This window comes from Homarus americanus, unplaced genomic scaffold (assembly GCF_018991925.1).
Source record: "Homarus americanus isolate GMGI-L3 unplaced genomic scaffold, GMGI_Hamer_2.0 scaffold1024, whole genome shotgun sequence".
In the NCBI taxonomy this organism is placed as follows: domain Eukaryota; kingdom Metazoa; phylum Arthropoda; class Malacostraca; order Decapoda; family Nephropidae; genus Homarus; species Homarus americanus.
The window spans coordinates 9,765,151-9,826,477 of record NW_024715228.1 but is presented as its reverse complement, the minus strand read 5'-3'; the positions used below and the strand labels follow the sequence as shown (position 1 = coordinate 9,826,477).

Genomic DNA, 61,327 nt, shown 5'->3' with positions numbered 1-61,327 from the left:
TAGAGGAAGCTGGATGCAGCGCATGAACTAGTCACTTTACCTTCAATTATGTTCAATACCGTATATCTCGGCCTACAAGGCGACAGGGGTGTATAAGACAGCCCCAAAATTTCCATTTAAAAAGTAGCTTTTGACCCTATTCGCTGTATAAGACCGGTACTAAAATGTGACACTTACCATTGGGAGCTTACTGACCCATTAAGTCATACCTATATCCCATTGACCAGTGCTGTTTACATCCTTGGTTTTTAAATAAAACCAATTCACTCTAGTAATGGCATCAGCGTTACCGGTTGATGTAGTGTAAGCTACTAGTGACTCATAAAAGTTTGTTATTTAACTTGAACTAATGTCGATTAATAGAATACAATTGTTTTATTTACTTAAAATGGATTTGATTTATTTGTTTATTTATATCATACTGTAATATATTAAACACACTGGAAGTATTTTCTTTAATTTATAAGCTTGCTTCAGTGAGCTACAGTATTCTAATTCAATAGTGTTTCATTAGGTTGGTGAAAAAGATTACTGTATGTACTTACTACATACATTTATTACACAAATATATATATATATATATATATATATATATATATATATATATATATATATATATATATATATATATATATATATATATATATATATATATATACAATATTTTATAATTGCAGTCATGCTGAATATTCTATGTAAAAATATAAATTTTAAAATGAATTATTTCTAGTGTGTCGACTTCCTACAAGACGGGCTATAAATAGCAGTCTTATCTCCTGTTCTGAGAAGGTCTTGGTAAATAACTTTTGTTTGTTTATTTTCATTGTTTGTCAAATTTATCATGTTGTATCAAAGTAATATTACTAAAGTTTTGCAGCTACACAAACAGGAGATTCTACTGCCTGGGAAGATATTGGAAGCATTATGTACAGTATTGTCTAATGGTGAGCCTACTTCCATAGCATCGAAATTGTGACCAAGTCTTAGGTTGCTGTTTTATCTTTTCACCTCATTTACACACAATTGCAGGGTCTCAATTGTTTCTCTTACTATTGACAACACAACATACATATATTGTTTTTCATTCTTGATTTTTTTTCATTTGCTTTTATTTAAGGTTCTTTATTACTATTATTATCATTATCATTATTAATATTATTACATTATCTTCGTAAGGCCCCGGTGTCGGTCAGTGACTTGTGCCCGGTAGGCTAATCCCGTATTTTTTTTTTTTAGGAGTTCGGATTTGACGGTTAATCCAGTCGGTTAATCGAGGCTTTACTGTATATATATATATATATATGTATATATATATATATATATATATATATATATATATATATATATATATATATATATATATATATATATATATATATATATATATATATATATATATATATATATATATATATATATATACACACACAGTGATCCCTCGGTTAACGAGATTTCGGTTAACGATTTACCTTCCATAAGATTCTTAACTTCGGTTAACAAGCAATCAATTCAATTAACGAGTTTTTTACGAGCCGACTTCAACATGTTTTCACTTGCATTTGGCGGTCCACCAGCTGTAGTATTAGTCCGCCAATACAGTAATCGGTTTTAGGGCTTAAATTCCTTACTATTTTAGTAAATATCAAGAAGTTTATACTATTCAAAAATTTTAAAAGTTTAATATTAACTTTTTTAGTCATTTTAACAATTATTGAACATAATTGAAGGTAAAGAAACTAGTTTCTGGCGTGCCATCCAGCCTGTTAACACACCAGACAGGCGTTAGTCTCTCTCTGTTTTCAGTGGAGGTAACATCTTGCTTGAGACTCTCTTCAACTAAACGCTTTTTTCTGTTTCCAAGCAAATTATTGGTCATTTTGAAATTTATTTTACATATTGACAATATATAATGCAGTGCAGTGTTGATTTAAAGAAAATAATCTTGAATTACACCAAGAGAACTAAAATTTTATAGGTGAAATGGTGCCATGGGTGACTTCTCTTCCACCCCAATGCCTTCTCTTCTTCCTTCTCCTCCACCCCCATTCTAATTCTCATCATCATCATTATCCAGGAGCCTTCTACATACACACCTCATAGTAAGTGTACTTTTCTACCTTTTTTGTTGAATTTAGGCAATTTTCAGTGAGCTGGAACCAATTACCCAAAAACCCATTGAAACAATGGTTTCGGTTAACGAGTTTTTCGGTTAACGAGCAACCTGCTGGAACGAATTGTGCTCGTTAACCGAGGGACCACTGTATGTATATATGTGTGTATATATATATATACTATATATATATATATATATATATATATATATATATATATATATATATATATATATATATATATATATATATATATATATATATATATATATATATATATATATATATATATATATATGTACACCTAAACCCCGACTTACGACGGGGTTAGGGACCCAAATCCAGGTCGTAAGTCCGATATAGATAAAAAAAAAAAAATCTACAATGAAATACAGTACAGTAAAAGTAATGAATAATGATGAATGGATACAGTACAGTGAAAGTAATAAATAATAAGGAATGGATACAGTGTGACTGAGCACTTAACCTTTAATGTAGTCAGCTGAATGCACATGGGGCCCCCATAATTTTCTAATTATACATGGAGACTACATTAACTGGAAACTTTTTGGTATAGAAAATGCGTGTGTCATTTTGAAAGAAAAAAAAAATTCTGCGGCGGTCGTAAGTCCCGACGGTCGTAAGTCGGGGTCTAGGTGTGTGTGTGTATATATATATATATATATATATATATATATATATATATATATATATATATATATATATATATATATATATATATATATATATATATATATATATAATAATAATAATAATAATAATAATAATAATAATAATAATATCCACGTAAATAATTTTGAAAAAAATAATTCAGTTACAGCATCACAATATTTTTTAAATATCTTCTTGATTCACAAGCACCTGATAATGGATTTATCTTGTTCTCTTTAAAGGATAAAGAGGCTAATGATTATCCTAATCATATTTACATGAGAACATATTCTATTGAGCAATGAAAAGTACCAGGACATCGTACAACCAACAGCAGTCAAAATTCTTGGTATTACAACTTGGCCTTTGGTAGAAAGTCAGTCTTCATCTTTCTCTGGAGATTTGTACATCCAAGAATATGCAGGTAACTTATCGTGATCTGTCCAGAGAAGGGAAAAATTGAGTTTGAAAAACTTCACTACTTATGCAGGATTACTGTACAAGGCAAATTTCATATACAGCATTCAATGATTTACAGGTTTATAATGCTGCAAAATAATTAATGTGGTATGTACAGAAATTGGAAAGAGCATAGATATTATGTGAAACAATACTACATGCTGCTGGGCCAAGAATTCAGCCATTAATTACAGCATTTTACCATAATTAGGTCCTGCTTGAAACAAATTAACAAGAATTTCATTTATTAAAAAATAAGTTAAAATACTTCGATTCAATTTAAAGAGTGAAGAGATATTACAAATCCTGGTCATCAGATTACAGTAATGAGAATGTGAAACTACTATCGAATAATTATGTAGAGATAATGGTACAGATACTGGTAGGTAAGAGGCACAGGGGAAGAGACAGAATGAGATGAATGAATAGTATAAAAAGCTGAACGTCATATACAAAACCTGGGAGGATTAATGCACAGTCCAAACACATTTGGAGGGGAGGGCCATGACTGTCACCCTCAGACATAAGAATTAAACCTTGATTGATTAATGGTAAAACACTCTAAAGCACACCACACTGCCTTGCTAACTATGTATCTGTATCTATTTCCAATACTGTAAAAGAAAAAGACAATTTGGTAAAGATATCTGACATTGTTTCATGTATAAATACACTCACCTAAATTCAGTTAAATCAGTTCATAGTTGTCATCAGTGAATGCAGAAGAGACTATAATAACTTAAAGTGAATACATATTGGCAATCGAGCTGGTAAGGACAACTGCCAGCCTATTCGTGTCATAGGTGCCACAGAGACTTTAAATTTTATTTTGTTTGTGTGCTTTCTCAAGGACTGAATCTGTGTTTATAATACACCACCCACAGGGAGATACAGTGTACACAGTGATAGTTCATAGTGTCATCAGTGACCGCTGAAGTTGTAAATAACTTAAAGTGAGCGCTCACTAGCAAGCAAGCTGGAAAGGCACCGTGCCAGCTGAAACCAAGTCGTGTCATAGGTGCCACAGAGACTTTAAATTTTATTTTATGTTGATTGTGTGCTTGCTCAAGGACTGAAACTGTGCCTACAATACACCATTCACAGGGAGATACAGTGTACGCAGTCGCAGACGACAACTCCATAGGCAACAGAGAGTAGCTAAGTACTTTTTTCTCTCTTTATTTTCTTTGAAATAGGTGTAGATCTATACACAGTCTGCACCCCCCCCCCCCAACAACAACAACCATGAGTTTGGTATGTGATTACTGCAGGGAGACGTCGGATATGGAGGATGCAGGCCTAACTAATGCAACGTCTAGGAAGTTACTAACTGCCGTAAAGCTTGATGGCTGTTGCTGGTATTGCCCTGGCTGCATAGTCAAGGTGAATGAAGCGATTGCAATCCATAAGGGAACGAGTTCTCTAGGGACGAAAATAGATGAAGCAGGAGCCATGCTGGTTGACAAACTGGAGCAAGTTGAGAAAGAGATCCTTGCTAAGACTGAGGAAGTAGCTAATAGAATGGAGGTGGTTGCTAAGAGGAGCTATGCGGACGTATTAGGAGGGCCACGGGTGGGGGGGGCGGAGAGTAATGCAGAATCAGTACAGGTTCTACAGCAGATTGGGACTCTGAAAAAGTGTGTCGAAGAAATGAAAATTAACGGACCTACTGTTAGGGGAGAGGAGGAACACCAGGAACGGCTCCAGCGCAGGAACAATGTAATAGTTTTTGGAGTCACCGAGAGCCAGGCAGAGGGAACTGTGAGTAAGGAAACACACGACAAGGTGCTGTTTCAAAATATTTGCACAGAGGTTCTGAAGATTCCAGCAACCCCTCAGGATGTGAGGAGACTGGGACAAAAGCAGGGGGTTAAGCCTCGCCCCCTCAGGATCACACTAGGGAGTGAGGAGGAAAAATGGCAAGTTATCCGGCAGGCAAAAAACTTAGCAAGGAGCGAGGCATTTCGAGATGTATTTATTCACCCAGACCACACGGTAATGCAGAGGGAACAGCACAAGAAGCTCCTGCTGGACTTGAAGCAGAAGAGGGAGGAGTCGAGAAGGAACGGGGACAGGTGCACATGGGTTATACTCAGGGGGAGGGTAGTGGAAACAAGTGTGCCGACACAGGGCCAGGGGGCAGCAGTGCACCCTCCACCCACTCAACCCCCCACCCGGGAGGCGGCACCGGCTCAGCCTACCGGACAGGAGGGAACGAGCGCCGTGTAAACAATGAAATTTTTAACCACACCCTGCAAAATACAGTGTACTTAGCAAATGCTGCAGCTTCTGAGAATGTGGGTGGAGCGGGTTTATTACTAAGAGCAGAGACGTTACCGAGAACAAATTCTGACTTGAATGTCATGTACACTAATACCGACACGTTCCTTGATAAGAGGGAGGAGTTTGAAACACTACTAAGAGTACACCAACCAGATATTGTAGGAGTTGTAGAACTGTTGTACAAGAACAGGAGAATCGACCCAGGGGAATGTGAGTTCAGTATTGCTGGATATGACTCATTTACGAACCTAACTCAAGAATCCTGCAGGAGGGGTGTGGTTATCTACGCTAGGCAAGACCTTAGAGCCAGCCAGGCGAGGGTACAGGGAGAGGATGTCTTTGAAGAGTCCAAGTGGTGTAAAATTAAATTAAAGGGAGGGGACTTACTTATCGTCGGGTGTATCTACAGATCCCCGAACTGTGGCCCACTAAATCAAAGGAACTTAAGAACCTTAATAAACAATGCGGCGATGCTCAACCCCAGCCACCTCCTTATCATGGGGGACTTTAACTATGGCGACATCGACTGAAGAAACGAGTCAACCCCGAATGACTTGAATAATCCTGCTACTCTTTTTGTAGAAACTCTGAGAGATAATTTTCTGTTCCAACATGTGAGAGACCCGACACATTACAGAGGGGAGCAAACACCCAAGCCGCTTGACCTCATCATAACAAACGAGGAGGGTATGGTGGCCAAACTGGAACACCTTGCCCCAGTTGGCACCAGTCACCATACAGTGTTGTCATTCAGATTTAACTGTTACCTAGTTCAAGATAAGGCCAGGCCAAGGTGCAAATATTACAAGGAAAATTACAATGGGATGAGGGAAGAGATGAGGGGTATCAACTGGCCTGACTTATTAAGGTACAAGAACGCAGACACTACGCTGAATATCATAACTAGTAAAATGACCCATTTGATCGATAAATATATACCCAAGACCAAACCCAGTGCTTCTAAGAATACTAGGGGATCCCTACACATGAACCATGCGGCGGTCGACAAAATTAAGAAGAAAACCCAGAAATTCAAGACGTGGGTTGGGTCAAACGATGAGCAAGACAGGAGGATGTATACAAGAGCCAGAAACCAAGCAAAGGTAAAGTGTAGAAGGGCTGAAAAGGAGTTCCAGATGCTGGTTGCACGCGAGGTCAAGTCAAACCCAAAGGCGTTTTACCGCTATGCAAAGTCGAAATTGAAAACGCGAGTAGGAGTATCAGACCTGAGGCTTGAAGATGGTAGTTACACAGATTCTGACCAGGATAAAGCTGAGGCATTGAACAGCTTCTTTTCCTCAGTGTTCACAAGAGAGGATGCAACTAACCTTCCTGCGTTTGAGGACAGACGGTTCGACACAGCACTGACCCACATTGTGTTCACAGAAGAGGGTATTAGAAATAAACTGTCCAGGCTAAAGGTCCATAAGAGTCCTGGACCTGACATGGTGCATCCTAGAGTGCTAAGGGAGCTGTGCAACGAGCTTGCAGAGCCCCTGAAGATTCTGTTTTGTAAATGCCTGGATGAACAAATGGTCCCCAGTGAATGGAAAGTGGCTTATGTGAGTCCTATCTTCAAGAAGGGCGATAGGCACTCCACGAACAACTATAGACCGGTGAGCCTGACCAGCATAATATGTAAAGTACTTGAGAGTATTATCAGAGATGCAGCGATGGAACATCTACTACGAAACAACCTTGTAAAAGATTGCCAACACGGTTTTATGCCGGGGCGCTCTTGCTTAACACAATTGCTCAAGGTATTGGATATTTGGACCCATATTCTAGAACGGGGTGGTAATATCGACAATATTTACCTAGATTTTGCCAAGGCTTTCGACAGTGTACCCCACGAAAGGCTGAAAATCAAACTGGAAGGGTACGGAATTCGGGGAAATGTCCTAGCGTGGATAGAAGACTTTCTACATGACCGCAAGCAATGTGTGGTGATTAATGGCACGAAATCGTCATCTGTACCTGTAACAAGTGGGGTACCGCAGGGTAGTGTATTGGGCCCGCTGTTGTTTGTTTGTTTCATAAATGATATGCCTGACGTTGTACACTCCTCCATACAAATGTTTGCCGATGACGCCAAGTTATTTCGGGAAATTAAGAACCAAGCGGACTGTGAAGAGCTGCAGAAGGACCTCTGTGGGCTCCAGGAATGGTCGAAGGAATGGCTGCTGAGATTCAATGTCACGAAGTGTAAGAGGATGCACCTGGGGCGTACCAACGGTAAGGAGGCGTACCATATGTCCCAACGGGATGAAGAAAATGTACTAGTTGAGACTGTGTGTGAGAAGGACCTAGGTGTGTATGTTGACAATGAGCTGAAGTTCTCGGGCCATTGTGAGAAGAAGGTAAATCAGGCAAATAAATTATTGGGTCTTATAAGAAGGTCGTTCAGATATCTAGACGGTCCGTCCCTCGTGACGATCTTCAGGAGTGAAGTGCTTCCCCATCTGGAGTACTGTCACCCCATCTGGTCCCCGAGATATGCTAGGGACTGTCAGTTGGTTGAAAATGTTCAAAGGAGGGCCACCAAGCTGGTGCCTGCACTTCGGCATCTCAGCTACCCTGCGAGATTGGAGCGCCTGAACTTGCCTAGCTTATACTACAGACGGGCAAGGGGGGACCTAGTTGAGGTTTATAAGCATCTCAGGGGGCACTACTCAGTTGAGTGTCCTTACTTGGAGCTGGCGGACGCTCGCCCCACAAGGGGTCACAGCTCAAGATTGAAGAAGCCGCAAGTCCGGAAAACCGTGAGGGCAAACTTTTTCGGAGTGAGGGTTGTAAACTCTTGGAACAATCTACCAGAAAGTGTTGTGACGGCACCGAGTGTGAGCTCTTTCAAGAGAAGACTTGACCAACACTGGAGCGGGTTCAGGTACATTCAGGAGCCGGTGCATGCCCAGTATTTGCCAACAGTGCGTGACAGAGACGTGACCGATCGCCCGGGCAGCTAGCGAGCCGACCTTTTGGTGAAGAATATAAAGGAAAAGAGTCGTGACCGATCGCCCAAGCGGCTAACAAGCCGATCAGTGGCGAAGAGGATAAAAGTAAAAAGTAAAAATAAAGTTTGCACCTCCATCAACCTTCAAGGTTTCCCCCGAGATGAATGAGGCCCCAGGGGAGAGGAGGAAACATACTGCACTTGCCACCTAAATACAAAATGAGTGATTTAAAGTTTTAAGCCATATTACTGGCTTGTATCTGGTATGATTTCATTAAAAATTTACAAACACACTTGTTTCCTACTTAAACTGGAGAATAGTACAGTACAGTGCCTGTATAAATAGAATTTCTTCAAACATCAGGCACTGAATATAAATTATTTTACACAAAACGACATCAGTTTTGCAAACAAGTAGGTAGGTAGTAGGCAGCTATCAAACAGGGAGGTACTACTGCCTGGGATGATATTGGAAGCATAATGTGTTGTCTAATGGTAGACCCTGCTGCCATATGGCATCACGAATATTGTGACCAAGTCCCAGGTTGCTGATCTGTCTTTTTGCCTCATTTACACACAATTGCAGGGTCTCAATTGTTTCTCTTACTATTGACAAGACAACATACTGTATATAGTATAGCATTTCTAACTATTGATTATTATTAATTTTTCTTTATTATCATTATTACAGTGTTGTTATTGTTATTATTATTCTTATTATTATTTTATTTTACTTTTAATTATAAATTTTATTTACTATGAATTACTATTATTATTATTAAATTTTTGCCCCCCAGGCCCCGATCTGGGTCAGTGACCTGTGCCCAGGTGGGCTAATCCCCTTTAAAAAAAAAAAAAACCCCACTTACAATTGCTTTCATCTGAAGATACTGGTCTGAAAACAAACTACAAGCTAGATTAAATTATATGTATTGAATTCTACTGTGTATTCCAAGTGTCTCTCTTTAAAGATAGTAGGCAGCTATCACACAGGGAAGTACAGTACTACCATCTGGGAAGATATTGGCAGCATAATGTGTTGTCTAATGGTAGACCCTGTTGCCATATGGCATCACAAAAATTGTGACCAAGTCCCATGTTGCTGATCTGACTTTCTGCCTCATTTACACACAATTGCAGGGATTGAATTGTTTCTCTTACTTTGACAACACAACATAAATAAATCATTTCTCACTATTGATCTTTTTTCTATTTATGGTCCTTTAATATTATTAATATTAATATTATTATTAGTAGTACCTGTAGTATATTATTATTACTGTACATTAGGGGGCAGTGAAATTTTGCTCAAAGCTGCATTCTTCAGGCATTGTTCCTTATACATATCAAAGACTCCATGCCAAATTTGAAGCTGATATGTCGAGGTTTAGTCTGCCGCATTTTCTACTGAAATTTTAAGTTTACCTACAGTACTAGCCAAACAGCCGCTGTGGCGGTGCAATGTTCTGTTCAGTGTTTATCAACTTTTTTTTCATAATTTGACGTCACTCTATTTTGATGGTAAGAAGACCGCCACTCGTGTGATGATAAAGAATGAGAAGACCGAGAAATGGAGTTCGAGGATGATGGTGAAAGATCATTATGTCATCATGGTTGAGCCTGGCAATGAATATCTCACACATGTGACTCCCAAGACTGGACACGGAAAGCAGATTGCCAAAACTATTCACGAGTTTCTGGTGGAGAAAAATCTAACCCAGCAGCCCATTGTGTGTGTTGGTTGTGATGGAACCAATGTAAATGTAGGATCAGAAAATGGAGTCATTCATCATCTTGAAATGTTACTTGGTCACCCGCTCCATTATTTCATATGTCAGCTTCACGGAAATGAGCTGCCTTTCCGCGCAGTTTTTTATCACTATGATGGTAAACCAAGTGGTCCTGAGCATTGGCGTGGTCCCATTGGAAAGCAGATCAAGGAGTCTTTGTCTGAGCTTCCAGTTGTCGCCTTCCAGCCAGTCAGTTTCCCTGATTTCCCTGTGTTTAATGATGAAGTGGAGAAAGATCTGTCCTGGGATCAGAAATACCTGTATAGGATTTGTAAAGGAGTTATCACAGGTGTTGTTGAAGATGACTTGGCTGCTATTGAGCCAGGTCCTCCCTGTGTGTCAAGGTGGAACACCTTATGGAGTAGAATCCTCAGGCTGTATGTAGCAACATCAAGACCCAGCCATGAGTTGAAAAGAATTGTCATTACAATAATAAAGTTCAGTGCTCCAATGTGGTTTTACATCAAGATACACCCTTACGTAACACACGGCTCAAGGAACGTATTCCAGTCCCTGCTATATATGAAACACCTGAATAGTGAGGAGGAGACGAGAGTGAAGAAGGCTGTCCACAGAAATGCATACTTCGCCCACACAGATCAACTTCTTCTTGGTATGTGTGCAGATGACATGACTGTTAGAGAAAAAGCTGTCTCAATGATAAGAAAAATTAGAGAGGAGAATCAGCAAAAGGAAGAATGCACTGGCAGATCTGAAGAGGAGGAGGAAGATTCTGATGCTGCTGTTGACGAGAATTTGTTAAACTATACTGATGAGGAGGGTAAAGATGGAGATGGGAATGAGGATGTGCCTCCTGTAGTCAACATGAGAAAGGTGGTGACTCCGAAACTAAAGTGGCAAGCAAAAACTATCATTCCATGATTAACTGGAGGAATGAACTCAAGACTGAGCCTCCTTACATTGCTTCTCTGTCAAATCTACAGGTTAATGACATTCTTGAGACACCATTAGTGGTGCCCAAGTGGCCAAACAGCACTCAGGCGGTCGAGAGAGGCATAAAATTGATGACTGAAGCTTGCACTGAAGTGACGGGATACGAATCGAGAGATGGATATATTAGGCAAAGATTATTGTCTAGGAAAATGATGCCAAGGTTCCGCACAAAAAAGAATTTCAATATGAACTTGTAATGATTTTCTATACGGTGTACCTGTAAAATAACATGTGAATTAAATCGATGTCACCCATGTAAAATTTATCATTATCCTGGAAAACATTAAATGACACCTAATTTTTGGTATACAGTGAGTTCTGCTATAACGCGTGTTTTGATAACGCGAATTTGCTCTAACGCGATTTATGAATTCGGAACAATATTTGTATAACGCGAACGCTTGTTTGCTATAACGCGATTTTTGCTTACTATTTCTCCAATTTTGTGGTATTAACTGTGAATATGGTAAAGAAGAATATCTCCAAAAGGCGTTCTGATGATAGAATTCCCGGTGATTATCGTAAAAGAAAGGATATAACACTTGAAGAGAAGCTCGATGTTATCAACCTCAAAATCACCCTTCTCCCCCATCAAGTTACATTCATATTTTTTCAAGGTAAAGTGTTAAATTTACTGTATGATTTCATTATTAGATATGAATATAACATTTATTTAGACTGTGCTATCCTTTGTGTTAGGCTAACTACTAAATTTTTTCGATTTCGAGTAATCTGCACCTAACCCTATTTTCTCCATAAGCCCTGTTATTTCTATTACGCGATTTTCTATAACACGATATTTTACAAGAACACAATTATCGCGTTATAGCAGAACTACCTGTACACTAAAAGTTGACAAAAAGTCGTTCGCGATGCGGCAGGGTAAGTATGCATGAAATGGCATGAAATTTTGCACAGGTGTTTGTTACAGCCATACAAACGATGCCTGAAAAGTGCAGCCTGCAACTCAAATAAAAGTGTTTTTTCCCTGCCCCCTACTGTACATTATATTTTTTATTTAATATTTATTTATCTATTTATATTTATTAATTATTATTATTATTATTATTATTATTATTATTATTATTATTATATTTTTGCCCCCAGGCCCTGATGTGGGTCATTGACCTGTGCCCTGGCGGGATAATCCTATAAAAAAACAATGCAATTAAGATGAATTCCCATGTCATCAATACAGCCTTTACTCATTCTATGGTGACCCGTAGGCCACCATCATTGCAGTGATGATGTCACCACTCGTCAAGAGCTTATACCTGTATACCACCCACATTGGCTCAAGGCAAGTGTGCCTGCAGCTGAACTCATAGCATGAGTTGGTTCAAACTCCATACACTGTGATCCACTCCACCAGGTATTTAAAGGGTGTCTACCTTTCTTGCAAGAAACTCATATTACAGAAGCAGCAACTTTCACAACAAGCTCTCCTGTAACAGCTACAACCACTCGCTGCAAAGTTATGCCAACAACTTCACTGAGTATCTTCGGTTACCTTGCGCACTGCCAATTATTCAATTTCAGTTAATTGTTAAACTCACCTATATAATGAGAGATTTTGTAAGTAAAGAAATTTTTATTTATGTTGAGACTCAGAAATAGAGTTGTAATTTTGTAGCATGAGTTTCTTTGTCCAATTTATTGTTGATAACTTCACAACCACAAAAGAACACCACAATACTTAAATATATACTTCACTCAAACTCTACTTTACTTTATCTCCTTCACAACTGACCGGCCTGCTAGCTGCTTGAGCAGTCGTTCACGTTTCTTATGCACTGTAGGCAAGCACTACTGGCTCTAGAATGTATTTGAACTTGCTCCAGTGTTGATCAAGTCTGGTCTTGAATGATCCCACACTTGTTGCCATCACAACACATCCTTGACCACCGAAGGGTCAAGACGTACCTGGTGCTCCTCTCGGAGCAGCCAGGTCAACTGTTAAGTTGGCCCATACCAACTCCCTCCCCTGAACCCTCCTCCCCACCGGAATATCAACAAGTTCTCGCCAGAAGTTACAATTTCATTTAGGAAAGGAACGGAACCAGTGTTAAACAGAGGTGAACAGTGGTGAACAGTGTTTAAGTCAGTGAGAACAACTCAACAGTAACAGTCGTACCCAAGTTAACCTTCACACAGTGAGGTCCCAGGTACCCAGTGATAAAGGACCGTGAGACCAGCGATGTGTTAATCCGTCTACGATAGGAAGGCCTAAGACCAAACCTCACTCATATAACACCATCTGTGAGGGAATTACTACACCACATGTCCCTCATAACACCATATGTGAGGGAATTACTACACCACGTCAAGTCCCTCATCACACCATCTGTGAGGGAATTACTACACCACGTGAGGTCCCTCATAACACCATCTGTGAGGGAATTACTACACCACGTCAGGCCCCTCATAACACCATCTGTGAGGGAATTACTACACCACGTGATGCCCCTCATAACACCATCTGTGAGGGAGTTACTACACCATGTGAGGCCCCTCATAACACCATCTGTGAGGTAATTACTACACCACGTGAGGACCCTCATAACACCATCTGTGAGGTAATTACTACACCACGTGAGGTCCCTCATAACACCATCTGTGAGGGAATTACTACACCACGTGAGGCCCCTCATAACACCATCTGCGAGGGAATTACTACACCACGCCAGGTCCCTCATAACACCATCTGAGGGAACTATTACACCACGTGAGTTCCTCCTAACACCATCTGGGAGGGAGTTACTACACTACGTGTTTGCTGTTCAACACCTACATTAATCTGAATGTTCACTGTATGTTCCTTTACCTTTCTCTAATGAAGGCTTTTGTTAAACCACCAATGTATGTAATAAGTCATTTATGTCCAATGTATATTTTCAGTCTTCGGGCTGCAGAATTTTTTCAATAAACAGTTAATTATTATTATTATTATTTATTATTACAACACACACTGGCAGATTATTCCAAGAATTCACACCTCTCAACCTGATGTGGTAACCTCTAATGGGGTGGGCATCCACTAGTTTCTGGTATGAACTTCCAATCGAGTAATGTCCTCCGAAGTACCTAAAGATTTCTGTTATGTCAACCCCTTATCTGTCTATTGCATAAAATAGGCAACTGCAGGCATTCTTATCTCTCTGATTACCTGAGTGTAGGCACCTGTCTGGTGGTCCTCTTTCTTAAATCTTCAATCAACTGGCAGTCTCTAGCATATCTACCAGATGGGGTGACAGTACTCCAAACAGGGGAGCACCAATAGGGACAGGCCATGTAGGCATGTGAACACCCTTATAATAACTTACTAGCTTATTCACTTGATTTACTTTCTTCTCACAATGGTCTGAGAACATCAGTTTGTTGTAAACGGTCCCAGTACACTGCCCTGTGATATCCCACTTGTCACAGATACACACGATGATTTTGTGCCATTAATCACTACACACTGCTTACGGTCACAAAGAAATCTCTGATCCATGCTAGGACGCTCCCCTGTATTCCATACCCTACCAGTTCAATTTTCAGCCTGTCATGAGGTATGCTATTGAAAGCCTTGGCAAAGTTTAGATATATACTGTATATACACAATAATATCAATATTGCCACCACTCCAGGATCTATGTCCACACATACAACACCTGTAGTAATTGCATCAAGCAGGAGCATCCATGCATTAAACCATGTTGGCATTCCCATACAGTACAAGGTGTACCATCACTACATCTCGTATAATGCTCTCTAGTAATTTATACGCAATGCTGGTCACACTCACTGGCCTACAATTGTTTTTGCAGTGGCAATGGTCACCCTGTTTGAATATAAAACATACATATGTCTTTATAGAGTCACTGGGACCTTTTGCTTATCCGTGCATCTACAGAACAAGAGTTTAAGGGGCTCTACAAGCTCGATGCACAACTCTCATAACACTTTGGGATGCAAACTATCAGGGCCAAGACTCTAAAGAACCTTTAGCCTTGACTAATTGTTCCCAATACACTTTTCTGAAAACTTAATATTATGTTGGTGCTGTGTAAAACTGTTTTTCCTCAAACACAAAGAGGTTGTTCACATCCTTTCCTGTGAACACTGAGGAAAAGAATTTATTCAACACCTACACCTTGTACAGTACTGTACTGATCTGATTCTGCATTAGTGCCACCTTCAAATCTCTGATCTGATATGTTCACATGTGTCTTTAATTTAGATTTTGCATAACAGCAGAAAGTCTTAGGGTTTGACTTGTCCTTGTTTGCCATCCACCTTCTATCCTGCTCATCATTAAAATACCCTAAAATCCATCTACGTACTGTTAAAACTAGGATGTAAAATGGCATTTGAAAGAGACAGTATAAAAAACTTTGCAAGCAGTTAAAAGAGCAGCTCAACACAAGCAAAACAGTTGCCTAGGACTATATCATCCTCAATAACTAACCTCCTGTGTTGTTCCAAGTCTTTTTGCTGGAATGCCTACACGTGCCTTTTCAAAGACATCTCTCCCACCATAGTTTGCAGCTGCTGTTGGAGAGTAAATGAAGCCTCCTGGGGCCACTGTATTTAAACGCACTCCATTTGCAGCCCACTCCACTGCAAGAGACTGATGTGAATTTATTAGCAGAATCTATTAACATAGTAACAGGTATTTCTCGGTTTTCACGTTAGATATGGTCCTAAAACGTAATAAGGTAAGCAATAACATGTATAATGTACAGTAAAGTGAAATTAATAATCTCACAAGAAAACATGTGAAAGTTTAGTGATGCACGTTACACTTTAAATATTACAGTGGTGCCTCGATTAACGAACGGTTCAATTAACAAAATTTCGGTTAACGAATTAGCTCCCACAAGGATTTTCAATTACATTAACGAACAAAACTTCGATTAACGAAAGCCTTACGAGAAATACGCTTTGTTGTGTGCATCAGCTGATCGGCTAGTCCGCCAATACAGTAATTGGTTCTATGTTTACATTCATTTCCAGTGGAGTAAATATCAAGAAAGTTGTGCTCTTAAATATTTTTTCATTTTTTATATTAAAATTACTGGTCATTCTAATTTAGTTAACATATTGATAAAACTATATATACAGTGGTGTGAACATCCACTTTGTTGGTCTCTTGAATATTTCTGCATTTTTACATTAAAATTATTGGTCATTCTGAAATTTAGTTCACATATTGATAATATGCAGTGCAAAAATTATTATGAAACATGAGGAAGGTATTAGAACCAATGCACTCTGTAAAGAATATGGCATGTCATCATCGACTGCCTCTACAATCAGCTGTTTGATATTGTAGCGTACTGTATGTGGACAGTTGTCAATTTTCTTAGTATGGGCACACAAACGTACGTACATGTAGATATCTCACACTCAGGAATGAGGTAGAATAGAAACTCACAATGCGCTTTCTGTATATATGTTGTTGTACAGTGCAGTGCTTAGGAGTGACTAGGTGAGGAGTAGCTTGCTCAGAGGTCCTGTAGGGCGAGGAGGTTTCTGAGGAAGCTGGGTGGTGAGGAGCTGTTGAGAGATGTTGCTGGTCCGGTAGCCGAGTGTAGAATGGTCTCCCTGGCCAGGCATGGCCGTATTTATACAATTTACGAGGATCAGGATTTGGGGTGAGCGTAGCGAGAGGGCCAATCACAGCGGCTTAAGCGTAAGGTGTGAAACGCTCTGATCCTGAGCTGGAGGTTGAAGGTCGAGACTAGGTCGGCGATCGTACCCCTACGTCCACTGCATAGACCTAGTCTCTCGGCGTAGCTGGCTGTACGCTGATTGGCTGGTAGGCGCTCGGCCGGAGCTCAGTTGGGAGTTGTAGGGGAGAGGATCCACTACAATATATAAACAAAGCTGCCAGGAATACGACAAACACACACCTCAAAGAAAGTTAAAATACAGTACAGTATTCTATTGTTTTTTATTCATTATTATACAGTATACTGCACAGTACAGTACTGCATTTAGTTTATATTTAATGTTTTGTTAATTCTATTACCGGTATACAGTACTTTGTATGTATTTTTTCTGTGAGTTGGAACCAATTACCCAATATCCCATTGAAATAATAGATTCAGTTCACGAAATTTTTGGTTAACGAACGATTCTGTGGAACCAATTGTGTTCGTTAATCGAGGGACCACTGTACATTTCTTTGTGCCCTGTTAAACTCACTTTTTCACTTTTCTGCTTGTTAGTGCTCTCATTTATAAATGTTGAAAGAGATGATGATAAAAATGAGATTATTGGTTTCATGTGGAAATACAACACAAAAGTACAACAAAATACCTTAGTTAAATTGTCAACACCTGCACGAGCTGCTGCTGAGTGAGCCATCATTGGAATACCCCGGGAAGTGTCAAGAATGATGTTGACAATCACACCACCATTTTCTCTCATCCACTGGCCATAAACTATCCAATGGGAAAAAAAAGAGTAAAATGCTATCTTACTGATACACAACTCATTTTCAAGTGAATCATGATAATGCGTGTTAGAGAAACTGAAGGTGCATACTGTACATAAAAACATGATACTGTACTGTAATGCAGCTGAAAATCAGTCAAATGTCTTTTATTCAAAAGTAATATTAACAAGAAAATTTTTGTTACAGTATTTTGCATTCAAACATAATAGTAATTAAAGAGAGGGGAACTGATCAGAAAACAAACCTTCTTTACACATCAAAAAAGTTCCTGTGAGGTTGGTTTCCACTACAGCATCCCAACCTTTGAGCCTTATGTCAGCCACAGGAGAAAGATATTGACCACCGCCATTGTTTACAAGATAGTCAATCTTACCAAGCTCACTCAGTGTTGAAGAGATCAGAGTGCTGTGGAATGGAAAACCTCAGCACATTACAACTAATAGCTATGTAGCCCAGTCTCTTCATCAAAATTAGGTGTTATGTCACTTAAATATCTACAACTACATCCAGGCATACTGATATTTCAGGTATAAAAAATTACCACTAGTGCATCATATAAATGCTTCATATAGTGCATCATATAGGACTTCATTATTGCGATTTTATTTTTTCAAACAGTACTTACTTAATTTGGTCTTCCTTTCTGATATTGCAAACTTTACCTCGAAGTCTATTGCTATTCGGACAGAGCTCTTGAACAGTTGCTTTTAACCTCTCTTCTTTCCTGGATGCAATTACTACTTTGCATCCTGAAATATTGAAAATACAATAAAATATGATATGATTTAAATTGCACATTTGTATGAAAACAGTATGGTAAGCCTATAACAGTACAGTACTGTTTGTTACTTTTATGTATGTGTGTCTGCTCCTTTTCCCAAGTGTGTACAGTATCTCGTTTATAAATAATTAAATAACACAATTTACATTGATTTTGGATGCCTTTACACATATTTTTTCAACTTATATCACCATCCAGGTACAGTACAATAGTGAAAGGGATATATTCTAGAATTAACAGGCCCAAACACAAGCATAAAACAATATTTATATCACTGTACCAAGACTGAGTAACTCCTCTGTGATGGCTTTCCCTATGCCTGTAGCTCCTCCTGTCACCAAAGCCACCTTATTCTTAAACAGGAGTGGCCTGAACACTGACATATCTGAAAAAAGAAAACAACAAAGTATTGTATTCATTAAAAACATCTTCATTTACAGGTACAGTATAGACTGCATTTACGCGGTCAATTGAACCCGTGGAGGTCCGGGTAAAACGAGAAACGCGTAAACGAAATAACAGAATATATGGGATTAATTGAAATAGAGACTGGGCCGACCCCCAGACTCCACTTTTTCCGACACAATACGTACGTTGTAGTAAAAATAGTATCTTAATTTTATGATGGTATGCACACACACATAACATAGAAGAGAAATATCAATAAGAGAATAATATACTGTACCAGGTAAAAGAAAAATCAAGGTTTAACACTTACGTTAGTAGAAGAGATGGGTCAGCATACGAGGGTGGGGGCTGGTTCCGAGGCAAAGGGCAGATTACTGGCCCTCAGGTGAATCACCATCACTATCCACCATAGTTGTCAGGGCCTCCCTGACAAACCCCTCAAAGTCACCATCACTGTCACTATCACTGATTTGGGCTGGCTGTGGTGGGTTGCGGGCGAAGAAGTTGGTGATGCTACGCTGACAGCTAATGTTGATGTGGTCGTGATATATCTTGATGTACTGCTCCATACCTTGGTCTAGAAGGTTATTGAAGACTTCATATCGGTGATTGACAGGGTCTTTGGAAAGGGTGAGCTTGAGTTTCTCGGCAAACTCGATGGCATCCTTTACATCACCATGTGTTAACTTCTGTTCTCGTGCTGCCTCCTCTCTGACGTCATCGTCTTCCAACATCTTGTCGGCAGTCACCTCAGGATCCCTAATTACCTCCATGATGTCTTCGTTGGTAGTCTCGGAGAAGCCTGCAGCTGTAACACTGTGCAGCTTCTCTTGCAAGGTCCACTGCCACTGCAACAGACTGAACCTCACCAGCCACAGGTTGCCTCTGCCTCCCACCTGGGATACCTTGCAACACATGCCACCACGCGTGACAAATTGTTGTCACAGACAGCTGCCCCCATGGCTCCACCAAGAAATCAACAGCTTTCTTTACGTTAAACATTTTCCAAACCTGTTTAACTCACACTTCATGCTCCGCCAACTCTTGTTCTGGATCCTCGTCGCCGCTCTCGCTATCTGTGCCACTCAGAAGGTTACGCAACTCATCCTTGGTGTTGGTGTAGTCGTTCAGGAGCTTAAACTTCTTTGCAGAGAATGCAGCCTTCACGCCGCATAAATGATGTAATTTACCGCATAATTAAAACATTTCATTCTGGCATGGCACCGCGTAAATGACCAAACGCATAAACAAAAACCGCGTAAATCCAGGCTATACTGTACTTATATTACAATTTAACCCTCCAGGTGAAATATACCATCTAAAGAAAACTAAGAAAAATCCTCTTTTGATGGTAATAAGCCACACTCTGTCTTTTCCTGGATAGATGTTTGGATTTTTCCCTAAACCCCCTGTATGTATTGTGAAATAACAGAATAACAGTTTCCACACTGGAGTGAAACTTGACATGTTTCATTGCTTCAGATTAATAACACCATATACAGTAGTCATAATAATAATAATAATAATAATAATAATAATAATAATAATAATAATAATAATAGGTCCAGTTCTAAAAGGTTCTATTGCTTTTTTTGTGTTTTACTTACTTTTATCCTCTTCGCCACTGATCGACTTGTTAGCCGATTGGGCGGTTGGTTACGTCTCTGATACGTACTGTTAGCAGATTCTGGGCATGCACTGGCTCCTGAATATATTGCAACCTGCTCCAGTGTTGGTCAAGTCTGGCCTTGAATGAGCTCACACTTGCTGTCATCTCAACGCTCTCTGACAGATTGTTCCCAGAGTTCAAAATTCTCACTCCAAAAAAGTTTGCTCTCACCGTTTTCTGGAATTGTGACTTCTTCAACCCTTGAGCTGTGACCCCTTGTGGGGGCGGACGTCTGCCAGGTACGTACATTTGACCAAGTAGTGCCCCCTGAGATGTTAATGCACTTTGATTAGGCAGGCACCAGTCTGGTGGGCCTCCTTTGGATATTTTCATTCAATTGACAGTCTCCAGCATACCTGGGGGACCATACGGGTGACAATACTCCAGACGGGGAAGCACCTCACTCTTGAAGATCGTCACGAGCAATAGACCAGCCAAATATCTAAATGACTTTCTTATAAGACCTACTAGTTTTGTTGCCTGATTCACCCCCTTCTCACAATGGCCTGAGAACTTAAGTTCATTGTCGACAAACACACTCAGGTCCTTTTCACATTTGGTCTCAATTAATGCAGTCTCTTCATCCTGTGGGACATGTGATACACCTCCTTACAGTTGGTGTGACCCAGGTGCATCCTTTTGCACTTCGTGACATTAAATCTTAGCAGCTATTTCCTCGACCATTCTTGAAGCTCATAAGAGATCTTTCTGCTGCTCTTCACAGTCTGTTTGGTTTTAATTTCCCAAAATAACTTGGCATAATCCGCAAACATTTGTATGGAGAAGTGTATAGCTTCTGGCATGTCATTAATAAAGCAGACAAGCAACAATGGGCCCAGTACACTGCCCTGTGGTACCCTGCTATTCACAGGTACACATGACGATTTTGTACCATTAATCACCACACACTGCTTGCGGTCATGTAGAAAGTCTCCGATCTACACTAGGACATTTTCCCGAGTCCCATACCCTTCCAGTTTAATTTTCAGCCTTTCATGGGGTACACTGTCAAAAGCCTTGGCAAAATCTAGACATACCTGTATATTACTTTTTCTTACTTTTATCCTCTTCACCACTGATCGACTTGTTAGCCGCTTGGGCGATCGGTCACGTCTCTGATTACTTCTCCTTTTCATTTATCCTCTTTGCCAAAAGATCGGCTCGTTAGCCACCCGGGCAATCGGTCACGTCTCTTGTCACGCACTGTTGGCAAGTACTGGGCATGCACCGGCTCCTTAATGTACCTGAACCCGCTCCAGTGTTGGTCAAGTCTTGTCTTGAAAGAGCTCACACTCGGTGCCATCACAACACTCTCTAGTAGATTATTCCAAGAGTTTACAACCCTCACTCCGAAAAAGTTTCCCCTCACAGTTTTCTGGACGTGCGGCTTCTTCCATCTTAAGCTGTGACCCCTTGTGGGCCGAGTGTCCGCCAGCTCCAAGTAAGGACACTCGACTGAGTAGTGCCCCGAGATGCTTATACACCTCAACTAGGTCACCCCTTGCCCGTCTGTAGTATAAGCTTGGCAAGTTCAGGCACTCCAATCTCTCAGGGTAGCTGAGGTGCCGAAGTGCAGGCACCAGTCTGGTGGCCCTCCTTTGAACATTTTTAACCAACTGACAGTCCCTAGCATATCTCGGGGACCAGATGGGGTGACAATACTCCAGATGGGGAAGCACTTCACTCTTGAAGATCGTTACGAGAGTCTAGATATCTGAACGACCTTCTTATAAGACCTAATAATTTATTTGCCTGGTTTACCTTCTTCTCGCAATGGCCCGAGAACTTCAGCTCATTGTCAACATACACACTTAGGTTCTTTTCACATTCAGTCTCAACTAGTGTAGTTTCTTCATCCCATTGGGACATATAATACGCCTCCTTACCGTTGGTACGCCCCAGGTGCATCCTTTTACACTTCGTGACATTGAATCTCAGCAGCCATTTCTTCGACCATTCCTGGAGCCCATAGAGGTCCTTCTGCAGCTCTTCACAGTCCGCTTGGTTCTTAATTTCCCGAAATAACTTGGCGTCATCGGCAAACATTTATATGGAGGAGTGTACAACGTCAGGCATGTCATTTATAAAACAAACAAACAACAGCGGGCCTAATACACTGCCCTGTCGTACCCCAATTGTGACAGGTACGGATGATGGTTTCGTGCCATTAATCACCACACACTGCTTGCAGTTATGTAGAAAGTCTTTTATCCACGCTAGGACATTTCCCCGGATGCTGTACCCTTCCAGTTTGATTTTCAGCCATTCATGGGGTACACTGTCGAAAGCTTGGCAAAATCTAGGTAAATATTGTCGATATTACCACTCCGTTCCAGAATATGGGTCCAAATATCCAATACATTGAGCAATTGTGTTAAGCAGGAGCACCCCGGCATAAAACCGTGTTGGCAATCCTTAACAAGCTTGTTTCGTATTAGATGTTCCATTGCGGCATCTCTGATAATACTCTCAAGTAATTTACATATTATGCTGGTCAGGCTCACTGGTCTATAGTTGTTCGTGGAGTGACGATCGCCCTTCTTGAAAATAAGACTCACATAAGCCACTTTCCAATCACTGGGGACCATTTGTGCATCAAGGCATTTACAAAACAGGATCTTCAGGAGCTCAGCAAGCTCGCTACACAACTCTCTAAGCACTCTGGGGTTCACCATGTCAGGGCCGGGACTCTTATGGACATTTAGCCTGGACAGTTTATTTCTAATAACCTCTTCTGTGGGTCAGTGTTGTGTCGAACCGTCTGTCCTCAAATGCAGGTAGCTAAATCGCATACTCTCTTATGAACACCAAGAAAAAGAAGCTGTTCAATGCCTACGCTTTGTCCTGGTCAGTATCAGCTTAACTACCATCTTCAAGCCTCAGGTCCGATACTCCTACTCACATTTTTAATTTCGACTTTGCATAGCGGTAAAACGCCTTTGGGTATGACTTGACCTCGCTTGCAACCAGCCTCTGGAACTCCTTTTTAGCCCTTCTACAGTACACTCTGATTTTGCTTGGTTCCTGGCTCTTAAATACATCCTCCTGTCCTGCTCATCATTTGACCTAACCCACACCTTGAATTTCTGAATTTTCTTCTTAAAATGTCGGCAACCACACGGTTCATGTGTAGGGATCCTCTTGTATTCCTAGAGACACTGGGTTTGGTCTTGGGTATATATTTCTCAATCAAATGGTTCACTTTACTAGCTATGATTTTCAGCATAGTGTCTGCATTCTTATACCTTAGTGAGTCAGGCCAGTGGATACCCCTCAAATCCTCCCCCATCCCGTCGTAATTTCCGTTGTAATATTTGCACCTTGGCCTGGTTTTATCATGAACTAAATAACAGTTAAATCTGAATGACAACATTACATGGTGGCTGGTGCCACCCAAGGCTAAATGTTCCAGTTTGGCCACCATACCCTCCTCCTTTCTTCTGATGAGGTCTAGTGGCTTGGGTGTTTGCTCCCCTCTATAGTGTGTCGGGTCTCTAACAGGTTGGAACAGAAAATTATCTCTCAGAGTAGCGGGGTTATTTAAGTAATTTGGCGTGAACTCGTTTCTCCAGTCGATGTCGCCATAATTAAAGTCCCCCCATGATAAGGAGGTGGATAGGGTTGAGCATCGCTGCATTGTCTATTAAGGCTCTTTAGTTCTTTGCTTTAGTAACCTACAGTTTGGGGATCTGTAGATATACCAGACAATAAGTCTCCTCCCTGCAATTTTATTTCACACCACTTGGATTCTTCAGAAACATCCTCTCCCTGTACCCTCACCTGGCTGGCTCTAAGGTCTTGTCTAGCATAGATAACCACACCCCTCCTGCAAGTTTCTTGGGAAAGGTTTGTAAATGAGTCATATCCATCTACTACACTGTATATTGAACTCACATTCCTCTGGTTCAATTTTCCTGTTTTTGTACAACAGTTCTACAACACCTACTACTGTATATCGGGTTGATATACCCTCAGTAGTATTTCAAACTCTGCTCTCTTGTCTGTCCCCTTCATTTTCCCTTATCTCCAAACCTCTACCCAATTTGGAAAGATTCATTATCATTACTAGTGTTAAAAGGGTCACATCTCACTAAACAAGCATTACCCCCCAAAATAAAGGTCATACGTATTGATAAAAAAAGTACAGTTGGGTCTTCATTTACGCGGTCAATTGAACCCGCAGAGTACAGCGTAAAACGAGAAATGCGTAAATGAAATAACAGAACATATGGGATTAATTGAAATAGAGACTGGGCCGACCCCCAAACTCCACTTTTTCTGACACAATACGTACGTTGTAGTAAAAATAGTATCTTAACGTTATGATGGTATGCACACACACATAATATAGAAGAGAAATATCAATAAGAGAATAATACAGTATACTGTACCAGGTAAAAGAAAAATCAAGGTTTAACACTTACGTTAGGTTAGAAAAAATCAAGGTTTAACAATTACGTAAGGTTATGTTAGGTTAGAAAAAATCAAGGTTTAACACTAACGTTAGGTTAGGTTAGAAAAAGTCAAGGTTACGTTAGGTTTAACACTTACGTTAGTAGAAGCGATGGGTCGGCGTATGGGAATGGCTGCTGGTTCCGAGGCAGAGGGCAGATTACTGGCCCTCAGGTGAATCACCATCACTATCCACCACAGTTGTCAGGGGCCTCCCTGACAAATCCCTCAAAGTCCATAGCGTCACTGTCACTTTTATTGGCTTGGGCTGGCTGTGGTGGGTTGCGGGCGAAGAGGTCCGTGATGTTACGCCGACGGCTAGTGTTGATGTTGTCATGATACATCTTGATGTACGGCTCCATACTTGAGTTTCTCTGCAAACTGGATGGCATCCTTAACATTACCATGCGTTAACTTGTGTTCTTCTCGGGATGAAGCAGCACCTGCCTCCTCACTGACGTCATCGTCTTCTAACATCTTGTTGGCAGTCACCTTAGGATCCCTGATTACCTCCATGATGTCGTCGTAGGTGGTCTCGGAGAAGCCTGCAGCTGTAACACTCTGCGCAGCTTCTCTTGCAAGGTCCACTGCAACAGACTGAACCTCACCAGTCACAGGTTGACTCTGCCTCCCACCTGGGATACCTTGCAACACATGCCACCATGCGTGACGAATCATTGCTACAGACAGCTGATCCCATGCCTCCACCAAGAAATCAACAGTTTTCTTGATGTTAAATTTCTTCCAAAACTGTTTGACGAGAACTTCTTGATCCGCCAACTCTTGTTCCTCGTCCTCGTCGCTCTCGCTATCGGTGTCACCCAGGTTACGCAACTCATCCTTGGTGTTGGTACAGTCGTTCAGGAGCTTAAACTTCTTTGTAGAGAATGCAGCCTTAACGACGTAGTGTTGGGAGGAAGGAAGACCACTTTTACGTTGGGGTGATGATCCATCAGTAGGGGTGAGTGTCCTGGTGTGATGTCAAGGAATAAAAAAATGTTGAATGGAACATTCTGTTGCTCACAGAATTTCTTGACGTCGGGAACGAAACAGTCGTCAAACCAGGAGAGGGACAGAGCCGAGAACATCCACGCCTTACGTGCGGTTAGCCAGTGGACATTTAGCTTGGTCATGTCCATGTTCTTGTAGGCGTCCAGCTTGCGGGCTGTGTGAATCACCGATAACTTGAGTTTACAGGTACCGGAGGCATTGGTGGTAAACAGGACGGTGATGCGCTCCTTCTGCAACTTCCGGCCATGACACTTGCTGGCAGACTTGACAACGAAGGTCTTGGAAGGTAGCTTTTTCCAAAACAGACCGGATTCATCCATGTTGAACACCTGGTTGTCGGTGTACTGTCCTTCCTCCATAACGTCACATAAGAATGGAGGAAAATCACTAGCCGCAACACGGTCAGCACTCGCTCTTTCACCACTAATGTTAATGTTGGTGATCTTGTTTCTCTTCTTAAACCCTTGCAGCCACCCAGAGGAAGCATTGAAGGGTTTGGGCTCTGCAATTCCCATCTTACGTGCCACTGCTATGTACAGTTCATGTGCGTACTCTTGAACCGACGGCTTGTCCACCGCCATGTTCTGTCTTGCCTGACGAATCAAGTAGCTCGCAAGTAAATTCTCCGTCTTGAGCAGCACTTTGTTCTGGCAGTAATTCACCATTGAAGCACCTGCAGACTTTGTGACGTTCATGTGTTCTTTTATCTTGGCTGCATCCTTCTTGATCGTCCTGATCGTAGATTCGTTCACGCCATGCTGGCGCGCCAAATCAACCTGTCTCGTTCCTTTTTCTAAATCTTGTATAATCTTGTACTTCACTTCGTAACTGAGGGCACGTCGTATCTTCTTTGGCTTAGGTCGGCTGGGTCCAGGTAATACAAGGTTTTTCTGTGGTGGTGGGGGTCCAGTGGAAGCCATTCTTACGAGATTATTGGAACAATAGATCACAGTTTACACGGAGTGGCTGGGAGGAGAGTAACTGACGTGGCTAGGTCAAGCGCCTTCTTCCCTCTCGTGGCAGGGCACGTCATATTACATTAAACCAATCACAGCTAGCGGCGGAGGGAGGTAAGGATGCGTGGCCCAATCACAGTCCGATACATCATATGACGTCACCGATAACGCAACAGAGACATACACTGCGCAACCTACGCACCGCTTACCCAAGCATGGCGGGATGGCAGGAGATGGCGGGAGGTTTGAATCAAAAAATGGGGCGGCGCGGCAGGACCGTCAGATGCTCTCCAAGTAAATGACCAAATTTACCGCGTAAATCAAGCATTTCAATTCTGGCAAGGCACCCAGTAAATGACAACACGTGTAAACCGAGACCGCGTAAATCCAGACTCAACTGTAATAGGAAATCCAGTTGGACATAAAACGAGTCTTTAACCTTATCAGCTTTCAAGCAGTGCAGGTGGTTCATCTGTTCTTTGTTACTTTTACTTTTATCCTCATACTCTTTGCCACTGATTGGCTTTTTAACTACTTACAAGTTCATTGTCCAATGTACGAAAAATAGAGAAAATCCGAGTACTGTACTGTACTGTACTGTGCTTGGAGAAAAAAATTTGTTTTAGTAGTCACAATGGATAACACCCTTCACACATCTGACCTGAACCCAAGCCATAGTATTAACGCTGTACCTGTACCACCAATATATTGCCGAGTCATAATAATTAGCGAATTTTATATTATAAACACCAGTTTAGGTGGAAGAGATGGTTAGCACCAGAAATAACTTATGGAATTGAACCAAAACCACTGGAGATCTAATCTGCATGACACTGAACATGAAAATGGAAACAAGAATGCAAAGAACCTAACAACACATCACCTAACCAAAGAAACCTACCTAACCTTACCTAGCTTCCTATTGGGGGGCTCTTTATATTAAGCAAAAATAACTTACTGTAAGTTGACAATAGGCTCCAATGGAAGCAACTACAGTACAGTATCTTGAAGTGGCATGGTGTAATTTAGAATTTTTTTGTGGACATGTCCGAGTGGCTCGGTTGTTGCACTGAAACAGAGAGCAGACAACAAAAAGTCCACAAAAAACATAAATTACACCATGAAGCTTCAACAAAGTTGCTTTCATTGGTACCAGAAATCAAAATAAGTACAGTAGTACCCCACTTAACGCGGTCAATAAAACCCACAGGGTACCGTGTTAAGTGAAAACCGCGCTAAGTGAACAACAGAACATATGGGATTAATTCCAATAGAAACAGGCCCGACCCCCAAACTCCACTTTTTGACGACACATAACTATGTTGTAGTAAAAATTTTATCTTAACTTTATGATGGTATGAAAAAACAAGTAATATAGAAGAGGTTAGGTTAGGAAAAATAAAGGTTAAGTTAGGAAAACTAAAAGTTATGTTGAACACTTATATTAGTAGAAGAGATGGGTCGGCGTACGGGGATGGAGGCTGGTTCCGAGGCAGAGGGCAGGCTACTGGCCCTCAGGTGAGTCACCATCACTGTCACCCACACTTGTTATGGCCTCCCTGACAAATCCCTCAAAGTCATCTTCACTGTCTCTACCTCTGTCACTATCACTGGCTTGGGCTGGCTGTGGTGGGTTGCGGGCGAAGAACTCGGTTATGCTTTTTTGACGGCTGGTGTTTATGTTGTCTTGATACACCGTGATGTACGGCTCCATAGCCTGCACCAGCCGGGTATGGAAGACTTCATAGCGGTCATCGTCATTGTCGCGGGAAAGGAAGGACTTCATTTTCTCTGCACACTCCATGGCACCCTTAATATCACTATGACTTAAACTGTGTTCTTCGGAGAATGACGCACCTTCTTCCTCCTCTTCAGTGACGTGATCTTCTTCCAACATCTCGTCGGCAGTCACTTCAGGATCTCTGATCACCTCCAGGATGTCTTCGTTGGTGGTCTCGGAGAAGCCTTCAGCTGTAATATTGAGCGCAGCTTCTCTGGCAAGGTCCACTGCTACTGCAACAGTCTGAACCTCACCAGTCACAGGTTCACTCCTCCTCTCACCTGGTATGCCATGCAACACATGTCTCCATGCGTGACGAATCGTAGCAATAGACAGCTGATCCCATGCCTCCACCAAGAAGTCTACAGCTTGTTTGACGTTAAACTTCTTCCAAAATTGTTTGACGAGAACTTCTTGAGTCGCCACCTCTTGTTCCTTGTCCTCGTCGCTTTTACTCTCGCTGTCGGTGTCACCCAGCTTACGCAACTCATCCTTGGTGTTGGTAGAGTCGTTCAGGAGCTTGAACTTCTTTGCAGAGTACGCAGCTTTCACATTGCAGATCAACTCCTGGTCCATGGGCTGGATTAATGACGTAGTGTTGGGAGGAAGGAAGACCACTTTTACGTTGGGGTGACGATCCATAAGTAGGGGCGAGTGTCCAGGTGCGTTGTCAAGGAGCAACAAAATGTTGAATGGAACATTCTGTTGCTCGCATAATTTCTGCACGTCAGGAACAAAACAGTCGTCAAACCAGAAGAGGGACAGAGAAGAGGACATCCACGCCTTACGTGCGGTTAGCCAGTGGACATTAAGCTTGTTCATGTCCATATTCTTGTAGGCGTGCGGCTTGCGGGCTGTGTGAATCACCGATAACTTTGGTTTACAGGTACCGGAGGCATTGGTGGTAAACAGGACGGTGATGCGTTCCTTCTGCTTCTTCCGGCCCCGAATTTTGCTGGCATTCTTTACAACGAAGGTCTTGGACGGTAGCTTTTTCCAGAAAAGACCAGATTCGTCCATGTTAAACACCTGGTCGTCGGTGTACTGTCCTTCCTCCATAATCTCACGTAAGAACGGAGGAAAATCTCTAGCCGCCACACGGTCAGCACTCGCTTCCTCACCACCAATGTTGATGTTGGTGATCTTGTTCCTCTTCTTAAACCTATACAGCCAACCAGAGGAAGCATTGAAGGGTTTGGGCTCTGCAATTCCCAGCTTACGTGACACTGCTGCGTATAGCTCACGTGCGTACTCCTGCACTGAGCGCGTGTCCACCGCCATGTTGCGTCGCACCTGATGAATCAAATAACTCACCAGCAAATTTTCCACTTTTGCCAGCACCCTGTTCTGGCAATACCTGATCGTTGAAGCACCTGCAGACTTTGTGATTTTCATGTGCTCTTTGATCTTGGCTGCATCCTTCTTGATAGTGCGAATCGTAGATTCGTTGACGCCATGCTGGCGCGCGAGATCAACTTGCCGTGTTCCTTTCTCCAAATCTTGAATGATCTGGTACTTCACTTCGTAGCTTAGACCACGGCGTGTCTTCTTGGGCTTAGGGTGGCTGGGTCCAGGTAAGGAAAGGTCTCTCTCTGGTGGCGGTGGTGGTCCGGCGGAAGCCATTTCACAGAACAATGGGTTCACGTATACACGGAGTGGCCTGGAGGGATGAAACTGCCGCGGCTAGGTCAAGCGTCGTCTTTCCTCCCTCCCTCCCTCCCTCCCCCGGGTGGACACGTCATAATACTTTAAGCCAATTACAGCTAGCAGCAGAGGGGGGTAGGGATGCATGGCCAATCACAGTCCGATACGGCATATGACGTCAGTGATAACGCAACAGAGAAATGCACTGCGCAACCTTACAGCGCGGCTTGCCCAAGCGGAGGGAGGAGGCGGGAGCAGGCGGGTGGGGCGAATCTAAAAATAGCGTCTCGAGCCGGACACTCGCCGCGTATACGTGGAAAAAACCCGCGTTAAGTGAAAGTTCGGCTCTGGCGAGGCACCGCGTATACGGTAAAACGCGCTAAGCGAAACCACGTTAAGCGGGGTATTACTGTACTGCACTTTCTGTTTAATATGGTGGGGGAGTCTGGGGGTGGAGCCCCCTGGCCAGTTAGTTATGTAAGGTAAGGTAAGGTTAGGTATGTTTCTTTGATTGGTTAGGTCAGGTTCTATTTGGTTCTAGTAAATGCGGCCTCTTTTAAAATACTTGCTATAATGATAAGATAAGAACATTTGTGGAAAAAATGAACAACTCCATCTGGTGGTAGCAGTGTTCTCATACATTACGATATTTTAAAAGAGTTGACAACCTTTTATTTTAATTACAGTACTCATCTGTAGAGAGCAGGGAATGGAGGATGAGGGAAATTGCGGGGTAAAACACAGTGAAAAACTGATCACATGACACTAAAATAACATCTCTATGTGCTTTGTATGTGAAGAAAATAAATATTTACTGTAAATATTCCTCCAAAAAATCTGCAGTCACCGAGTGTCCTCGTAGTTTTTACACTGATTATGGTTAATATTTAGTAGTAGCCAACACCTAACCGAATATTGAGTCATATATGGGGAGCTATAGAAAAAAAATAAAAATAATTTATTCTATAACATTTCCGTTGGAAATTTATAGTCTTAGTTATTATTATTTTTATTTTATAATATTTGGCCAATCAGTGTGTGTTGATGTGACATCATAGTTGTGCACTAATTAGCACAAGTCTCCATTCCCAAGCTGTTAAAAGATGGCATCTGTGTGAAAAGGATCGCCATGCATGGTACTGTGGTAAGAAACAGACACCACTTCCTCATTCAAGTCACATCACTCTATCCTCCTCTATCTCTTATTTAAGGTAAGTTTCTTACACACTAGGGATTTTACTTATTTATTACGTTTTTACCCTGTTTCACGTGTAGTGGATTCCTACCCTACAAGCACCGAACCTTCTCGAATTCCCCAGCCTACGCCTCCAACGCCGCCCACAGAGCGGGGGTCAACTATCTACCCACGCCTACCCCCGCCTTATAAGGCCTGACACCGCTGTTACCACTCTCTTTCTACCCAGTGCCACCAGCAAGCAACACCACCTCCTCCGCGCCTCCCGCCAGCGACCTTGGCGTCCCTCAAGCTGCGTGCCCTCACTCTGGGCACCCTCACCACCCAGCTCTCTCTACTCAACGCTTATTACCATGCTACCTACCCAGCAACAAACTGCATTGTACATCCAATACAATATGTATACAGTGAGCACATTGTGAGTTTCCTTTCTCCATCCCATCCTGAGTGTGAACCCAAACATCTCATACCCCACAGATGTTCCATTTTTTTTCAATATCTCAACTACTGCTCATTCCCGACAGCAATGAAGGTCATATTTTTATTTAACACGAATTAGGTGTTGGCAACAACTAAATATTTACCCTGATTACTTTCAGTTCTATTAATTTTCTTGCGTTAAATCTTCAGTTTTCTAGATGTCTTTTATCTTTTTTTTTTTCTTTTATCCTCTTCGCCACTGATCGGCTTGTTAGCCGCTTGGGCGATCGGTCACGTCTCTTTTCCTTTATATTCTTCACCAATAGGTCGGCTCGCTAGCCGCCCGGGCGATCGGTCACGTCTCTGTCACGCACTGTTGGCAAATACTGGGCATGCACCGGCTCCTGAATGTACCTGAACCCGCTCCAGTGTTGGTCAAGTCTTCTCTTGAAAGAGCTCACACTCGGTGCCGTCACAACACTCTCTGGTAGATTGTTCCAAGAGTTTACAACCCTCACTCCGAAAAAGTTTGCCCTCACGGTTTTCTGGACTTGCGGCTTCTTCAATCTTGAGCTGTGACCCCTTGTGGGGCGAGCGTCCGCCAGCTCCAAGTAAGGACACTCAACTGAGTAGTGCCCCCTGAGATGCTTATAAACCTCAACTAGGTCCCCCTTGCCCGTCTGTAGTATAAGCTAGGCAAGTTCAGGCGCTCCAATCTCTCAGGGTAGCTGAGATGCCGAAGTGCAGGCACCAGTTTGGTGGCCCTCCTTTGAACATTTTCAACCAACTGACAGTCCCTAGCATATCTCGGGGACCAGATGGGGTGACAGTACTCCAGATGGGGAAGCACTTCACTCCTGAAGATCGTCACGAGGGACGGACCGTCTAGATATCTGAACGACCTTCTTATAAGACCCAATAATTTATTTGCCTGATTTACCTTCTTCTCACAATGGCCCGAGAACTTCAGCTCATTGTCAACATACACACCTAGGTCCTTCTCACACACAGTCTCAACTAGTACATTTTCTTCATCCCGTTGGGACATATGGTACGCCTCCTTACCGTTGGCACGCCCCAGGTGCATCCTCTTACACTTCGTGACATTGAATCTCAGCAGCCATTCCTTCGACCATTCCTGGAGCCCACAGAGGTCCTTCTGCAGCTCTTCACAGTCCGCTTGGTTCTTAATTTCCCGAAATAACTTGGCGTCATCGGCAAACATTTGTATGGAGGAGTGTACAACGTCAGGCATATCATTTATGAAACAAACAAACAACAGCGGGCCCAATACACTACCCTGCGGTACCCCACTTGTTACAGGTACAGATGACGATTTCGTGCCATTAATCACCACACATTGCTTGCGGTCATGTAGAAAGTCTTCTATCCACGCTAGGACATTTCCCCGAATTCCGTACCCTTCCAGTTTGATTTTCAGCCTTTCGTGGGGTACACTGTCGAAAGCCTTGGCAAAATCTAGGTAAATATTGTCGATATTACCACCCCGTTCTAGAATATGGGTCCAAATATCCAATACCTTGAGCAATTGTGTCAAGCAAGAGCGCCCCGGCATAAAACCGTGTTGGCAATCTTTTACAAGGTTGTTTCGTAGTAGATGTTCCATCGCTGCATCTCTGATAATACTCTCAAGTACTTTACATATTATGCTGGTCAGGCTCACCGGTCTATACTTGTTCGTGGAGTGCCTATCGCCCTTCTTGAAGATAGGACTCACATAATAGGCGAGTAAGATAACAGGTTAGGCTTGGTTAGGTCAACACATGATTTCAGCCATTTTTATTTTATTTTTACACAACCTAATACAGTATTCCCCATTGAAATCAGTGAAACGGGGTATTTTTAACCCATTTTAAGTGATAAAACAGCGGATGGTTACGTCCTGAATAATGACCGTTGACACCGACTCACCAACACGAGCAGTTACATAGCAAGTTTGATAGCAAGTTTGGTTGATTTTTTTACCAGTCAATGTATCAGTAACTCAGTTACGGGACAATTATACATCCCGACACACATTTCTTGGGACAACGAGAAAATCCCTAGAGTAAACAGAGCTGCCACCAGGAATTACCCCCAGAGAACAACAGACTATACACAACTACTTATGTCTGAGGCACCTACGGAGGAAAACAACAGTTCGTCACGTCAAATTTACAGTCAAAATATATGAAGTCCTGTATATATTAAAATAATTAATCAAATTTGCACAAAAAATAGTCACAAACCTGTAGTCTGGTAGCCTGTTATCTCTTCTGCGGGACCCGGTCCTCCACGTCCACTGACAGCCACCAGGGTTGCCAGATGTACGACAAGCTTCACGGCCAAAACTCGCGCTATCTCTCGGCCAAATCTTTTTGGATGGGAAGCACAAGGCTATTTTAGCAGTCCACACAAAATAAAAGTCTCCCCTACAATACCCACTTAAAATGTCGCAATAAAACCAAATTTTCACTTAGAATTCAGAGCCCAATAATTACAGAAGCATAATATCTGTAATCTACAGTGAAGATTGACCTAAATCTCAAATGGTGGTGGAGCATGATGACGGTGGAGAACTTGATAACACCAGTTGACGTAAACAAAAACGTCTAGTTCATCATCGTCCCCTGGTTCTTCCTTCTCATACATGTTTGCAGAGTTGAATAGCTCCATCATGTGAGGTGTTACTTTGAAATCTCGGCAACATTTTCCTTGGAACTGGAGCATTTTCACTTCCATCACTGGCTATACTGTAGCGTACTGTATGTGGCCAGTTGTCAATTCTCTTTAGTTGTCTATTTTCACTTTGTATGGCCACACAAACGTGCGTACATGTAGATATCTCACACTCAGGAATGAGGTAGAATAGAAACTCACTATGCGCTTTCTGTATATATATTGTTGTAGTTGTACAGTGCAGTGCTTACTAGTGACTAGGTGAGGAGTAGCTTGCTCAGAGGTCCTGTAGGGCGAGGAGGTTTCTGAGGAAGCTGGGTGGTGAGCTGTTGAGAAATGTTGCTGGTCCGGTAGCCGAGTGTAGAATGAGTTCCCCGGTCGTTGTTGTTGTTGTTGAGATTGTCGGACCGTAGTTCGACACGGGCCTTTGCCTATAGGCGGCCGGTTGGTGGTTCCGGCTGGAGCTCCTGGAGCAGCCAGACCGAATTGGGATTGGAGGTGGTCCCACCTGCAGATTTGGAAGGATACTGCAGGTTGCAAGTGTGAGCGGACCCCAGAGCAGTGGACGCTTACCACCAACCCCCACTCTTGGACGTGGTCAGTTTCGGAGTGGCGCGCCCCCCGAACTGGGGTCCGCACTCCCTGGGAGAGGATACTTTCTAAGCTATCTGGGTGGTGGGTATCGTGTGATGACCCGGAGAAGGTGGTGAATGTGGTTTGTTTGGGCCTTTCGGGTTAGAGTGGCCGCTGGTGTTGTGTGTGCTTCTTGGAAGTTTCGAATTCTGTTTCGGAGACTTTGTGTGACTTCACAGTCGAGGAGATGGTGTTCCAGTGGGTTGGCCGCTGGCTCCTGACAGTAGGTGCATTCCCCGACGACATTTCCGATCATCTGCCAGGAGCACTTGTACCCTAGTCGTAGTCGATGAAGGCTAACTTGGGTTTGTCTTGGTGTTTTCTTGTCTGCGAAAGGTGGTTCCCCTTTTGTGGCCACCAGGTACCATTTGGCTGATTGGGAACCAGCGTTGAATGCGTGAAGGAAGCTCTTTTGGATGTGGAACTTGCTAGTCTTTCTGAGGTGATTCTTGATCTGTTGCACACTTGCTGGAACTTGAATGTGTACGCTACTAGAACGTGTGGCTGCCTTGGCTGCTTCGTCTGCCACGTCGTTTCCCCCGATCCCTACATGACTGGGAATCCAGTGTAAGACGACTGGGCGGTTTTGTCTTTGGAATTCCTGTAGCTGTGCGAGGATCGAGGTCATGATGTGGACGTTGTCTCTTGGTTGACTGTGTTGCAGCGCCTGCATGGCCGATTTCGAGTCCGTGTGAATTATGATGGGCTTGTTGTGTTGTGTTGCAGCGTGTTGTAGGGCCTTTGAGATTGCTACCAGCTCTGTTTGTAGGGTGGAGCAGTCATTAGAAAGTCTCCATCGGAGGGTCTGACCTTGGGTGTAGAAGGCCGCTCCGGATGTATGATGTTTTGGATCCACCGAGCCGTCTGTGAAGTATGATGCTGCATCAGCCGGTGTCTCGGTGGCTATGGCTTCCAGAGCGAAAAAAGGAAAAATAGCAGTAGAAGGAAAAGGGCTTAAACCACGTCAGGAATATCGCGCTATAGCTGCTCTCCAGCTGGAGTGTGGGTCACTCACACCACCAGTGGGGACGGCAAGCTAATGCTCGATAAACCGAAAACGCTCATGAGTTGTTGTCGACGATGTCAGTGGTGGATGGTCCGGTCCGGGAAGATGGCCAACAATGGCAGCAGAGAGAGGGCGGTCTTCACAGTTCCAGGTCCAGCAGGTGGTCTTGTTGAGAGGTCTTCTTAGTTCAGGAGCGATGTGTGTGATGAGTGTTCCCCGGTCAGCCGGGCCGTATTTATGTGATTTAGGAAACTCAGGATATGAGGTGCTCGTAGCACGAGGGCCAATCACAGGAGCGGAAGCATAAGGTGAGAAACACTCTGATCCTGAGCTGGAAGTTGAAGGTCGAGACTAGGTCGGCGATCGTACCCCTATGTCCACTGCATAGACCTAGTCTCTCGGCGCTCTAACCCTCTCTCACCATGAACGGTTACGAGTTTGATAACGTGGCACGGATACGTCCGGATACGCCGACCTGCCCCAAGAAACTAAACCTCCTAGTTCTCAAGAAGTTCTTTGAAACTAATGAGATCATGGGGGTCACCAAGGTGGAACGACTGAAGCTCCATGGTGACATCAAGATCACCTTCGCCGAGAAGGGCATGCCCGTACAGCTCGCGGAGATCCCAGACATCAACGGCATTCTATTTAAAATGATTGCCTTCAAGTGGAACAACCTGAAGCTGGGAGTGATCTCCCACGCCGAAATTGTCCACGTGGACCAAGCAGAGCTGAGTGAGCTCCTCAAGGGGCAACTCCAAGTTGTCAAGAAGCTGTCCGACACCACTGCCCTCTTCGGACACCATACAACCTTACCCAAGGAGGCTCAACTGGCGTGGGTAACTGTGCCAGTCAAGCCCTACTGCAGACCGAAACGCTGTTACAAATGCCAGCACTACGGACACACTGTCAACAAGTGTGAGGCTCAGGAGGACACCTGCTCCCTGTGCGGCAGCCCCGGACACCGCTACACTGTCTGCCCCAACACAGTAAAAAAATGCGCTGCCTGTGGCAGCCCACATTCCTCCGCCAATCGGACCTGCCCGAAATGGAAGGAGGAATGCAGGATAGCCAAGGCTCGACTCGACAAGAAACTGAGCTACAACGACCACACCAGTACTTACCTCCGAACTTGTAAGCCGGGTCAACGCCCCTCAGCCGAGCAATACCTCACAAGACATCAGGGACCTGTTGCAAACCTTGAACTGCAGGATGAACACCATTGAACAGTTCTGCTCCTCCATGCCAGCTGCTGGGCCTGTTCCTAACCCACGCACCGCGCCCTACAATCCCCGACGCGCCCTCCCTGCCCCGGAAACCGCCGCCATCCCCCAGCACAACGAATATACCCTATGCTGGTATCACCGGCGTTTCGGCCCCAATGCTCAACGCTGTGAGCCCCACTGCACCTACTCGGGAAACGGCAACAACGGAGGTTGGTAGACGCCCCAGCCCCTGTCCCTTCAGGCGTCTCACTACTGCACGTCACCGACCGCACCTCCGGCACGAAATTCCTCGTCGACACAGGTTCATCAGTCAGTATCATCCCTCCCTCACGACAAGACACGTCAAGGTAACCCTCTTATGACCTGTTTGCCGCCAACGGTACCCCTATCGCCTTCTATGGCGCATGTTCCCTCGCCTTAGACCTCGGTCTTCCCAAGACTCTGCGCTGGTCATTCGTAGTCGCGGACGTGTCTCAACCCATCGTTGGCTTCGACTTCCTCACTTTCTACAAGCTCGGAGTCGACCCAACCCACCTTCGCCTCATCCATGAGCCTACAGCACGCAAGATCCAGGGTTCACGTGCCAAAGACACCGACACTATCACCTGTCTTTCGCCATCCAACGAGTTCTCCCCCTTGCTCGAAGAGTTCAAGGAACTTTTCTCACCCCGAGTCTCTCCACCCCCACCACCTACGTCGGGAATTTTCCACCACATCGAGACCAAAGGACCTCCAGCCTTCTCACGCCTCCGACGCCTGCGCCCTGAGCTCCTGAACGCAGTCAAGGTGGAATTCAACAGACTACTGCAAGACGGCATCATTCGTCCTTCAAAGAGTCCCTGGGCATCGCCTCTTCACATGGTTTTTAAGCCATCGTCCAGCGACTGGAGGGTGTGTGGCGACTACAGAGCCCTGAACCTCGTCACCAAACCTCACAGGTACCCTATTCCGCATGTCCAGGACTTCCACCACAAACTTCATGGCAAGACAATCTTCTCGAAGATCGACTTGGAGCGTGCCTTCCACCAGATCCCTGTAGCACCTACAGATACCCAGAAGACAGCCATCACCACTCCGTTCGGACTCTTCGAGTATACTTTCATGAGTTTTGGCCTACGCAATGCAGCACAGACTTTCCAGAGGTACATGGACCATATGCTTCGCTACCTCGATTTTGTCACTGTCTACATAGACGACATCCTCGTCGCATCTTCGACGCCTGCCGAGCATCATCACCACCTACAACTCCTCCAAAGCCTGCAGAACAACAACATGAAAGTTCACTCTGCTAAGTGCATCTTCGGAGCCCCATCCATCGATTTCCTCGGTTACAGAGTCTCGCCAAGTGGCATCCAACCCCTACCACAGAAGATAACTGCCATCAGGGAGTTCCCCAAACCTGAAATGGCGAAGAAACTCCGAGAATTCCTGGGTTTAGTCAACTACTACCACCGCTTCATTGACAACGCTGCCACCGTCCTAGTTCCCCTCTACGACCTTCTCAAGGGATTCCCAAAGAAGTTCCACAAGCATCTCGTGTGGACTCAAGAGGCTGTTACGGCATTCACCACTATCAAACAGCACATCACACGCCTTACCCTCCTAGCCCACCCCGCACCTAACGCCCGGACCACTCTCACAACAGACTCTTCTCCTACTGCAGTGGGCGCCGTCTTACAGCAGGAGATCAACGGAGTTCTCATGCCCGTTGCATTCCTCTCATAATGGCTTCAACCACCACACCTCAAATACAGCGCCTTCGATCGAGAACTCCTGGCTGTATACCTGGCTGTCAAGCATTTCGAGCAATTCCTCGAGGCCTGTCAGTTCACCATCTTCACTGATCACAAGCCCCTCGTCCACGCCTTTACTTTGGCCTCATAGTCACATACACCTCGTGTCCTGCGCCACTTGGAGTATATCTCGGAGTTCTCCAGCGACGTCCAACACACTAAAGGCAGCCATAATGAGATCGCCGACGCCCTCTCTCGTTGTATATCCAACATTCTCCCTTCATCTCCACCCATCGATTACGGACAACTCGCCGCGGCTCAAGAAAATGACGAAGACCTGGCAGCATACAAGACATCTCCCTCAGGCCTCACACTCCAAGAACTCCCAATCCCCAGCACGAACATCAAATTATGGTGTGACGTATCCTGTGGGCAGCCAAGACCATTCGTGCCTCACGTCCACCACCGCGCTGTTTTCGACCGCATCCATGGTCTCAGCCACCCGGGTGTGCAGGCCTCCCAGCACCTCCTCACGCAACGCGTCGTCTGGCCCGGCATCAAGACCAATACTAGGAAATGGGCTGCCCAGTGCCTGGCCCGCCAGTCCTCCAAAATACATCATCACACACAGGCCCCTTTAGAAACCTTCCCTATACCCAAAGGACGTTTTCAAGTAGTGCACCTCGACATAGTGGGACCTCTTCCATAATCCTGCGGTAGCACTTACATCTTCACCTGCATCGACCGTTTCACCAGGTGGACAGAAGCCATCCCCATGCCAAATGCAACAGCAGAGTCTGCCATCCACTCCTTCATGTCCGGTTGGGTTTCCCGCTTCGGCCGACCGAGGAGCCCAGTTTGAATCATAACTCTGGCACAACCTCCTACAGTTCTTCGGCACGACTAGGCAACGCACCACCGCATACCACCCTCAATCCAACGGCATGGTAGAGCGGTTTCACCGGCAGCTGAAGGACGCACTCAAAGCACAGCTAGATGGATGCGCTACCCTTAGTGCTCCTCGGCATCCGTGCTTCACACAAGGAGGATATGGACTGTAGCCCAGCAGATCTCACCCTAGGCGAGCCCCTTCGCCTACCCGGGGATTTCTCACTCCCTCCTGACCTCCACCAAACCACTCCAGCCGTTCGTCACGACTTACTCCAAAAGCTACGACAAGCAGTTTCTGCATTCAGAGCTACTGCTCCACGCCAGCCTCCTCGGCGCCCTGAACACATCCCTCCTGCACTACTCACAGCCGAGTATGTTTTCGTCAGGCATGATGCTCACCGCAACCCATTACAACGCCCCTACGATGGACCCTTCCAGGTTGTTACCCGTTCAGCGAAGTTCCTGACGATTATGCGGAATGGCAGACACGACACCGTCAGCATAGACTGAGTCAAGCCGGCCACCTTACCCGTTAAGCCCCCGACCCAGCAGCACCACCAACAAACGACGCCTGCACCAGTCTACCTGCAGTTGCCACTGGCAGCAACACCCCGCCCACGACATTTCTGGGCTCTCTCTTTTCACCCTCAGGTACCCCCTGCTCCTGTCCTGGACCCTGCTGCCATAGTAGAACCTGCTCCTATCATAGACCCTCCTCCTGTTGTGAACCCTGCTGCTGTCATAAAACCTGCTCCTGTCATAGAACCTGCTCCTATCATAGACCCTCCTCCTGTCGTGAACCCTGCTGCCGTCATAGAACCTGCTCCTGTCATAGAACCTGCTCCTGTCATAGAACCTGCTCCTGTCATGGACCCTCCTCCTGACGTCGCCCCTGACCCAGTCAACCCAGCCAGGGCTCCTGAGGAAGCTGCCCCAGCCGCGATAGAAGCACAACAACCATTGCCTGTACAACTTCCTCTAATCCAAAACCCTCTTTCGCCCCCTGATTCCCCCACAGGTTCTGTGTCACTAGACGGAGTCGTCACCCGCAGCAGCCGAGTTGTACGTACACCTGCCCGGTATGTATCACGTGTGGGACGCAACCCGGCCAACACCAGTCTCCCGTCGCGCCCGGAGGGGAGGGGGAGTATTGTAGTGGATTCCTCCCCTACAAACGCCGTGTGTCGCTGACTAGCCGACCCCCTGCGAATCTCCCAGCGTATCCCTCGTGGTCAAGGTCAGGTAACCAGCGACGCCGAACAAACAAAGCGGGGGCCTACCATCAAGCCAAACCTACCCCCGCTATATAAGACCTCACCTGGCCGTCATCGACCTCTTTCTACTTACCACCACCAGCAAGCAACATCTCTCAACAGCTTCACTTCACACCACACGCTTCCTCAGAAAGCTCCTCGCCCTACAGGAACTCTGAGCAAACTTCGCCCGACCTAGTATCTCTTTAACACTGTGCTGTGCAACAATATATATATACGGGAAACACATTGTGACTTTCTATTCTACCTCAATCCTGAGTGTTGGATATATTACATGTACGTACGTTGTGAGGCCAAATAAGAGACCCTGACAACCTGCCACAACAGTACGCTACAAGGTCACTGATTAGGTGAGGTCATGACAAGGTGAGGTCACTGAGCCAGCGTTTTCATTGAGAAATTTGAAAATCTGCTAGATTTAGTCTTAAAAATCCACTAGATGAGGAATTAATACGTGTTTTACAAAATTCGGCCAAATAGTTTGGCAGTGACCATCTATTTTCCACGGCCAAACGAATTTTGTTACGGCCAAAGTAGAGAAGTTTGGCCGTGGAAACGGCCATTTGGCAACCCTGACCACCACTACAGCAAGCACAAGTACTCATCAAGTCATCATGATTTATGAAGTGCGTAGAACTTCTGTATATTATGGATGCCGGGGGATTTATTTATTTTTTTTAGCCCACCCGGGCACAGGTCATTGACCAACATCGGGGCCTGGGGGGGCGTAAATGTAATAATAATAATGATAATAAAAAAAATCATGTGCCATGTGATAAAATTTCTCAATGTATTTATTTTAAATGTCAAAAGAATTTTAATGAAATGTGACCAAGTTCCAATAATTATGTGGTTTTCTGGGAATGCTTTTCCTCACATTTTGTGAATATCAAATTCTGACTCGAGTTAATTCAAAACCCAAGATACCTTAATTGCTGCTCTGAAATGCGAAAAAGTAAAAAAAAAAATATGAAAAAAAATCGCCCATAAACCTGGTAAGTTTAGGTTATATAGGACATTAGATCATAAAAGGATCTGGGGTCTTGGAGGTTCATTCTTCACGGATGACCTGTTGGCGCTTTCCGACTTCTTAATGACTGACTGCCCACCTCCCACAACTCTAGGGGTCAGCGTCCAGATGACCTATTTCTAACCAGTTACCTGGCCGAGCCAAGGTAGGTAGATACCAGGTAGCCTCACTCCCATAGGATCTACGCTAATGAAAATAAAACTGAAATTTTTATTTACGTATTTTTGAAGGCTTATGATGGTATTAAAAGTTGTACAATAAATGTATGGAATGGAGATTTTTTTTTTTACTTTAATTGGAGCCACTGATTAAATATATAAAATAAATAAAAATATTTTACTTGCGACCGCTGTATTCCATGCTTCGTCGATGATTGGCTAGCGATGACATCACTTATTAAGCTCCGCCTACTTAGTTACATCAACTGTAGCAGATAATAATACCTCAATATGCATGAAGTGGCAAAAGGGGCCTGGCTTAACGATCTCGAGAGTAGAGTTGCCAATTAATGGATTCATGTGGGCCTGCGTGAGGCTACCTTGGGCCGAGCCTCTTTGTATTTATTTGCTTGTCTCAAACATCAAGTTTAGTCATACAAATGGATGTACAAACCCATTTGACTAGGAACAGCCAATGGTTCATTCGTCATTTATATCCCCATATGGATGTAAGCAATTTCTTTAAAAAGATCAGCAACTATACAAAGATCAATTGAAAAACTCACAAACGCACTCATGTGCAGATCGCCGAGCCTCTTTGAGTCACATCTATCAACAAACCCAATTGGCTAATTGGTAACTTTCCTTACTTAAACTACAGTGAAGTTGTTTTAACCATTAAATAGTTGACATAACTTAAATTCCATAAACTGTTTCAAACTTCAAATGAACCTTAATTATATAGTGGAAAAGTAAGTGTAATAATTTATTTCCTCAGCAGAATAAATGGCCTATATATTTTGATTGGCTACTGTTGACCTGGGTGGGCTGTGGCCTGTGAGTGGGTGTATAGACAGTCCCACCTCCCATCAGTGAGGTTCGCCATTACCAGAGGAGGACACTGAAGTACAAGGACACCTTCAGTCTCGATGTGAGTGAAGTTGACTGTTCATTTACCTGTATCTGTACATGTGATACAATATTATGGTCACAATAAAAGTCCTACGCTCTTTAATAACCTGGATATTTTTTAATATCATAATTACACCTGTACTGTATCTGTACCTTAACACGAGTTTTATCTCATAATTTTTAATTGTTGGTGGAATAGTGTAATTACTAACTTTTTTATGCTCTTAAAGACCTTCAGTTGTTGTTCATGAACTAATGTGTTTCCAGACGCTGCTGAACAAGTCATCATGTTATGCTTACGTCTAGGAGTATTGATTATACTGGTTGTCCTGGTCTATCCTTGGCAACTGTATGGCAGCTTCCAAGACACTGGCAAAGCAGGCAGCTTGAAGAACCTCAGTACCTGGCGACCAACCCCAATGCTGCAGTCTGAGTTTAAGGATGTAGTACATTCAGAAATAAAGTCCGTGGTCTACTTTGTCAAGCCTGAGCACTCAGTCACTAGCAGCGTCAACGTTACCGCTTGGCCATTCAATATGGTTGCTCCTTCTTTTTAACATGAAAAAATAATTTACACGTTAAATTATCAGAGTACATTGTGCCCTAACAATTTCAGCGGAAGGGTAGCTAAGAATATTTTTTCTAAATTATTATTTTTTCAAAACTGTATTTCCTTTTCTAATAGTGCCTATGTAATTTTTAGATAAGGCCGAACTGTTTGCCAAATTGAAATTTCTTGTTCGTATCTGTACTGTACTTTATATTTGGTAATTTCAAGCAAAAGTCACGACTAAGATGAAAGACAACAATATGGCAACAAAAATATAATTGTCTACCGGAATTTGTATCTTATTTTGACAATCCTTAAATTCCCTGCTGACATTCAGTCCTTCGTTTCTAATTATTTACATGTATGTAGTGGACTATTTTCAGTATTGATGATTACTTCATTAATATGCTGTTTTGGGGTGATAAACAATTGTGTAGTGGATAGATTATGTTCACACAATGAACTACACGAGTTATGGAGCAAATGGTGGATTTAATTTTCTCAATTTGTTAAAAAAAAATAATAATCACGGGTTGTACGGCCTGGGAAGAGATTTGGATGTCTACCAAATATTATGCATGGCCCACATAAGGGAAACCATTGCATGGTTTTAATTCCAGGCCCCTCTGCAAATCTCAATTATCCTGAAAAGAACTTGGCCCAAACTGCGAACAGTTTGCCGTTAGGACACGGGATGGGCTTACAGGCCTCGAAAACTGATACTTCCAAGGAGTAAGCTAAAACCTACACTTATTAAACATGTTCATATAATTATCATTTTTCTTGTAAATCAATCGAATAATATATTGGGGTAACTGCAGAAGTAAATCGTGTAACATATGATAATAGTCAAACAAATACATGTAATGTCAAAGTTAATTTCCTTGGTATGCACCATGCATAGTCTTTATGGGTTTTATACTTGTAATATAGTTTCGAGGACTGTCTTCAAATAAGATCGCCTTTATTGACATCCACGATAGGACACAGTGAAATTGTTTTATCTGCATGTGTGAGAAAACAGAAATCTTGGTTCGACAACCATTTTCTTTAAAGGTTGATTCTGATTCCCTTTACATTACAACAATAGGCACTGACTTGACTTTAAGAATACTGTAAGTATCCATAATCGGCTCACAGGGTTAATGACCATGGGGCAGAATTCACTAAATGCTGTATATGTTTGGAGGTTCTAGTAGAGTGTAGAACACTCTTCACCTCAGGAATTGGCAAACACTCGTTCCATTCTAATATTACTGTACTCTTAAGTTAGGCGTATCTTATTCATCTGTTTTTCAACGTATTAGAACGACACTGATTGTATAAGAAATTACTAGAACTTGAAAAGTTGCATTGGTAAGAATGTGGAGTACTGACCGAGTTGATGTTTTGCCTCACTTAGGCGTGGTGAGGTAGCTTGTTGACCTCACTGGTCAGGTCGACCAGATACGAGGTGACTCCTGAATCGATCACGGCCACCTGGTGGGTCACAACTGCCTCACCACACCCACACCAGGGTGGGTCACAACTGCCTCACTACACCCACACCAGCGTGGGTCACAACTGCCTCACTACAACCACACCAGGGTGGGTCACAACTGCCTCACCACACCAGGGTGGGTCACAACTGCCTCACTACACCCACACCAGGGTGGGTCACAACTGCCTCACCACACCAGGGTGGGTCACAACTGCCTCACCACACCAGGGTGGGTCACAACTGCCTCACTACACCAGGGTGGGTCACAACTGCCTCACCACACCAGGGTGGTCACAGCTGCCTCCACCACCCACACCAGGGGTGGGTCCCAACCTCTTCACCACACCTGGGGTGGGTCACCTTCTTCACCACACACACCCCACACCAGTGTGAGTCACTTCTTCCCACCACACCAGGTGGTCTGTGCCTCCCCACCACACCAGGGGTGGATCTGGCCTGCCTCACCACACCCCACACCAGGGTGGGTCACAACTACTTCCACCACCCCACACCAGGGGTGGGTCACAGCTATCTCACCACACACCCACACAGGGTGAGTCTGGCTAACTGCCTCACTACACCCACACCAGGGTGGGTCACAACTGCCTCACCACACCCACACCAGGGTGGGTCACAACTGCTTCACCACACCCACACCAGGGTGGGTCACAACTGCTTCACCACACCCACACCAGGGTGGGTCACAACTGTCTCACCACACCCACACCAGGGTGGGTCACAACTGCCTCACCACACCCACACCAGGGTGGGTCACAACTGCCTCACCACACCCACACCAGGGTGGGTCACAACTGCCTCACTACACCCACACCAAGGTGGGTCACAACTGCCTCACCACACCGGCACACCTCCACTAATGTGGGTCACAACTGGGGATGCATGAATTAAATTCTTTAAGATCAATTGTAATAACTTTTCCCGGATTTCAATAACAATTACAACAATACATGTATAAATTACTTTACAATTCCTCCACTTACCTTCCAATTAAAATTATAGTCGACCTGAACTAGTATACCCGAAAATTAATGACATTTTCTACAATTACATTCTGAACGTTCTAGGTAGGGCTGGGCAAGAATCGTTAAAATTGGAATCGACGGTTCCGATTCTCAGTGCCAATGGAATCGCTGGAATCGATTCCTCAAAGTAAGCAAATACTGTCATATAGTTATAGGGGGCAGCACGACTAAAAGGCCTCCCTCATGCTTCGCGGTCACGGGACTGCTAATCTCTGTCATATCATCACTACTGTCTTGGAAGGACAGCATGTAAATGTATTAAATATTTAAATTTTATTTTATTTGGGGGATACAATAAACTTAAGAAAGTAATGAAGGATGTTTATTCCTTACTTCTTTGGTAAGTAAAATATTTATATTTTTTTGTAATTACCAAAATCTAATTTCCTTTAAAAATAATATAAATAATTTGGAAATAAACATGTACTGTACTTCTTATCTGTTTACTTTACATAAATATAATTTCCTTAGTATAAAAATAATGCCAATCATTTTGGAAATAAATACACAACTTTGATCATTATTATAAACATTACTCCTTCACAACTTCACACATACACTAATGCCAATTGTTGATCAATCATAATTAATTGAAGCCTATATTGGGAACGTAATACAGGTTTTATTCAAACACATTCATGCAGCTGTGTAATCATAAAAAACCCAAAAAACTATACGTTACAAAGATATTTGTTATCAGTCTAACCTCTTAATTAATTAGAATTAATAATTAACAAAAGTGTCTCTTTCCGAAAGAAATGACTGCAAAACACAAGGAGTGTCTCCTTCATGTTCTTTTTTTTTTTTTTTTATCCTCTTCGCCACTGACCGACTTGTTAGCCGCTTGGGCGATCGGTCACGTCTCTTTTCATTTATATTCTTCACCAAAAGATCGGCTCGCTAGCCGCCCGGGCGATCGGTCACGTCTCTGTCACGCACTGTTGGCAAATACTGGGCATGCACCGGCTCCTGAATGTACCTGAACCCGCTCCAGTGTTGGTCAAGTCTTCTCTTGAAAGAGCTCACACTCGGTGCCATCACAACACTCTCTGGTAGATTGTTCCAAGAGTTTACAACCCTCACTCCGAAAAAGTTTGCCCTCACGGTTTTCTGGACTTGCGGCTTCTTCAATCTTGAGCTGTGACCCCTTGTGGGGCGAGCGTCCGCCAGCTCCAAGTAAGGACACTCAACTGTGTAGTGCCCCCTGAGATGCTTATACACCTCAACTAGGTCCCCCCTTGCCCGTCTGTAGTATAAGCTAGGCAAGTTCAGGCGCTCCAATCTCTCAGGGTAGCTGAGGTGCCGAAGTGCAGGCACCAGTTTGGTGGCCCTCCTTTGAACATTTTCAAGCAACTGACAGTCCCTAGCATATCTCGGGGACCAGATGGGGTGACAGTACTCCAGATGGGGAAGCACTTCACTCCTGAAGATCGTCACGAGGGATGGACCGTCTAGATATCTGAACGACCTTCTTATAAGACCCAATAATTTATTTGCCTGATTTACCTTCTTCTCACAATGGCCCGAGAACTTCAGCTCATTGTCAACATACACACCTAGGTCCTTCTCACACACAGTCTCAACTAGTGCATTTTCTTCATCCCGTTGGGACATATGATATGCCTCCTTACCGTTGGTACGCCCCAGGTGCATCCTCTTACACTTCGTGACATTGAATCTCAGCGAAGTGTAAGAGGATGCGTATCCTGAAGGCACTAGTTGAGACTGTGTGTGAGAAGGACCTAGGTGTGTATGTTGACAAGGAAGAGGATCATATTCACTTTTTTTTCCTTTAGACAGCTACGTCTTTGGGATACTAGTTCGCCAGCCTTAGAAAAAAGCTTTTCTGAGGGCACTGATGATGTTGGAGAAATGAGGAACATTTTCGCTTGTTCTTGGAGTTTGGGGAAAAGTGAGGCATGTTTTTTCTACCATTCCAGCGGATCTTCTTCTCTGGGAACTGGGGATTCTTCCATATATCATCTCATTTCAATATATAAGGCCCTGTAGACAGGTGTGTTGAAGAGACGAGTGCAATTTTTTCAACCTTGGCATCGAATTTAGCCTAGAGTGAGCTTTTCTTTGGTTGTGTTGTAACAGTTTGTGAGGAACCTGGGGACTCTGCTTCTACTGACATGCTTGTAGATGGTTCTTGAACTTCTGTTGTTTCTGCATGCCCAGTACTTGCCAACAGTGCGTAACAGAGAAGTGACCGATCGCCCAAGCGGCTAACGAGTCGATCAGTGGTGAAGAGGATAAAAGTACGTACAGTACTGTAAATGTAACGGCTACGCGCCAGTGCTGCGCCACAGGACAGGACAGGGTAGGACGGTCGACAACTCACTCTCACTGTAGTGTTAGTGGAATCGCTTCATGGGAACAGGTTCCCAAATTGGGAACCGATTCTGAGGAAGCTCATCAGAATTGCAGGAATCGATTCCTGCCCAGCCCTAGGGCTGTGATCACAAGAGCAATAACAGAGACTTTTCTTTTCTTTTTCTTTTATCCTATTTACCAAAAGATCAGCTTGGGCAATTGGCCACATCTCTGTCACGCACTGTTGGCAAGTACTGGGCATGCACCGGCTCCTAAATGTACCTGAACCTGCTCCAGTGTTGGTCAAGTCTTGTCTTGAAAGAGCTCACACTCGGTGCCGTGACAACACTTTCTGGTACTGTAGATTGTTCCAAGAGTTCACAACTCACACTCCGAAAAAGTTTACCCTCACAGTTTCCTGGACTTGCGGCTTCTTCAATCTTGAGCTGTGACCCCTTTGTGGGGTGAGCGTCCGCCAGCTCCAAGTAAGGACACTCGACTGAGTAGTGCCCCTTGAGATGCTTATACACCTCAATTAGATCACCCCTTGCCCATCTATAGTATAAGCTAGGCAATATTTCAATATTTCATTTCCATTTTGCTGAGCCCGTCATGGGTGGAAAATTTTCAAGTAACTCACCGTTACACTTGATCATTGAAAATGGCCGTAAGGAAGTGACCCCAAGTTCAGCCCCGCTGAGTGAAAAAATACCCAACCATGTACTGTAGTAGACTTGCTCAAAGGTTAGCAGGTGTGGCAGTACACCTCATTGACTCCATCTCGATGTCTTCAATGAGTGCAGAGTTGGGGCGAACTTCCTTCCAGTAGAGCAGTGGGTCACTCGAGAATGGCATAGTTCCTTCTTCAACTTAATTTTTCAACAATAGATCAACTGTATTTCTCCCTGATGGTTCTCATTGTCGTACCTTCTTATTCGATCATGTCAACGTTTTGAAAAAGAAATGCCTGGGCCTTTTAACTTGAGTGATCCTCTGATTGGAAACAAGAGACCTCTTTTTCAGGTGTGTTGAAGTGGGCAGACTACAGCATCAGGAACCAAGTCGATCAAATGCTAAATCTGTGGGATGCTTGGTCATTCAGAGGTAGTGGGCTGTGAATATTTGGCAGTTTTCTTTAATTTTCCATGATGTCCCAGAATGTTATAGTAATCTCCGTTAGCAAGAATACCTGGTCCCCAGAACTCAACAGCCAGAATGGGTTTTGAACTTTCTGGGAAAACTCGCCTTATCTCAGGCATGGGAATGAGTTTCCGGATGAAATCATGCTTATTTTCCGGAAAAATTCTGAGGAAATCTCTACAAACATCTCCATTCCTAAAATGGGAAAAAATTTTCTGGGAGTTCTGAGAGATTGCATCATTCTCCGACACTACCCCATGTTACGGGCCAGCTGCTTGGGTAACTTAAATCTGTAGGCTCGTGCGCAGTGTTCATATTCTGCTGCCATTGTACAGGGGCAGTCCCTCGCTCGTTGCTATTTTTTGTGTACAGTTTGTGTTGTGCAGTTCTGTGCATTATTGTACCAGGATACAATCAGCCAAAAACAGTCTTAAAGCAGTCGACATAAAAAGCGATTGGTTATTTATACCGTACCGTACTGTACTTTACATTTAGTACAGTTAACAGTGGCTGTACTGTAGGCTAGTGAGTATAAGTGTATGTACAATCAAAGACAAAAGTCGTAACACGGTTTTCTGAAGATTCTATATAACCCGAGAAACATTATGAGAGCCCTACCACAAGGCAGAGAGCACCAAAAGTTTAGCCCTTCGGCATATGTTTTCACCAATTGTCACTAGACGACTTTTGTCTTTCATTGTACACATACAGTAGTACAGCTACTCGACTTACGACAGCCTCAGTCGTACCAAAATTTTGTCAAATTACGTATTTTCGAGTCCCAGCATCAGTGATTGCACTGTGTACTGACAAATTTTTTTCTTGTAATTCACTTTAAAATGACTGGCATGCTTAAAAGTGAGAGTTTTGTGGTGCCGAGAAGAAAAAGACACCCATTTTTTTTTCTATGTATTATTTAATCATTTTCGACTTATGACCTGGATTTGGGTCCCTAACCCTTTCCTAAGTCGGGAGCAGCTGTATATACCAGAACCTAAACATGCAAATTTAACTTTTGCAAAGGAGCCTCAGAGGTTTATCTCTATTTAAATAACATAAAAAGGTATAGAGCTTATTTTACGAACTGTGGGCATTCACCGTGATGTGACGTCATGGTGTGCTGTGACTTCCCACGCTGCTTTTACTTATACTTTTATCTTCACCACTGATCGGCTTGTTAGCCGCTTGGGCGATCGGTCACGTCTCTGTCACGCACTGTTGGTAAGTACTAGGCATGTACTGGCTTTCTGTTACGCACTGTTGGCAGGTAGTGGGCATGCACCAGCACCTGAATGTACCTGAACCTGCTCCAGTATTGGTCAAGTCTGGTCTTGAAAGAACTCACACTCAGTGAGTTAAATCTGAATGACAACACTATACAGTGGGGTATGCTATAACGAACTAAACTCCTACAACAAACATTATTTAAATTTTTTTTTTTTTTTTTTTTTTTACTAATTTATTGTTTTTTTTATTACAAGTATTAATGATATTCTTTATTTCAGGGGTTTAGATGCATATTTATGCACTTTTACAATTTTCACAATTTAATATTATATTTTTCAGTGTTAAGTGGTTGTATTTGGGGGCCTGGAACGGATTAATCCTATAACGAACGAATGCTATAATGAACAAGGTTCTAGAACCAATTAGATTCGTTATAGCATACCCCACTGTATAGTGACTGGTGCCACGTGGGGCAAGGTGTACCAGTTTGGCCACCATACCCTCCTTGTTTGTGGCTTGGGTGTTTGCTCCCCTCTGTAATGTGTCGGGTCTCTAACATGTTGGAACAGAAAATTCTCTCTCAGAGTTTCTACAAAAAGTGTAGCAGGGTTATTCAAGTCATTTGGGGTAAAGTCGTTTCTCCAGTAGATGTCATAATAGTTAAAGTCCCCCCATGATATGGAGGTGGCTAGGGTTTAGCATTGCTGCATTGTCTATTAAGGCTTTTTAAGTTCCTTTGATTTAGTGGGCCACAGTTTGGGGATCTGTAGATACACCCTACAATAAGCAAGTCCCCTCCCTTTAATTGAATTTTACACCACTTGGACTCTTCAAAACCATCCTCTCCCTGTATCCTCACCTGGCTGGCTCTAAGGTCTTGCCTAGCAGACAACCACGCCTCTCTTGCAAGTTTCTTGAGAAAGGTTCGTAAATGAGTCATATCCAGTAACACTGAACTCACATTCCTCTGGGTCGATTCTCCTGTTCTTGTATAACAGTTCTACAACTCCTACAATATCTGGTTGGTTCACCTGCAGTAGCTTTTCAAACTCCTCTCTCTTATCAAGGAACGTGTCAGTATTAGTGTTGTTGTTATGTTATTACTGTACTGTGCTTCAACAACGAAGGTCTTTAAGTATGTAGCATGGTTAGTAAAGTAGTCTAAAAACAATAAAAAATATGAGACAGAACTCTGTGTTCTCCCAGGCCCCAGCTTCACTTGTCAATCTTGTCTGAGTCGTCAGTGCTGTTGCCAGGCCATGAGAATTCTTAGCCCTCCTTCCTATCGAGCAATTCTAACCTTAATTATAACTTTGTCACGGTAACCAATAGGCCAGTGCATCTGGTGCAGTGAAAAAAGTGATGACTCTTACACAAAAAGATGAAGTGTTGGATAAACTTGCTTGCGACATGAGTGCGTCAGCTGTTGGCCGTGCGTTTGGAGTGAATGAGTCAACTGTTATGACTATGAAGCATCAAAGTGAAATGGAATAAGGAGATTTCTTTGCGACTTTACCAAGAAATTTATAAAGAACTAAAAGAGAAAGCCAGACAATTGCCAATTGCCGAGATCCAGCCTTCCCTTCCTCCACTCGTTTCCCCTCACCAACCAGCCTGGCGTCATCTGCATCACCCTCCACGCGGTCTGCCTTCCCTTCATTCCACTGATACGGCTTCCTCACCTCCCAGCCCTCCATCAGATATTCTGGATGATCCCAGTCCAAAGGTCTTAAAGGAGCAGCAGTATTATCTTCAAAATCATTAGAGGCCTCTAAAACAGCTCACTATGGGGTAAAATAAAGTTAACTAAGTAACACTGCTAATTATTTTGATCCAATAATGTTGATATTACACTTATGACAGGGATAAATTATATATTCTTCCTAGTCATAAGTTTGTTAAAGGAAAACCTAATATTCAGTATGTACAGTATGTATGCATGTTTCATTCAGTGTTGCATGTCAGGAGTGCGTTCGCGTGTTGGTGCAGTGGTGGTGATACGAGCCACGGGGCAGGCCACAGACGAAGTGTGATCTAGTAGAATTTCCCAACTTCACAACACATTCACTTGCTTTCTCGTTTAATTTCTTTTTCTTAACACATATTACAACTGTATAAAGTAAGTGTACGTACCGGTGTAGTATTTACCGGTAAAGGGCCAAGTCAAGTTTTTTGCCTTTTTTCTTTTTAGCCTTTGGTCCCTAATACTGTATAATGTTATTCACGATATTTTACATTCGTGAGTGTCCCAGGAACATATCCCTCGTGAATGTTGAGGCTCTGGTGTGCAATGTATGTACAATCCCTCCTTCATGGAGGACGAGGTGAGTGACAGTAACACCTGCTACAGGAGAAAGGCAGGCCATCCTGTATCATATTACCATTTGCCGTCTGCATCACAAGCACAAGACGAGAGCATCTGCTGCTGAGTACAGGAGTACTGTAGTATGCCTTATTTTATTTACAATATATTGTACATGTAGTGGTGTTTGCATAAATTTATACAACTCTGTGTCTGTGTAGTTTAGACTCTCGGAAAACTTACCCCAGTACGGGCACCCACAACAATTCCGGGGTTGGGAATTTTTCCAGGGATGAGAAATTCGTCTCAATACCCAGAATCTCTCATTCCCAGAAGAGTTCTGCACCAATTAATTCGGTTAACGAGAATATCTCTATACATTTCTTGCCTGCACTGCTGTGTTTAGTAAATAAATAATCTTATTAGAAAATGCTTAGTGAAACTTTTGGGCCTCCAGTCCATTGGAGGTAGTAGGCAGCTACCAAACATGGAGGTACTACTGCCTTGGAAGATATTGGTAGCATAATGTGTTGTCTAATGGTAGACCCTGCTGCCATATGGCATCACGACAATTGTGACCAAATCCCAGGTTGCTGATCTGACTTTCTGCCTCATTTACACACAATTGCAGGGTCTCAATTGTTTCTCTTACTATTGACAACACAACATACATATATTGTTTCTCACTTTTGATCTTAAATTTTTTACATTTTTGTATTTATGGTTCATTATTATTATTTTATTATTACATTTTCGCCCCCCAGGCCCGGATTGGGTTAATGACCTGTGCCTGGGTGGGCTAATCCCCGTGAAAAAAAAAAAAAAAGTATTGAATTACATGTACAGTGGTCCTTCTGTTAACGAACACATTTCGTTCCACAGAGTCGTTCGTTAACCGAATCTATTATTTCAATGGGATATTGGGTAATTGGTTCCAACTGACAGAAAAAGTACATACAAAGTACTGTATACCGGTAATAGAATTTCACAAAACATTAAATATAAACTAAATACAGTACTGTACTGTACAGTATACTGTATAATAATATATAAAAAAACAATAGAATACTGTATTTTAACTTACTTTGAGGTGTGTATGTCATATTCCCGGCAGCTTTGTTTACATATCAAACAGCTGATTGTAGAGGCAGTCGATGATGACATGCCATATTCTTTACAGAGTGCATTGGTTCTAATGCCTTCTACATGTTTCATAATAATTTCTGCACTGTATATTATCATTATGTTAACTAAATTTCAGAATGACCAATAACGTTAATGTAAAAATGCAAAAATATTCAAGAGACCAACAAAATCGATGTTCACTCCACTGTACACAAAGTTAAACTGAGAAGCGTTGTTGGGTGATTCAATCAGCTGATGGGCACACAAAAACTGTTCCCTGTACTGTCTATATTATCAATATGTTAACTAAATTTGAGAATGACCAATAATTTGAATATAAAAAATGCAAAAATATTCAAGAGACCAACTTTCTTGATATTTACTTCACTGGAAACAAATGTAAACAGAACCAATTACTGTACAGTGAGTTCTGCTATAACGTGTGTTTTGACAACGAGAATTGGCTCTAACGCGATTTATGAATAGAGGAACGATATTCGTATAACGCGAACGCTTGTTTGCTGTAATGCGATTTTTGCTTACTATTTCTCCAATTTTGTGGTATTGACTGTGAATATGGTAAAGAAGAATACAGTATCTCCAAGAAGAGTTCTGGTGATCGCATTCCCGGTGATGATCGTAAAAGAAAGGCTATAACCCTTGAAGAGAAGCTCGATGTTATCTACCTCAAAATCATCCTTCTCCCCCATCAAGTTATATTCATATTTTTTCAAGGTAAAGTGTTACATTTACTGTATGATTTTATTATTAAATATGAATGTAACATTTATTTAGACTAAGCTATCCTTTGTGTTAGGCTAACTACTAAATTTTTTTCGATTTTGAGTAGTAATCTGCACCTAACCCTATTTTCTCCAAAAACTCTGTTATTTCTATTACGCAAATTTCTATAACACGATGTTTTACAAGAACACAAGTATCGCGTTATAGCAGAACTGACTGTATTGGCGGACTAGCCGATCAGCTGATGCGCACAACAAAATGTTTTTGTCATAAGGATTTCGTTAATCGAACTAAAAATCCTTATGGGAGCTAATTCGTTAACCGAGGGACCACTGTATTTTTATGTTGGAATATTTTACTTTGTGTTCGTGCCTAACTTGCAAAATAACCCGAGGCTACTGTACCTGTTTGGGGTTCCATGTCAAAACCCCAACGGGGTTGTCATTTATCAACACTAATCTAACCTAAACATAAAAGTGTTTTATTTTATATTTTATATATGAGACTGGGGTTTTGTCCGTTGGGGTTTTATCTGGTCACCCCTGTTTGGTGTTTATTATCCTATACTTGATTTTGATTACCTCAGGGAATTGCAACCCTGCCTTGCTAGCTGTTCCCACCTTGTGGATTGTTATTAGCAAGGGAATCCAACTGTAAAACTATACTTCACTGTGCCTGATGGGAACCGGGTGACCAGAACTGTACCGCTCCCCTGGTCTCTGATGCAAGGGGTTTCCCATCTTTCAGTGTCACATTATTTATCCAACTCACCATTCTCATTTCAGCTCACTCAAGCCTACCTATTTCCTCTTTAACTACCTGTTTCACTAGCATATACCATTCCTTTCACATATGGATGGTCCTCTTGCTGTCTATAAAGGCAGTAACTCTCTAGATTTCTTCTAGCAACCTGTCACCCAGGCAACAGAACTCATCAACACAGTCCAGGGATATATTCCCAAAGTTTCTCCAGTGTTGCTTATGCCACAAGGTTACTGTACTTACAACACAGCCATAGACATCATGCAGACTTATCATTTACACCACTGCATCTCGTGTACCCAACTTCAACACTTGACACATTATTGAGTTGCTGCCAGCCCCATTTTATTAGACAACACCTGGTCATTTTTCACCACGGGTACTTCACCTATTTCACTAGTTAATACTTATGTTTTTGCCATTTACTCTCTTACCCTTGACTATTCCATCCTCTAATTTCTAAAATTTCTTCACCTCTTCAATACTATCTGCATGCAACTCCCAGACCATTACTAAAAGTCTGCAATATTGCCTCTAGTACCAAGACAAACAAAAGGGGCTCAGGCCAGAACCCTACTTTCACTTCACATTCCTGACCTTTGTCATTTATTCTCATAGCAGTTCTTGAGCCCGAATGCAATGCCAAACCACTTAAGCAAGACACTCCTCTTCCCCTAACTTCCTTGGTCTAATGCATTATACAGAATATGGTGTGTACAACCAGTGAACAATGGACCACTAAGAAAATGGAGACCTCTGGCACTTTCTTCTCTGCCACCCTCAATGCCAGTCCTGCGTTTTATGACGTGTGGATAGTTTTACTCAATAGCAAAATTGACCACATTGTCACCTAGTAACCAAGTCTCTCTTAGGATACAGAGGTGGTTTCCTTAACCTTTTGTGAATACATCTTGATTTTGAACATTGGCACTTTGTCTACTCTGGTTGTACGTGCTTTATATATTCAGCAAATGAGATGACTTCTAGTTTAGGAAAGATTTTTTTTTTTTTTACTTCAAAGGTTGACTTCTACACCAACAAATACAGGAAGCACATTGTCAATTCAAAGTGGACTGGTCATAATGACTCATGAATCAGAATAATTTAATTTTTCAATGGTGATTTGCTGGACATACATACTCTCACTCTCAAGGTCTTGGACGCTAGGGGCGTGTACGTAAATCTTTGCTACATTTACTGTCCTGGACTCATTGGTAACATTGTCAAGATAAAAATAAGTGTACAGCATTAAAAAACTATCCACTATGGATGCAGTAAAGATTGTAGCATGAAGACTCGTGTAAATGTATTGTAACTCTGGCACCGTGTCAATAATTAGTCTGGTCTACGACCTTGAGCGAGGAGGCTCACTTTCGTGCATGGACATTTAAATCCCAACATACTGTCTCCTGGGTTACGCGCGCGAGTGACTGTTGCCAATTGTGTATATTGTGAATAATAATAGAAATATTTCCTAGTGTAGTGATTAGGGAGATTCAAACTTTAGTCCCGTTATCATGACTCCTCATGCCTTGTTGTTCGTATCGAGTGCTGAAGAGTAGCAAAGAAATTGAGTCTGCTTTAATTAACAGATTAACAGTAATAGTGATTGGGGACTAAACATTAGTACTAGATTCTGTGGAAAATTTAGTATAGGACCCAGTTCTATAAACATTTTGATTTTATATACTTTTATAAATAGATAATATCTAGTGTGGAAGAGAAGTGTTCCATAGTTATTTCCAGCTGAAGGGATTTCAGCTCACCACATGAAATTACAATATGCATCGAACATACATTCTAACACCACCATAAGCACTCTTTTAAGACCTGAACTAACCAGTTAATAAATTCTTACAAAATTAATTATTTTGAAGACGACAATTAACTCGGGATGAAATATTTATATAAAAATGATGTGCAGATAAAATTGTTTTTTCGGCCACCTTTTATTTTCTAAAATCCATTACGAACAGCCTTATTAGTTATCTTAGATTTTCTTGTTGGTACCAGAGGAAAGCCAAGATTCTTGCACTTTATGTACAATTCATTTCAGTGGTGTTTTATATAATCAAAATGTACAGGGTATCCATAAATGATTACCCTAAAACAGTATGCTCTCATGCTTTAATCAGGGTAATCATTTACAGACACCCTGTATAGTGATTAAAAATGTTATGATGTATTTCATCTTATACTTGCCAAAACATGCATTAACCCTTGTATTAATTTTTGTTTCATATTTTTTATTTGCTCATGTATTTTGCAAATAAAGACATTGTTGAAATACCATAAATGTGCAGTAGGACAAATTGCTTCATTGAAAAAATTGCTGGCTGGTCAATATCCCCAATTCTAGCTGACTGTGGGGGGAGGGAGGAGGTGGTGGTAGTTCAGGTAATGGCGACTGTGTGTTAACAACAAATTCCCTGATCCAGTTAGTTAATAAAAAAATAAATAAAAATAAAGGGCAAGCCCGACTCTTTTTGCCCCCCAAATATTAAATAAATAATCTTCAAAATTTCAATACGGGTACTAGTACAGTGGCCATTTTCTGAGGGTCTAAAGTAAAAAAGAGGCAATTATTTGGATCTAGACTCACTAGTTTGGCATACAATTTTGGTCTCATTTTGCCCAATATTTGATGCTTAATGCAATGGAGATAAACTTTTTCGTGGAAACGATAAAAAGGTGTTTTTTCTACTTCCGAGTTGAGAAGTTTTGTCAGCAGGGAAAGTTGACCGAAGATGATATTGTCCCAGCCCCTCCGAACTCTCGATCATTCTACGCACCAGCCACTCTGTGACTACACTGCATGACAACACATGACTAAGGTAAGGTAAGGTTAGGTTATGATTTGTTGCTATCATGGAAAATGGTCAAGAAAAAAAAAATCTTAGTTAATCTTTGCTTGGAAGTTGAATTTTTTTTTTGGGATTTTCAAAAGGAAAGATCCTCTCCATTCCATTAAGCATCAAATAATTAGCAGAATGAGACCAAAATTGTCTGCCAAACTAGTAAGTCTAGATCCAAATAATTACCCAAAGCAATAATAACCTGACCTTATTACAACAAAAGACAATCACATTTTTATTATGAAGATAATTGACTACCGGTTGGGAAAGGATGGTTGTAGATATTTACTTAAGTGGCCAGGCTATCTCCAACAACTTTTTCTATTAATATACACTTCCTCATTACAGATTTATGTGTAAAGTCAGGAAGCTTCAGACCCAAAGGTTTATTACTAATACGCAAACATTAGAGACATTGAGTTTATTGCAATAAGACAACTACACGAGGTATGTTGAGCTTGCTGCTAAGAGTGGTGAGAAGAGGGAACACTTTCCCCCTCACTCGCTCTGGATCAGTATAAAAGCTGAGGGGTCTAAAAGAGTCCCATCCATTCAATAGTGTGGGGCCAATTAAAATTAAAAGACTGTAACATAGGCGTGCCACGTGGGTGGTTTGTGAGTGTGGTTGGTTGGGTAGGCCACAGCCAACTCTAAATCTTCCCACACCCACTAGCTGCCACAGCCACGTCAAGCAACATGAAGCCTTCCCAGAGTTGCCCATACAGTGCGCTCTTCAACAGCGTAACAATAAGGGAACGATATCAAGTCATATACACATGGTAAAATGCCACAAGTTACAAGAATATGTTGATACCACAGCTAGCCAACTGGAGTGATCTGTCAGGGGCAGTGGCAGTAAACCAGATTGGCCAGAAGTGCTGTGCTTTCCCCACATATATGAGTAAGAGGGTGGTGGGGTGTATTCTGTCGCCATGTGTCCCGTAAGGTTAGCAGTGGCCCCAGGTTCCTCAGCAGCAAGTTGGCGCCGTGGCCAGCACGCAAGACAACGCCGCAGGTTACTTCCCTCAGCTGCTCATTACACTCGTGAGACTGGTGAAGAGGTCACTCACAGATAAGTCTGCATGGTTCTAATATCAGTAAGTGCCTCTTGCACTTGGTCTCGCTTCAGATACATTTTGAAAATTATATACCTGTTTCATATGTAAATGCCAGTAATAATGTCTCGACTTCAAGAAATTTTCATTTAGTGATCAGCATTACTTTCTATAGCATTTTCAAAACATGGATATTTTCCAAGAGGAATCTTCCATAAAAAGCTCATTTCTAACCCTACTCTGTACTAGCTCCAGGAATCATCAGTGTGGAGCACGAAAACCAAAAGAAATCTTTTAACTAGAAGAGACTCGTGTGCATTACCCACTTACTTCCTTAATGTGGAGTAGTACATACCTTCCTGTATTAAATACAAAGCACAGGTGCCCATCCCAAGTACCACAGAGTCCTTAATTGACAAGATACAAAAATCAACCCAGAGTAACATATGCACCGTCCATATGCAGGTTAACACTTCTAAAAGAAACCATAGCATCAAATATGTCTATGTTTCTAGCACAGCACTCTAAGCTTTTCAAGTAGAGGAAAATAAAGTTCACTCAAGAAATTATAAACTTTGCCTTTCTACAGAGAAATAAACCACAAAATTAATTTGTTCTACCACAGCAAATCTCACATTGCCACTGGGATGATTAATTTCCTTCATTCCAAGTGCATTTTTCAAATAAATTGTTTTGTCAAATTTTTTTCCATTCGCTTATCAACTGCATCATAAGAGTCCATTACCACCTGTATAGCATAACAGGAAAGGAGCTTCATATATATTTTCCTGGATGCTATGACAAACTTTCACCCACTTCATTTTGGTGGGCCATCACCTGCAGTCGAGGGTGAAGCAGAAACCTTGTCTGTCGACAATTCCTCTTTGGAGGATACAATCGACTCTGATGGCTTGTCTTCAACCCTTTTCTCCGACTTGCCAGCTATAAAAAATTGGGGAAAAAAAAAAAAAAAAAAAAACATTAATAACATGTCAACATGATCTTATTCCTTCTTGCAGAAAAGGTACATTAGGTTTGGCAATACAGCATTCACAGAAATATGCTTGAGGTAGTGACAATACTTATGAATAAAGTTAAGGAGTGGATTTGCTGAGATTATCATTGGATTTATGTGCACGGTACATGGTAAAGTAATGTGGACACCTAAACAATTCTCTTTAATACCATCATGAGGTGCTT

The 61,327-nt window shown here is 42.7% G+C and overlaps 2 protein-coding genes and 1 long non-coding RNA gene across 9 annotated transcripts in view; 1 reads left to right on the top strand and 2 right to left on the bottom strand.

Annotated features, from left to right (window-relative positions):
• Window positions 1–2,946: 2,946 nt before the first annotated feature.
• Window positions 2,947–34,355, bottom strand: LOC121856674 (peroxisomal trans-2-enoyl-CoA reductase-like). Its single transcript, XM_042352366.1, has 7 exons — window positions 34,236–34,355; window positions 18,732–18,836; window positions 18,296–18,419; window positions 17,915–18,075; window positions 17,532–17,656; window positions 15,676–15,837; window positions 2,947–3,222 (listed from the first exon to the last, which is right to left on the bottom strand). The coding sequence occupies exons 2-7, from the start codon at window positions 18,832–18,834 to the stop codon at window positions 3,136–3,138; spliced, it is 762 nt and encodes a 253-aa protein (XP_042208300.1). The 5' UTR covers window positions 18,835–18,836; window positions 34,236–34,355; the 3' UTR covers window positions 2,947–3,135.
• A 9,047-nt stretch (window positions 34,356–43,402) lies between these two features.
• On the top strand, window positions 43,403–44,369 carry LOC121857208. The gene is made up of 2 exons (XR_006087131.1): window positions 43,403–43,547; window positions 43,796–44,369. It is a non-coding gene; the product is annotated as an uncharacterized LOC121857208 (long non-coding RNA).
• A 15,109-nt stretch (window positions 44,370–59,478) lies between these two features.
• LOC121856631 (protein PRRC2C-like) overlaps window positions 59,479–61,327 on the bottom strand; it is a 74,501-nt gene continuing 72,652 nt past the window's right edge. For all 7 annotated transcript variants that reach the window (XM_042352285.1, XM_042352337.1, XM_042352325.1 and 4 more), the window contains one exon: window positions 59,479–61,069. In XM_042352285.1, coding sequence (XP_042208219.1) covers window positions 60,945–61,069 — 125 coding nt within the window. In that variant the 3' untranslated portion in view covers window positions 59,479–60,944. The remainder of the gene's footprint in view (window positions 61,070–61,327) is intronic.

Excerpts from the sequence above, each read along its gene's own strand:
- LOC121856674 (XM_042352366.1), bottom strand. The coding sequence starts at position 18,834 with ATGTCAGTGTTCAGGCCACTCCTGTTTAAGAATAAGGTGGCTTTGGTG. Across the intron at positions 18,420-18,731 it reads AGAGGAGTTACTCAGTCTTG|GATGCAAAGTAGTAATTGCA; the intron begins GTACAGTGATAT and ends TCAATATTTCAG. Across the intron at positions 15,838-17,531 it reads GTGTTGACAATTTAACTAAG|TCTCTTGCAGTGGAGTGGGC; the intron begins GTATTTTGTTGT and ends AATTCACATCAG.